This window comes from Akebia trifoliata, chromosome 11 (genome assembly GCF_017979445.1).
Source record: "Akebia trifoliata isolate Shusen 1 chromosome 11, ASM1797944v1, whole genome shotgun sequence".
NCBI classification, from domain to species: domain Eukaryota; kingdom Viridiplantae; phylum Streptophyta; class Magnoliopsida; order Ranunculales; family Lardizabalaceae; genus Akebia; species Akebia trifoliata.
In genome coordinates, this window is record NC_141385.1 from 19,767,183 (window position 1) to 19,839,271 (window position 72,089).

Below are 72,089 nucleotides of genomic sequence, written 5' to 3' on the forward strand. Positions count from 1 at the left end.
GAGTAGCACCAGTAGAGGATCGAATTGAAGTTCGATATGTCCATAGCGTGAATGATAATTTTTCTGACCAATCTCGATGTGATTGACACATTTTCCTGATGATATAGTCTTGAGACTCTTACTAACTGCTTCAACCGTTCCATTGATTTGAGGACGGTAGGGGAATGATTTGTGCTTCCGGACCTTCAACTTTAAACATAGAGTAATGATTATGCTTTGAAGTACGACCTATTATCAGAGATCAGTTCAAAAGGTACCCCTATATCGACTGATAATATGTGATTTGAAACTCAAGATGTAGTAAGGATAGTGCTGATACATTTTATAACATCTTCTTTGATTCCATCGATATAGACGAGTATCTATTCCGTGTTGAATAACACCCAAGCTTGTACCTAACATACCCTCATATGATCACACGAACAAGTCTTTTGAAATTTCTAAGTAAATTCATTATCCACTCGTGTTCCTTTATGGATAAGATGATTTCTATTTGAATCTCTTTAGGAATTATTTTTTGTTTCGAGGTCAAAGACCTTCCTTTCTCGATTAAAGGTTGAGCCCGACTCTTATTTTCTTGTTCAGAAACGAAATCTATCAAATTATTAGTTAATTCGTTAATGTGCTCGAGGTATTCAAAAAATTCTTTTATTTGATCAATTTTAGATGGGGCAACAGACACCTCTATAGATTCGATGAACTAACTTAACTCAATAGGAAAGAGTAGACTCAATCTAAGGAAGACATGACCTTGCTGGAAAAAAGGACTCGAGCTAACCCAAATGACTAATGAAAACTCAAGACAAGTACCCACACGAGTTTGATTAGGACTGAGGACTGAGATATTGCTTATAACCGGTAGGATTGAAGCACTATGATCTTTAAAGAACAACTGGACGATGTTGAGAAATTTTGAGGTCATTTCTGACTGTTTGACTTGATATTGACGTTTACTTTAACTGACCGGATTTACAATCCTAACTAGACGATGAACGATTGAGCTTAGACACAATGATAACCCTTAAACCTCTTTGAAGGTGAATTTAACCAATTTCAGTGTCACCCCCTTGATAACATTTTAAATGAATCCTGAGATTTTATTGAATTTTGTGCACCAATCCATTAAACAATTCATTAATGTAATGATTATTCAGAAAAATAATTTTATTGCACTCTTGAAAAATATCGACAAATAATGTTTTCATTGAATAACAACTTCCACAAACATATTTCAATAATTTTTCATGCAAAAATAGATTTTTTTGTAAATCATTTTTTTCTGAAAAATATTTTTTTTTTCTTTTTTTTAGAAAACATTTTCTTTTAGAAAAATTTTTGGGAAAGCATTTCCTTTTGGAAAATCTTATTCTTCCGGAAAATATTTCACTTTTGAAAAGCATTTCTCTTCTGAAAAATATTTTTCTTCTGGAAAACATTTTTCTTCTTTAAAAATAGGTTTAAAATCCGAATCAGGAAAAAGTTTGAATTTCATTTTGATTCAAATGGCTCGGCCCATAATGATCGTTGGATCGAGATGAACTGGGTCATTATTGTAAAAGAATGGATTTTTTATTGGGTCGGTGCACCCATTTTAATTTTCAAAAACAACATTTGATCCTTGAGGACAATCATACACTCTGATCTACACCATTCACATCACTCACATACATTCATCAATCAACAGGCTCCATTTAATAAACAACCCGGGAACACCCACGATAAGTTCGAGTCGTGACCTACTGGGAAGGTTTCTAGACTCTAAGCTTACTACGTGCAATGCATTTTTATCTGGCCATTCTTGCCCAAGCACACCTATATACCTTTCGATACGTGGTGACTTGGTTTGATATACCGTATAAGTGATAATCTAAAACCTCAATTCACTTCTCTGAAGTCAAAAACAGCCAGTTTGATCTCCAGTTGAGAGGTGGCGCACAATGCTGAGCAAGGGCCCACTTAAATACCTCTCGTCTAGAATAGACGTAGTCTATCCCCCTCGTACAATAGGGTACAGCGGGGCAAGATCTTGCTTAGGCACCGGTTTTGACCAAGAAGTGCAATTGATATACTTAGACTATCTTTTATACCTACGGGTACGAGTCAAGAGTTGTAGCTTTCATAAATGGTTTGGCATCCCACGAGGGGACCGACCACGTACTAGTACTACGTTGGCAATCGGGACATGTGACTGTGTGGCTTACAATAGGTCAAAGGCTCAGGTCGCTCCAGCCTGGGTGCATCAACATACTTCTCAGAATCACCTGATCAAATGGTATTGATGCCCCCAGTTTGATATACCCTAAGGTACGTGACTGGAGTTGTGGGTTTCATGAATGACGTCGCATCTCCGAAGAGACCGGGCCACGCACTAGTGCCACGTTGGCTAAATGGGACGTGTAAGTGAGTAAAACAGTAAACGTGCATGTGGTGTGTGCAAAACAGGGTGGGGTGTGCCCGGGACCTTTTTCAAACAAATGGGCCCATGGATCCAATCAAACCAATCATACATTTAATCAAAACCAAAATTATTCAAATCATATGAATATTCAATTAAGATCACATTATTCCCATCACATAAGCACATTAACATTACGATCAACATCAATCATGTATTTCAAGCAAGATCATGGTAAATTAATCAATAAATATGGCATATGATAATGATCAAACAAACATTGCAATAGGCATAATTTTTATAATTTTTAAGGTCCAATCAATGATCACTTTTGGGTGATCCAAAATAAATCGAGATTCCAATAGGTGTTACATTGATGATAGAATGACAATGGTTGAGATGAGCTCACTCTCAAGAACATTAATTGTGCCAACATTAGATAAATTCAGATTTTCTGTGAATTAGGAAAATACAATCTGAACTTGCATCGATGATATCTAAGGCTCCCGATAACGAAATCGAGTGAACTCAAGTTCTAAATTAATCTAGTCGATGAGATCTACATTTTATTAATGGGTGTCCAGACTTAGTTCTCACCAGAATGTTCTGTAAAAACGTTTTAACGTTGCTGTCCCAACTTTCATTCAGAAATAATTCCAGATTTACAGATTGAACTTGCATCGATGATATCTAAGGCTTCCGATAACGAAATTGAGTGAACTTAGATTCTAAATTAATCTACTCGACGAGATCTATGTTTTATTAAGAGGATCCCATACTTAATTCTCACTAGAATATTCTCTAAAAAAGTTTTAACATTGCTGTCCCAACTTTCATTTAGAAATAATTCCAGATTTATAGATTGAACTTGCATCGATGATATCTAAGGCTTCCGCTAATGAAATTGAGTGAACTCAGATTCTAAATTAATCTATTCGACGAGATCTATGTTTTATTAAGAGGCTCCCAGACTTAATTCTCAATAGAATATTCTCTAAAAAAATTTTAACATTGCTGTCCCAACTTTCATTCAGAAATAATTCTAGATTTACAGATTGAACTTGCATCGATGATATCTAAGGCTTCCGATAATGAAATTGAGTGAACTCAGATTCTAAATTAATCTAATCGACGAGATCTATATTTTATTAATAGGCTCCCAGACTTAATTCTCACTAGAATATTCTCTAAAAATGTTTTAATATTTCTGTCCAACCTTCATCATTCCATCATTTTCATAGGTCAATTTAAATCTTTCATTATTTAGGGATCATCAAAAAGTGATCCTTAATTGGAAAAAAATGCAATACCCAAAATCATCTAAAATCAAGACAAAAAATAAATAAATAGAAAAAATAAATAAAATAAATCCAACCAAATAATAAAAAAAATCTAGGTCATCTTGGCAATGCTCCCATACTTGGGATTTTTCAAGTTTGATCCTCAATAGTCCCCAGTGGAGTCGCCACTGAAAGCGCTTTCGATCCACGGGGTGCGCGGATCCGCTTTTGACTCTTGAGGTTTGGGAGTCGCCACCTAGTTATTGTGGTCTAGGAACCAAACTGACTCTAACATGGATAAAAAGAACTAATCTACCATAAAAAATCTGAATTCGAGGATCAAGTTACGGGGTTGGAAGGTGTTAGGCACCAACCCCGCCCGGCCAAAGTCGGTCTCTACTAACTTCCCAAGTAAATTACATTGCTAAAACCTAGATAAAAATAATAAAAAAGCTTACCTTTCCGATAGCAAGGACTTTGTTCCCTCAGATCTGACAAAAAGAGCTCCTTGTACCGTGCTCCCTTGCTTCGTTCTGTTTCCGGATTTGACTTCGGATCTCCTAGATCAAGGTATCTCCTTGTTTCTGAATCTAAACTCTTCAAGTTTGTTGTGGATTTGGTGGTGTTTTTGGAGGGATTTTAGGTGTTTTCTAGACTAAAATTGAAGGGGGGATGTTAGGTAAGGAGTTGGGGCTCCAAAACTAGGGTTTATGGGGGGCTAGGGAAGCTTCTAGACCTACTTCTCTTAGGGTTTATGATTTGATACGAAAATAGGGTGTGAGCACCTCTATTTATAGAATTTTTTTAAGGTTGATTTGGATAGAGTTAGTGTTTAATTAGAGATCTTTTAATTAAAGTTGTGTTTTAGTTAAAATTATTTTAGGTAGAATTGTGTTTTAATTAGAATTATTTTAGGTAGAATTGTTTTTAAGTTAGAACTCTATTAGATAGAGTTATTAATCAATTATAATTCTATTATGACTTTTGGTCTTATTTGATTGACTTTTAATGTTTTGACTTTAGTCTTAATTGATTGACTTTTAATATCTTGACTTTAGTCTTGCTTAATTGACTTTAATTTTGACTTCAGTCTCACTTGCTTGACTTTAATATCTTGACTTCAGTCTTGCTTGATTTACTTTTAATTTTTGGAGAACCCCCCTCTAAAATATCTTTAATTCTTTGGACCCCCAAATGGAGGGGTCCTTAAAGAAATATCCCATGAACCCTCAACAATTTTACCCGAAAGTCCGATTGATCGATTTTTTAGGTTCAAAATTTTAAATTAATTTCATCAATGTTTCACTTTAATTATTTAATATTTTATTTATTAATTTCGAATTTTTTAATTATGAAAATTGTGAAATTACCGTTTTGCACCCGGATAGGACTTTTCACGTTTCAAGTCGGTTTTTAATGTTCTAGGTTGTTTTAGAATCGGTTTTTCATAAGGAATTCAATGAGAATGTTGGTTTGTGTCATTTATGAAAATTTTTATGTGAAATGATTGTGAACTTTATGAGGGGCATTTTCGCAATTTTGTCAAATTCTGTTAAAATTGGTGAAATGATTTATTTGGTTCCGATTTGTTATTTTATGTGTTCGAGAGAGTTTTCCTAAGCGTAACGTAGGCTCTAGGGTTTTTTTGAGGTTAGGGGTATTTTGGTAATTTGATAATTTTTTAATGATTTTTATCGTGAAGTTTCTTTTTGGTCTGCAAGATGATGATTTTTATGTTTCTAGGGTCGTATTTTCCTAGCGTAGCGTGGTTTCTAAGGTTTTGTCAGTTCGAGATACCTCATCCGGATTTCTGAAACACATCTGGTAACAAAATAAAGCAATGGAATACACATCCTTCATTGGGAATCATTGCAATCGGATTGACGAGTTGATTAATCAGGCGAGTGCAAAAATGGGGTGTCTACAGACTCGTGCTTATTTGAGCCACGCTTCTCGAGCTAAGGTTGTAGAAACTTAAAAAATCCTATTCAAGTTGGAGTCTCATTTCTCGGACTCGAACTCATTGGAGCCACGCTTTTTAGGCTAAGGTTTGTAGGAACTTAAAAAATCTTATTCAAGTTGTAGTCTTGTTTCTCGGACTCGAACTGATTGGAGCCATGCTTCTCGGGCTAAGATTTGTAGGAACTTAAAAAATCCTATTAAAGTTGGAGTTTCGTTTCTTGGACTCAAACTCATTGAAGCCACACTTCCCGGGCTAAGGTTTGTAAGAAGTTAAAAAATCATATTCAAGTTGGAGTCTCGTTTCTCGAATTCGAACTTACTAGAGCAATACTTCTCGAGTAAAGATTTTATAGGAACTTAAAAAATCCTATTCAAATTGGAGTCTCATTTCTCGAACTCAAACTTCCTAGAGCCACGCTTCTTGAGCTAAGGTTTATAGGAACTTAAAAAATCCTATTCAAGTTGGAATCTCATTTCTCGGACTCGAACTCATTGGAGCCACACTTCTCAGGCTAAAGTTTGTAAGAACTTAAAAAATCCTACTCATTCTATGATTCAAAAAAGTCAGAGTTTCATTTTTTGAACTTGAACTTATCAGGACCATACTTTTCGGGCTTGAATTAATTAAATACTCGGTATTATCGAGCTCAAAGTTTGAAATATCTGGTATTTATTAGCTTATCATGTATCTAGATTCGTAATTATCATTGGGCTTTGCCGAACTTTTAGACTTTTGAGTAAGATTTTCATTTTTATCATGTACTTAAGAACGAAACTTTAGAATCACAATGACTGTAAAAAATTCCCCTAGTTTAAAGGTTGGCTTCTAACTGGAACTTGATTATGAAATTGACCAAATGGATTGCTCTTGGAAAATATAGATAAAAAATCATGAACTTTGATAAATAATTGATAGAAGAATCGACATTCCTTTAAATTCAAGACTCTTAAAATTATCATATGTGCAATAAGGAATTTGATCATTTTCTTTCAAATTTCTTTTGAGAAATGCTTGAGCTGGATTTAAAATCTTAATAATTATTGGAATAAAAGATCTTTCTCTTCAAAATGATCGTTGGTTCTATATTTTCCTTTAGTGAACACTTGGACAAGTAAACATAACAGTAAAGATCTGACATACTCAAGGTGACTTCTAAGTTTTGTAGACTTCAACATTGTCTAGTCAGATGTCAGCTATTGGCTGAAAAACGATTGTTGCAACTTGAATAATTTTTTATACTTTTTAGTAAACTTCTTTTGAATTTCTCTTCTCAGTGGGATTTTTTCTTTCCTTTTTTGGTGCTCTAATGTTTTCCTAGGTTGCATTTTCAGGTTTTCAACCTAGCAGGCCTTATTTTTTATGATTATGCCATAAGTTTTGCCTAAGTCGCCCTTTCAAATTTTCAACTTAGCGAGCTTATCTTTTTTCTTGATGATCTTGAATAATTAACTCAACAACTTCCTTTTGAATTTTTCTTCTCAGTGGGATTTTTCTTTTTTTTTGTGCCCTAATTTTTGCCTAAGTTACCTTTTTAGATTTTCAACCTAACGGGTTTTACTTTTCTTCTTCTGAGGATGCCTTGAATTTTGCCTAGGTCGCATTTTCACGTTTCAACCTAGCAGGCTTTCTTTTTTATGGTTATGCCCTAACTTTGACGTAAGCCACCATTTTAGATTTTCAACTTAACGAGTTTCTTTTTCTTTTTGATGATCTTGAATATTCAACTCGACAACTTCTTGGTTCCCTACACCTTAACCGAGTCAATTAACATTCAAAAAGACTTAATAGGTGGGCTTAGGACATGATTTAGAAAGAAAAGGTATAAGCTAGACTTCTCAGATTGCCCTTAGTTTGATATTTTCTCTTTTCAATGCCCCTAGTTTGGCCTTTTTTTCTTTTCTTTTCTATAAATTCTTTCAATTCTTTTTTTTCTAAGGCCCTTAGTTTGGCATTCTTTTCTTTTCTTTTAATTTTTTCTAATGCCCTTAGTTTGACATTTTTTTCTTTTAAACCTTTCAATAGGGGATTTTCCTTTTGGATGACACCATCTTTAAGAGAATATATTATTTTTTTACGTGACCGGGCCTGAAGTGACTTCTCAGGTTGCCTACGTACCCCAAATATTTATTTTCTCTTTTGGGATCAGGTCAAAATGTAGTTCATACAAAGATTTCCCTCTCAATGTTGATTGGTGTGATTTAGAAAGAAGAGGCTACTGATTTTTTAAAGGCTACAAAGAGCTAGAAAATGTTATCTTTTTCTTGGTAAGACAGAAAAATAGTTTGACCAAAGGAAGCCTCCTTTGGTGAAATGCTAATTGATTTGGTAAAGGTTCGAGGAACTCAATGTCTTCATTACTCTGTCGAGTAAGGTCTTCTTTTGAGAATAAGTAATCTTCAGTCTTCTTCAATGAAATTGAGTATGATTGATTTCTTTATAATTGATATTGACTCGTTCAACACTTTCAAAACTTCAAAAAATCTCTTATTCTTTTACGAATGACAACCTTCCTCTCTTAAGTGAAAAACATGATGGATCATTTCTTACGGATCTTTGCATTTTTGTTGATGATATCAACTACATCATTCTTGACCGATAGTCTTTGATTTTGATGTTCACCATCGACTTTATGCCTTGATCTATTTTTGTGTAATCTATTAATATATCCTTATGAGGCTATATAGGAAGGTTGTTGAATTTCTCAAATAAGTTTATTATTCTCTCATATTCTGATGAGTGTCTCGAAATACTCAATTATGCGCATATTTTTAAGACATTTATCTAGATTTTTGTCCCTATTTTTTCGTATTAAGGTAATAATCACTATAAGCCTCGAAACACCATGTTGTATGTTAATTAGGCTTAATTTTACATAAACAAATTCATTTACTAGATAAATCTAATTACGTGTATTTCTTGAGCAAAAAATCAATATTTTGAAATCAAAATCTCAAGGCAAAAGTATTTGGGCCCACTTTGGAATGCCCTAATCCTTAATTAATATTCTTATCTTTTTATCTTTTTGTGCAAAGAAAAGTGGAGGCTACTTTTATACTCTTCTACACACATTTTTCTCTATAAATAGAGCTTCAATCTCTAGAGGCTCTCTCCCTCCCTCTTAGTTCTCTTATCCAAGACTCCTTTAATCTAAGGCTCTTAGCCTATTCTCTTATTTTTTATATTTTTATTTTCTACTTAGTTTCTTTTTGCTAAGTAGTCTTGTAAGAAGTAGAAGAAAAAGTTGTAAGTTTCTCCATGAAATGAAAAAAAGTTTTTTCATCACTTATCTTCCCCCTCTTGTAATGACATTAGGCTAAGCTCCCCTCTATTGGAGAGTGGAAAAGCCTAGAGCAAGTTTTTGTGTTATTTCTAATTTCATGCCTTTCTTTTGTTTAAAATACTTATGAGTTCTCTTTAAGATTTCTTGCACCTTTTATTCTTAATATTGATACTTTATGCTTAGATTAGATCAAGATAAAGTATGCTTAACCAGATAATTGGTAGTAACAAGTTTTCAAAGAATTCTACTTTGTTTATGTTCCCTCATTTGATTTCATTTGCAAATTTTTTGATCTAAGGAGCAAACACCAAGCCCTTACGATTGAGTTATAAAAAGGTTAGAGACCAGGAATTGCTCATCAACATGTTCTAAGTAGATCCACCTCTAATGGTGCTTTCATTTCATAAGTTTACTTTCTTTTAATTTCATTTACTTTAGTTTATTTTCTAGCAATTTTACGTCTTCTTATAAGTTCAAAAATACAAAGGAAAATAATTTTACTTCCTTTTAGTTAATTTGAATTTTATCCTCCTAGCTTAACTCTACTCCTCCTTTATCTTGGGTTCGATCCCCTACTTGTCTTACAAGTAAGGTAAAAGTAAGATTAATATTAACTCTGGTGAGAAGAACAACGATGGTCTCATTATGTTCCCCTAAGGAAAATGTAGTACCCATTTGCACGTTTTGAGTATACTCTTTAATTCTAATATTTACCAAACTTGATTAGTGAGCCTTAAGTCATTCCTCATGTCAAATTTTATGTTCACATCATTATTGCATGCAAGATACTCAAAAGCATTTTTATTTTATTGGACTTAAAAAACATAAATTGATAAACTCAATTAAAACTCAAAAATTAAATAAAAACTAACGTAACTGAAATGACCAACTAAATTTAAAGACTGACGAAAATTGAATTGAAACTAAAAGAAAACTCATGGACGTTTATCTACAAAGTGGGGAGGTCTTTAGTGGATGGACTACTTAGACTTGACATTGGTACTTTGAGTAGATAACTTTTTTGACGGACCCAAAGTGGTACAAATGGTGATTTAGAACTTCTAGGAGTAATTATTACCTGAGTTGAAGTACACCAAGATTAAACATTAATTCTGAAGGTTTGATTCTTAACCACATGAATAAAATTTTGATATAAATTTTCTTAAGTCCGGTGGAGAATATCAAGTCCAAATACACTATAAGTCTATAGTGATCAAGAAGGTGAGAAATGTTAGTCACGGGTCTACCCTTGATTGGGATTGAACCTTTGATCAGACAAATTAATTTGACCCTAGGATTGAATCTTTTTGGTATAAAATAGTTTGAATCTTTGAAAGTAAAACCAATTGGTTCAACCGATTTGGTGCTGATCAGTTTGATCTATTTGTCGATTGGGCCAATTGGTTCAAATTGTTCGCTATATTACATAGATTGGGTCGTATCGATATTGCAGGTTTAGTTTGAACGGTCTCGACCGGTCCGCCCACTTACCTATTGGTTGGATTAAATAGAGTAACCTGGGACACCCATGGCTGGTTCGGGTCATGACCTATAGGAAGGCTCCTAGACTCTAGGTTTACTATGTGCAATGCAATTTATTTAGTCACCCTCACCCAAGTGCACCTCTAAACCTCTCGAGCGTACTCAATCAGACGGTACGAGGTGACGTGATTTGATATACTATATAAGTATTCAAAGTGATAATCTGAGACTCCAACCAAAATCTCTAAAGTCGAAAGCAGCCAGTTTAATCCCCAGTTGAGAGGTAGCGCACGATGCTGAGCATTGGCACTCTTAAGTCACTTCTCGTATAGAATAGACTTCGTCTATCCCCTTAGTACACGAGGTACATCAGGACAAGATCTTGCTTAGGCACTAATTTTGACCAAGAAGTGCAATTGGTGCAACTTAAATTAACTTTAATATATCGTACAGGTACAAGTCTAGGGTTGTAGCTTTCATAAATGGTTTAGTATCCCACAAGGGGACTGATCACATACTAATACTACGTTGGTAATTGGGACATGTGACATTGCGGCTAACAATAAAACAAAGGCTCAGGTCGTTCCAACGTGGGTACATCGATATACCTTTCAAAGTCACCTGATCAAATGGTATTGATGCCCCAGTTTTATGTACCATAAAGGTACGTGATTGGAGTTGTGATTTTCATGAATGACATCGCGTCTTATGAGGAGACCGAGACACGCACTAGTGCCACGTTGGCTATAAGGGACATGCAAGCGTCCAATGCAACAATATAAACGTGCTAGTGGTGTGTGCAAAATAGGATGGGGTATGCCTAGGCATTTTTTGAATGAATGGCCCCGTGGGTTAGATCAAACCATCAAAATATGGATACCATACAAATATTGATCAAAATACATAAAATCCATAACATCAAAATTAAGATCAAGGAATGCACATCAAAATATATATCAATCAGGATTATGGCATATCAAATAGGCAAAAATTATATCACAAAAACAATCAATCATTGGCTAATTAGTGAAATAGGTATAAGAAAAACTTTTTTTTTATTTTCTTTTTCTATGATCCAATCAAGGATCACTTTGGGCGGTCATAAACAAATTGAGATTTCAATGAATATTGTATTGAGGATAGAATGATAGTTGTTGAGACAGGAAGTTTTGAATTAATTTGTTTTTCATTTTTGAATTTATTACTCAACAAGTTTCTCAATGAGAACTTAGGTTATCTCGACTAATACATTAAGATTTCAAATTTTACAAATTAGGCCAATGTGATCGATAATTCAATGCTACGACCTTCTAGATTTCTAGGAAAATGTTTGGATAAAAAAATAATAGTCTTAGATCCAAGTTCTTGAAAATGGGTGGCGAAGAAATCTCAAATTTAAAATCAAAATTCAAAATGAAATCAATTTAAAATATTTTTGAAAATTTTCTTTTAAAAGTTCTTAGAATTTCATTTGCCACAAACACGTGGCATTGGATCACTTTTCAGGTGCCATGTGGCGAGGTCAATGACCCTTAGTAAGAAAGAAACCTTACTAAGCTAATAAGACTGTCTCAAGCATATTTTATTTTTTAAATTTTTTATTTTATTTTATGTTGCAGCCAGCTACACTCACAATCTGTTTTGAATTATCATGTTGCTGTCAACATGTAACATGCTGCCAACAACTCAACACTTCAACATTTTTTGTTTATTATCATGTTGCTGCCTGCAAACTAAATGTCCTTGCTGTTGCTAACAGCATAAACACCCTTTTGTTCCTTTGTTTTGCTGCCAGCACACACAGCTCACAATTTTATTTTGTTATCACCACCCCCACGTAACTCACACACAACTTTCATGTTACTGCCACCACCCTCAATCATTTTTTTTCCTTTTATGTTTCTGGCAGCAACATACCAATCACACCTCTATTTTATTTTTAATTTTTTTCAAAAGGGAAAAAAAATAATAAACAACAAAAGGGACATTTAAATGTTGAAGCAATGCTACTAAAGTATATGGATGCATTGCCTGGGTAAAGCATGCCTTACCTGGAAATCCTTCATGAAAGCAACCAACTTCCCAACCCAACCAGCGCCATTGCATTATAGATTGAAGCTCACATTCCACCCACTAATATGTGACCTTTGAGTTGAACCATCTTTACATCCGGAGTATGTCCTTACAACACTGATACACATTCAAACTCGTTCTTGGGCAGTACTTCCAAATCCAGACAGATTTATCACGACTACATGTTGCAAGCAGAGACCCAGTTGGATTCCAAGAAACACTTTTGACTTTATTTTCATGACCCTCTAAAGTAGAAACACATTCAGTATCATCCCCAATATGTTTTCAGGTTACAGTTGTGGCATCCAAGCTTCCTGTGGCCAATAACTTTCCACATGGCGACCAAAAACAATATCTAACAATCCTTATGTGTGTTTTATCCAAAATTGCTTTGCAATCCCATGGATCTGAAGGTTGCCTGAATGGATTTTGCTGCCATATTTGTACGGTTTTGTCACTGCTGCAAGAAGCCAACATCGTCGGAATCCCTGCAACTCCGGAGGTGGGGTTCCATGCGAGACTCCAAACCCTATCAGTATGACCTTCGAGTTTCAGAATTTCTTTTAAGTCGAGATTTTGATTAAAGAAATCGATGGCAACGATTTTAGGGATGAAACTAGAATGGATTGTGGACTAGTTTCTCTTATAGATTCTAATTGATCTTGACAAACAAACTCTCTCTCTCTCTGAGATTTCTTTTCTTTTGTTTCTTAACTTTTTTGCTATTACTAACAACACACCACTCACATATAAATTTTTACTGTGCTAACGATTTTTAGTTGTCCTAAAATTTTTTAAACAACTTATTTCCATCCCCAATTCATTACCTTTTAAAAGCTTAAATTATTTCGGACCATCATAAGTGACCCTCAATTGCACCATATAAAATAAAATTCCAAAATAAAATACCCAAAATCTAATCAAATGACGCACAATAGAACCAAAAGAACAAAAATAAAAATAAAATAATAATAAATAAATAAATAAAAATAAACGAAATAGAAAAAACTGGGTCAATTTTGCAATGCATCAAAATTTAAGACTTTTCAAGTTTGATCCGCAAAATCTCCCTAGTGGAGTCACCACTAAAAGTGCCCTCGAACCACATGTGCGGATCCACTTTTTGTTGTTTGGGAATCGCCATCTAATTTTACAGTATAGGAACCGAATCATGACTCTAAACAAATAAACAATACTGATCTACGGAAAAGAAATTATGGGTTTGGGGATCACGTTACTGGATTGGAAAGCATTAGGCACCAATCTTGCCGGGCAAATGCCAGTCTCTACTTTTTCCAAAAATTACATTGCTAAAACTGACCTAAAAATATAAATAAAATAAATTTAATTTACTTTGGAGATTGTGACGGTTGAATCCCTCAGAATTGGTGGAGAGCATTCCTCGTATGAGTCTTTCTAATTTTATCTCCATCATTAGATCCACTTTCGATCTCCGAGATGAGGTATTCTCCTCCTAGATCTGATTATTTTCCAACTTTTTTGGGTGGTTTTTGAGGATTTCTAGGTATTTTTTAAGTAAAAAATGGGATTTGAGTATTAGGTAAGGACTTAGGACTTCAGATTTAGGGTTTTGGGAAGGTTGGGGAGAGTTTTTGGCCTCTCTTTCCTAGGTTTTCTTTTGACCTCCGAGATTCGGTTGTAGAGGTTCCTTTTTATAGAGTTTTTGGGAATTTTTTAATTTTTCAGTTCCTTGAATTAAGGTTTTGAATCTTACGTACAATGAAAGAGTTTTTTTTTTTGTTTTTTTATAAAAAAACCCCTTAATTATATTTTTATTTTTTTGGGACCCCAGATGGAGAAGTCTTTTATAAATATCATGTGGGCCCCACTTAAATAAATGGGCCACCACTTAAAATTTGACTCATAGGCTTGATTGATTAATTTTATCTATTCAACTTTTTAATTCAATGTACTAAGATTTCACTTTACGTTAATTAATATTTTAATTATTAATTTCAAAATTTTAAATTTTTAGGGTTGAAAAATTATCGTTTTGCCCTTAAAGAGGACTTTTACTTTGAGAGGTTGATTTTTGATGTTTTGTGATGTTTTAAAATTAGTTTTCGTAAGGAATTCAATGAGAGTATCGATTTGTGTCATTTATAGGTTTTCGACATGAAATGATGGTAATCTTGTGAGGGGCATTTTCGTAATTTTGTCAAATTTTGTGAAAATTGACGAAACGATTTATTTGATTTTAATTTATTATTTTATGTGCTCAAAAAGATTTTCCTAATTGTAATGTAATATCTAGAGATATTTTGATGTTAGGGGTATTTTGATAATTTGATCATTTTTTGGTGATTTTTCTCGTAAAGCTTCTATTTGTTTGAAAATGATGATTTCTATATTTTTGAGTCAGATTTTTCAAGCGTAACGTGGTTTCTAAAGTTTGCTTAGTTGAGATAACTCATCCGAATTTCTGAAACATATCTAGTAACAAATAAAAAACATTGGAATATTCATCCATCATTTGGAACCATCACAATTTGGTTGACGAGTTGATTAATCAAGCAAGTACAAAAATGGGGTGTCTACAGCATGATAAATGACATATAAAAATATGACTAAATGATTCAGTGTTGTAATATGCATACGTGTGACAATAAATATACCAATGAATGCTCAAATGCACACGTGACAGTTGTAAAAGATTTAATTATAGAGAATAACTGTATGAAAAATAAATGCAAAAATGATTTTACTATTGAAACATTGGCATAAAATGCTAACAAGATAATAAAGATATACAAATAAGAGCATAGAAATTGTAGCATGATAGACGTGTAAGAAGTTATAAAATATACCAATATGAATACTCACACGAGACAATTTAAAAAGATTTTACTTTTAAGAACACAAACTATCTTATGCTACAAAAGTTGAATCATGTTCATGAGATTCAACACACTTAGCACGAAAGGCGTTGGGACTGACTTTTTTCTGAAAAATATGTTATAAAAACAAATACTCCTATAAAAAGCCTAATTCATCAAATTTAACAATAGAATTAGCTACAATAATTTTCACTCAAGATGTACCAATTTGGTGCAAAAACCAAAAGTCAAGAATTTTCCAACATGTATGTTTACTTGGGAAATTGTTTATGAGACACGGTGAGACTCCATCATCTATAAGTGGACTCATTTTAAGAATAGTGTGAGGATACAAGTATCCAAATTTACCAATAAATAGCATGTTTTTGAAATAAGACAGATTTCTATATGACGTGGCCACACTGACTCAAACAACGTGAAAATTTTTAAATTTTTTTTATAGAAATGAAGTCAAAACCTCAGATTTTACTATAAAGAACATGGTTAAAGAGTCAAAAACTTGATTTTATAAATAACGACCAACTCGTGAATTTTTAGACTCAAGAATGAACGTTTCTAGTTGCCGTGTATTTTACACACTAGTGTGAAGATCTTCAATGATTTAACTGAGGGGATAATTTTTAACAACTGGTGGGTTTTCCAACACAAGAGATAGGGACGATGATGAGGAAAGATAAGAAATACTTCCTCCTCAATATCAACGAATCAGTTGAACTTATGTCCTTTGTTGGTTGATCATCAACCACAACATCTATGGACTTTTGACTAGAGTAGGTTCTTTGATTGATGACTCGATAAGGACGACTATGAATAAATCAACATATAGCCTCATCATTTCTTATATCAACCTTTCTCAGATTTTCATGGTATTTAAATAGTATAACATTTGTTGTTAAAGGCCTTTAAAGACTTAAAACTGGGAGATAAGTTATTCCATAGATTGTATGCTATTGTTCAATCCTACTCTAAGATATATACAAGTAGTAAGGTATCAAATAGTTCTACAATCTTGATTCCTAGATCTTACTATGAATCATAACTAGCCATTTCCTACAGAACAAAGTTGAACCTTTCAGCAACTCCATAGTGACAAGGGACCTTAAGAGATAAGAATTTATGACGGATCCTGTGTTTATTATAAAATTTGGTGAATTGACTATTCTTATACTCTTTACCATGATCACTTCAGATCCATCCAACAACAGACTCTATTTTTTTTAAAGATGCTTAACGACGTTCTTGAATCCATCAAATGTATCTAATTTTCCTTCAAGAATGCAATCAAATAGAATCTAGAGTGGTAATCAACCACTACTAGAAAATATAATTTTCCTCTTGAAATTTAAACTCTTATGGGATCCACATGATCCACAAAGTAATGCTAGATGAATTGAAGTAGCTAGAGTGTTTTTCTTTTTGTAAGACTTCGAACTTGTTTATCAATCTAGAACTTCCCACAGACATTTCTAAATTTATTACCCAACTTGGCCAACTCTCTGACTAATTCTTTTTGAAGCACGTCGAAATAGGTTCTTGTAGTAAACATGGTCAAGTTGTTGAAGCCACAACTAGACCTCATCAACTTGAGCCACATTACTCACACACAAAATTGTGATTTTTTTCGGTGTATTCGATAATGTAATAGTTATTGGATGTGCGGACACCTCTCATGATCAATTTCCCATTAATATATGTGATCTCACACACCATGCTGTTGAAACTTACTGATTGTTCTTTGTCGCATATTTGAGATATGCTAAGGAGGTTATATTTCAAACCATCAACACAGAGGATAATTTCAACCTTAGGCATCCCCGATCCACTGATAGTGCTACACCCAACAATCCTAGTGATAAAACTATCACCAAAGATAACAGAACCTCCATTAAACTTTACCAAGTAACTAAACTGGCTTTGGCTATTGCACTTGTGTTTAGAGTGACCGCTATCCAAATACCATTGTATAAAATTTTTCACCTTAAAAATGGTGTGAATCATGAGGTACTAGTTATCCCTAGATTTAACTTTTCAATTTAAAATAATTTTTCAAGGTGAAGGATTGTGATTAGGAGGAGAAGTGATTTTCTTATTAAGCTCAATTTTCTCCTTCCTTGGTGAGCTTCAAGTGGGGGACCTATTTGTCTTATGTGATCTTAAAAATGATATCATCTTCGAATTCCTCCATGTACCTTGATTACTTCCACTTGATATTAAAGACTCTTGGGCTTTTAAACTTAGGAGAGTAACCTTATTAAATAAGTCTCTCACAATATAGTCCACTATAGGAGATGAAGAATTCCTAACTTACTTGGACTTGAGGGCTCTTATTTCTTCACAAATAGTTCAATTTTACGTAAAGGAGCATGTCTGTAAATGCCAAACACGATGACACCTATAGTTAAGTGTAGCTCACCCTGGAATCACCCAGGAGCACCCATGTAAATCCATGTAAGGCTCACATATGAAGCCATATTAGCCCTCTACTAGGGCATATTTGTTAGCTTAATGGCGTTTTTATAATAAAAAAGTATGACTAGCCTCTACTTTTGAAGTTTCCTTTGGGAAACGTAGGAAAGACTTAGCGTACTTGTAACACCCAAAGTTTTTAATTTGTATCTCGAGGAAATCTAAATGTGAATTTCGATAAAATCTTAAAGAAAAACTCAGGGTAGAGTACTCAAATTTTAGCCTGTAAGCACATCCAAAGTTGAGTTCAGATGAGAAAGTTAGAAAATCCTCGAATTTCATGTCGAGTGGGACCCAAAATAGTGAAATTTGGTTAGGACGAGAATCAAAAAAATTTGAAGTCACTAATAAGTCCGCAACAAAAAATATTCAAAATGGAATATTCATTCACCATTTTTCGAGTTCGAATAGTCAAGTTATCGTCGAAAAATAGAAACAAGTAGGAAAAAAATTACAAAACCACCTTTAGCCCTTTTATATATAAAAAGAGAGTTGGACACTCTTTCATGTGCTTCTCTTCTTTTCCAAAGAATCAAACATCAGCCCTCTCTCAATCCTAGGGTTTCAACCCATTCCCTTCCAAATCCATCGCGATCAAGCTTGTATTGATTGTCGACAAAGAAGGAAAAATCGTTGGCATCAACGAATTCTACGTTCTCACCGCATTAAACCCTTTTTTTCATTTATTTCTCTTGATCTCTCACCAAAAATAGCATGAGGGTTTGAGTCTATCCACTTGGAGTATCATCCTACGCCGAAGAGGAGTCATCCACCTTCATTGAAAAAGGTATCACACCTTTAACAAGGGTTTCGTGACCAACTCGTTCGTTTTGCACCCAAGTCAATCCAAACTAGTCGCTCGTATCACCGAACTTAGTTCTTGTGCTAGCTCATCGCATTTTGCATCCACAAATCAAGTAGGGAACTCTCGATTCTTAGTGGTAACCATTAGATTTCAAAGTATGCATTTAGGTTTTAACAAAACTCATTGTTTGTTCTTAAATCGTCGAAATCTTGTGTGTGCTTTTAAATTCATGTTAGAATTAGAGATTTGATGTGCTTTTATCAAGTTTTAACAATAAATCCATGGGTGGGTCAAAGGATTCGAAGAACCGAAGAAAAATTCGAAAAATGATTGAAAAACCCAAATTTCACTAGGTTATTCAGTGCTGTCGGCAGGAGCTGTCGGTCCCACCGACACCTATCGAAGACCATTCTATCGGTCCCACCGACATAAACATGTTTTTGCCACCGACAGCCACTGACAGAACTACCTTCGAAACAGCTTCTGGCTCTTGAGTTATTACCCCCATGCCTTATATATGATTTCCCACCCTTCATTTCATTAAAAATATTTTCCATTTACTTTTAAGTTCTTTAATGAAATTAAGGTTTTAACCCCCATTTTGGAATAATGGGAATGATTTTAAAATTCAAATCTCAAAAGATCGAAATCCGAATTTTGGTTTCCAGAACACAATGTAAATTTTGACGTTTTCGACAAAACTTCAAAAGTTGATATCTTTCGCGTTACTTTGAATTATACTATAAAAATTACATGGTGTTGAACACTCAAGGCTTTTGTTTCCAAAAACCCGTTTTAAATTTTGAGAACTTTAAAAAATTAAATTTTTGACACTTAGCCAAATTTTCACCAGCTTTGGCAGCCTACCTTCGCATATCCATTGTGACCTCGTTTTAACAAAAATTTAATGGTTTTGTGGTTGAATGATCAAAGTGATTTTGGAAAATTTCAAAAGAAAGGTTTGGTTTAAAAAATCGAAAAGTGGAAACATCGAAAGAATGGAAAATGGATGATCGATAAAATGTCAGAATCACACCCGAGGGGTGATGTTTGCATTTTACATTGTATGTTTGTGTAGGTTGGTGAAGGGATATCCAAGGATAATGAATAGTTGAATATTTATTTAAATTCTATTAGTGCAAAGACGTTGAGTACTGTTATTTATTTTAGGCCGGGGTGCCACTATTGCATGGTAGGAACTGGATATCCATTCTCAACCTTGTTCTGTTAATTTCTCTTTTGTTTAAAAAAAAAATAATATATATAAGTAGTTATTTTGTGAGTTGTTAAAGAATCTGTGAATGTCTGAAGGGATAGTACGTCGTATCATCCAGAGTGATGTACTATCCTAGGATGTACGATAGGGACCACCAAGTTCATACGCGGTATGGGACGCGTATGAGAGTGGAGTCACAACTGGAATCCAGGTCCATTCCTTTCTATCTTTACCAGTGAACGTGTATTGTAAAGGTGGTCATATACGAATGGAGTGTTTAATTTGGGAATCACATGCACACCTGATAGGCATAGACGAAGATGATTGGTCAGTGATCACTAATAATCTAGTAGTAGTCGAACGTTTTGACATTGAAAAGAGACCCATTGCTTACGGTCACATCAAACGGCCCGTCTGAGCCAGATAAATGGTCACTAGTATGGTAAGTACAACAACCGACCACAAAATCAGGAACTAAAATTCAAATTTATGTAGTAACATCATGTCCGGACTGAGAGCGATCTGGTCATGAATCCCAACTCTCTAACTCTAGTACTCCACCATTGTGTAATATGTATCTGCTGTTTTATTTTGAATTATAAATTGCAAAGCATGTCTACTATTTCAATGTTGTCAATTATATTTACACAAGAATGAAAATGTATAATAAGTATTGATGACTGATGCTATGTGAGATTTTAAATTGTTTAGTTGTTCATCCATGGCTATATGTACTAGTTAACCGTAGTTTTATTTTGTAAAACTTGCATATTCTGAAATGTATCAGTATGATTACTCGATCACGTTAGGTGAGGTTACTAGTAGGAATTGTTTGTGGACCTACTAAGTAACCATTGTTACTCACCCTTTCCTTCTATTTTTTTTAGTTTCAGAGCTGACAGCCGGAGAGGCAGACATAGAACTATCGGGCGAGGATCATCTGGTGGGTTATACCGACGACCAGAGTCCACAATTTGGTGAGCACTAGGACTATTTCCTTTAGGAGTTATCGTGTCTAGGAGGTCTTTATAGTTTTTGGGCCGAGTGATAGGTCTATGTTAGAGTGAGGATGAAACTTTGTAATCCTATATATTTTACCATTTTGCGCCATTCTGATCTAACCTTATGCCATTCGTAACTTACTATCTTCCGTACCTTGTAAAATCTTGGCATCTATTATATACAAGATTTGTTTGGATATTGGTTTATCAGGTTTTGAGTTCCGTGGAATGCTAACATAAACAAAGGAGACCATGCCAAAATTTAGAGGCGCCACCTAGTGCTTCGAGGTGACCTTGGGATTTGTGTTAGGGTTCGACGGGACGCCACAGTACTATTGGTATGAAGAATGTCTTTGGTCCCAATCCAGCCTACATCCACGTTGATTTTGAGCCCTCGCCCAAGCTACGTGGAGTCCCGCATGTACTAGATTACAATTATGTGCAACACATCTTATTTGCTTTTGTAACGTGTTACTTTGTGTAATTACATACTATATCAACAAAGTTTCCTCCCGATTTTACCTTGTATTGCCCCCGTTCTCTTATGGCTACATTTTGTGTGTGTGAGCTATTTTTGATAGGTTTGCTTGTGGGCTATCACCCCAAATGTTGCATGACCTCGTTTCGAAAGAACACGATCGTGACAGTTGGTATTAGAGCCCAACTCTTCTCCAGTTCCTTTTAGCTCACACGAACAATGGTAAGAGGAGAAAAAAGAACTACAGACCAATCTGTTCTAACTCCACCGCCCCCTCGTACAGACAAAAAACATGTAGAGCTACTCAAAACTAAAATGGGCCAACTATCGAGTTTCGTTAATGGTATTGCTCAACTAAGTGATCGCCAGGACACGTTAGATAACAAATCCATGACCCTCGGTACTAGATTGATTGACCTTAAGGAGGATACTCGAGGATCCCTAGCACACTTATAAGAATAGATCACGGTGCTTACAACCAAGGATACCAGAGGATCCCTAGCACACCTATAAGAATAGAGTTGTTGGTAACGACTAACTTACCGATAGTGAAGCTCCTCCCTTGTGCATATAAGTCCCCGAGCCACGTGCCTTTAGTGGTATTTGTGATACGAAAGAGCTCAAAAATTTCTTGCTCGATATGGAGTAGTACTTCCAAGCCGCTCGCCCAGATTCAGAAGAGGCAAAGCTTACCACAGTCTCCATTATCTAACAGGTGATGCCAAATTATGGTGGTGTACCAAGTACTACGAGATGAAAATGGCTAATGTTCCATCGATACATGAGAGAACCTCAAACAAGAGTTGAAAAATCAATTCCTACAAGAGAATATGGAGTTTATTTCCTATAAAAATTTGAGGAAACTCCGCTAGATAGGTGCCATGCACGATTATGTTAAGCATTTTTCTGCCTTGATGTTTGATATTTGTGACATATCCAAGAAGGACAAACTATCTTCATTCCTAGAAGGGCTTAAGCCTTGGGTTCAAACTGAACTCCAAAGGAAACATGTGCAAAATCTTACATCTGCTATTACCACGGTCAAGCAGTTGACTAATTATACTCTCATAGATTAAGGCAAAAAAAAGGTACAACCTTAATCGAAGGGGTACTCCCAACAGCATGAGCACACCCAAGAGTCTTCCAAAGGTAAGAATGGAGGATCTAGACCCAGTTTTAGTCAAGGATCCCAGTAGGATTCCTCCCCTTCGAAAAACATAGGTACCTCACCTAACAATCGTCACAACAATTTTAAATGCATTTTGTGTGGTGGTCCTCGTAAAACATTCAAGTGCCCATAGCGAGCCAAGTTGAATGCACTATTAGTCTCTTAGAGTGACCCTAGTCACGAGAGTACAAGTGGGTAAAATGATGACAAGCCCCTTCACATAGAGGTATTGCATTTGTTGAATGCACTCAAACAGACCTTTGAGACTCAGAGCCATCAACGGAAGGGTCTCATGTATGTCGATATCAAAATTGATAGTAAGAACACCCAAGCAATGATTGATATAAGAGCTACACATAGCTTTATTTCCCCTATAGAGGTGAAACACCTCAATATTCGGCTCGAGAAAGATTATAACTGCATAAAAGTTGTTAACTCTCAGGCTATTTGTATCCAAGGGTCAGCCAAGAATGTATCCATCAAGATAGGGCATGGAGGGGTAAGCTTGACTTACTCGGAGTTCTACTTGATAAATTCAAAGTCATCATTGGGTTGAACTTCTTGCTATAGAATAAAATCATTCCAATGCCATTCGCCAACACACTAGGCATGCTAAGTGAATGCCCAAACTTCATTCTCGTTTCTATAGGCAACGAAGAGGGAAAGATGATCTCAGCCCTTCAGTTAAAGAAAGAGTTGAAAAAAGGGGAGCAAACTTACCTTGCTACTTTACAAGTTGAACCTGATAATCAGAACCATAGTTCTACTCCCACTCCGGTTTGGCAGGTATTGAGAGCAGTTGATAATGTGATGTTGAATGAGCTTCCTAAGTCTTTACTTCCGCCTAAGCTGATTGACCATCAGATTGAGTAAAAACCTAGTACCACTCCTCCAACGTGGGGGACTTACAGCAGGACTCTTTTTGAAACTAGCTGAGCTACACAAGTATGTCATCAAGTATTGGGGTGTATCCAAAAATATTGTCAGAAATAGAGATTCAAGATTTACAAGGAAGTTTTGGATCGAACTATTCAAATTACTTTGGTCTCAATTTGACTTTTTGACCAGTACACATCCTCAAACAGATTGACAAACGGAGTGATTTAATGTTATGTTGGAAGAGTATTTAAGGCATTTTTTTAATGCCAACCTTAAGGATTGGGTGCATTTTATTGATGCCACATAGTTCTATTTCAACCTTTAGAAGAGCTATTCCTCTAACAAGAGTCATTTTGAACTTATTAAGACCAACAACCTTTAATGCCTCACACTATCATTGCAGGCTATCAGGGACAATGTCCAAGGGCATACAAGTTTGCTAAGCTTTGGCAAGACAATAATGAAATTCCCAGGTCTTACCTTGAAAAGGTGTCCAAGTGAATGAAGAAATGGGTTGATAAACGTCGTCGACTAGATCCTTTCAAAGTTGGTAACTTAGTTCTTCTCAAGACATATTAGTTGAGAATGTTCAACCGAGTTCAGTGAGCTCATAGAAGCCTAATATAGTGTTATGACAGCCCAATGTTCATCTTCTCTTAAGTTGGCAAAGTCTCCGATAAGTTGAAGTTACTATACTGGTTACGCAACATTCACCCCGTCTTCCATGCCAGTTGCCTCTAACAGTTCCATGTAGATCTCGTATGCAGTATTCCAACATGCACACCATTTCATTCAACAATTCAGTCACAACGTGTTGTCAACAAGGTCCTCGTAGAACGTTAAGTTAACAATAGTTCAAGCAAACAACAACATTGGAATACTTCGTCAAGTGGAAGAACATGCTAGAATGTGAAGCTACTTGGGAGAGTATAGAGAATTATTACCTTTAAAGCAGAAGGTCAAAGAGTTTCTTAGGGATAATGCGACGAGGACGTCTGTATAATTTATGGGGGTGACTGTGAAGCCCATACACTATGATACCTAGAGCTAGGTGTAGCTCGCCCCGAAGTCACTCGAGAGCAACTATGTAAGACTCACATATAAAGCTGTATTAGTCTCGTGCCAGGACATATCTGTTAGCATAGTGACATTTTTGTAATAAAAGAGTATAATCGGCTTCTACTATTAATGTTTCCTTTTGGAAACCTAAGAAAGACATAGCATACTATTGGTAGGAAGAGTGTCTTTGGTCCCATCCCCAATTTACACCCACATTGACTTTAAGCCCTCGCCCAAACTACATGGTGTCCTGTGTGTACTAGATCACCAGTTGCTTGTGACGCACCTTATTAGCTTTTGTAATATGTTACTTCGTGTAATTATATACTATATCAACAAATTTGCCTTTGTGTTTTGCCTCAATTTGCCATCATTTTATTGTATTACTAGCTATGTTTTGTGTGTGTGAGCTATTTTTGACGGGCTTGCTTGTAGGTTATAACCCCAAGCGTCGCATGACCTCACTTAGAAAGAACAAGGCTATGACACTATCATATCACATTCAACCTTTTCTCTACCACTGAAGATTCACCAATAGAGATTAGGGTGGTTCTGGACTAAATGGTCTTGCCTTTGACATATGTAAATTTTATGTGATCAATTTCTCTGAGAGGTTGCAAGTGATTACTTTCTTGGAGTATTTCTTTGAATAAGAAAAGTCTTCAGAAATTGTGACCTTCTTGTAGTCCTTGGGATTTGAAGTACTCCAAAAGTGGTTGCTTGCTTAGAGTTCGAAAAGTCTCCAAAAATAAATATTGTGGGAGTGGGAGGCAATATAGAATTATACCTATCATAGCCCAGACTTCCTTTATCTCCAAATGATTTTCCTATACTGATCTTTTCAGGTTGCTTACTATCCTAGGTATATTTATGCTCAAGTCTAGCATTGTATGACTCTAACTTGAAGATGTTCAAAATTTAAGATTCTACTCTCATCTTACAGATTTACCAATTCAATAGTTTGATGAGATATAGTTGAGTTTGCCATATCAAGTTGATTTCTCAAATGTTGAGATTTAGTAATCAACTCACTTTTCTCTCTATCCAACACTCATGTGTACTAGCTTCTCTTTGAATGGATGTTTCAAGGATAACTATTAAGTTTTCTAATTCAATCCCTAAGGAGCATTTTACTACAACCGTTTGTTCTTTGAAATCCATTAATCTCTCAATTTTTTTCTTTTCTAAACCATATTTATTAATGAGTGCAACATGATTCACAGACAATGATCGAAGGAAAATTGGAGCTCCAAGACATTTGTATGCCTTCCTTATTCTCATCATCTGAAGAGGAGGCTACTTGAAGAGAATATTGATTTATCAATATCTTTTTACCCTCAATTTCATTCACATCAAGGATGAAGACCGTGGTGGATGCCACATGGATCCTGAAGGTGTTACAGTCTTCAAATTTTGAAGAAGCTTGTTTCTCACACTCTAACTCATCTGAGGCATCCCATGTGGCTTTTGCAGCCAGTTGTTCCCATGCATCTAGATTATTGAAAATCAATTGTTCTAGGCTTTGAGGGACAAGCTGTGGAAAAATGGCCAATTACTCCACAGTTATAGCTTCTAGTATCATCCATTGACTTATGTAGAGGTTTACCAGTGGGTTATCTTTTGTCATTAGGATTATTCATTTTACTGAAGCTATGAGGTCCTTTCTTCTTATGGACTATCTTACAATTTTTCACAATAAATGTATTGTCCTCAACATCTAGGTCACTCTCATTATTTTCATCAAGAATAGTTTTACTATGAGCTTGGGAAGAGAAATGAGATAATGAGATTTACCTATTTAGAGGATGACTTTAGAGAAGAGAATCAGGACCACGTCTACCCCTTTTATGGAAGACCTTCGAGATAGAATTCAATCATGGTGAGCAATCCAATGAGTTTTTCAATAGTCATTATTTTCATATCTCAGAATAACAATTGTGGTCACATTAAAAGCGAACCTCTTAGGAAGAGACCTAAGAATTTTAGTTTAAATTCTTTCTTCCGAAATAAGCTATCCTAGAAAGTACATAGAAATACAACAGTCTCTAAGTTTTTTATAAAATCCTCAAACATAGTTGTTTTATTCCATCTTAATGTTCTCAAAATAATTTGTTAATATTTAAAATTTGAATATTTGACAACATATGTTTCTAGGGTATGCCAAGTATGTTTTGTCGACTATCACGAGCATATTCAAATAAATTCATCGAGTCATATGACTGTGTACATTCGTATTTAAAGTTTTCATGTTATTGAAATTTTTGGTCTCCTATTGTTTGGTTGGCTCATACCTTTCTTTACTTTTCTCCATACATAACAACGCCAAAGAATACATATACATCATCATCCTAATTTACCAATATGCATACTTGAAGTAATGAATATATGGAGGTCTAGAAGATGACCAATGTCAGACTTAGACATGGTTCAAAGTCTTAGAGATCAACTCTAGGATGTTAAACCTATCAAAAGTAACCTCTTTTGATACCAATTGAACATTATGGGCTTCGTACTTGTCTAGTCCTAGAAGGGGGTGGATAAGATAATTAAATTTTCTGTCGATTTATCCAATTTTAACTTAGATTGATAATTTGACTATATGTTTTAAGTCATTCACTTAGCCTCGATTTTGCACTCATGTTTCTAATTTACATTTAAAGAAAATACACTTGAAATTTAAACATTTATTTAACCATGTCAGTCAATGGCACATTCATATATGATCTACTTATTTGGCACTCATGACATTCAAAACATTCAAGTGTAAATTATGGAATTATGAAAACATGCACTCGATTAAAGACATCCAATGGATCGGCAATATGCATGCATCTAATCTCACGACTTATCTTTAGTTTCCAATGATATTGAAGTTTACTTAGAGTCTAAACATTCATGGCATATCATACATAGCATAATAACCATTCATGGTATGCATTCATCTAAGTATAAATTGATAGAGTCATTTTACAAACACAAGACAAGCATCTTATAGTGGTTCGAAAACACGCCTACATCTACTCCCAAGACTCCTACCTAGGAACTTGATGTTTACTATCAAAGAGGTTTATGGTTCACCTTGAACCTTTTACATATAATTTTTATACTTAGGTTAAATTCTAAAACCTTAAGATCAAGAGAATGCATCATCTCAAAATTTATGAGTTTTGTACCTCAGAAACTCACGAATCTCTACTCTTATCCAAAATCCTCGATTCTAACAATAACTTGATTTTTGAGGACTGAACTAAGTAATAACTTATATGAATTTTTAAAATAAAAACAAAATCAAAGACTCTCAACTCTTTATGATTTGTCAATGGCAATCATGAGTTCTTCGAGTCCTTGAGCTCACAAGTACGTCTCAACGGTTCGATCTTCCAATCAAGCTTTCAAGTTCATCTGTGCATAAGGAAGGGTTTGATAGCTGAAGTGAGATCAAATGAGAGATCTAGATAGATTGAGGGAAGGCTCACCTAATGTTAAACTCTCATAAAGTTTGCTTGAGTTGAGGGTGCATTCAACTAAGGCATGGTCTTAAATGTTGAGTGAATGCTCTTTAAGAAGGGAGAAGAGAGATTAGAATTTCTCTAGGGTTTGATCCGACCCACAAAAGAACTCAAGCAATGAATTTTAAAGGCACTTGGGGGTTTTTCAGGACCTACCGGTGGCATAAGGGTAATTATCGGTTGCGCTGGTAACTCAATGGTCGAAAATATGACCATTGTACACTTGTTACCGGCAATGCCGATAGCCACCATGAGTTCTACCGGTGGTGTTGTGAAAATTACCAAAATGCCACTCTCGGCCATTTTGGCCATAACTTTTTCATAGAAGCTCTGATTGACAAACCGTTCGGTGTCTTGTAGATCTTATTTAGTAAAAAGTCCACAAACTATTACCAAGGGGTGGGCCAATGCATAAGGGGGTAAAATTACAAACACAATATTTTTGCCATTTCGAGCCAAAATGAGCTCTCGGGTAGTTCGGTGATTAAACAGTTCAGAGGTACAGTAGATATTGCCTATATAAGGTCCCCAAACAATCATCAAGGGTACAAGATGGTCTTAGGGTGGTCCACTTACTAATGTCCCCTTTATGACCATTTTTTATTCCCAAAGGTTCTAATTAATGAAAGGTTTAATGAATGGGTTTACCAAAATAATATTGGTCAACCTAACAATCATCTAAATATTGGGGAATGGTCTAGGTAGTCTCATTACCTTTTAGGGTTTATGCACACACAATGGAGTTTTTTGTCGAGGTGCATGAGGTTGAGCAACTTTACCGGAGTCTTCATACATTTTTACATGCAAATTGATCCGACAGTCAACATTAGTCTCGGGATTGACAAAATATGAAACTAACAACTCTATCCCCTCAAAGGGAAAGATCTTACTAGATACCAAAGGTGACTGTTAATGTTTAGAAGAGAAAAAAAGAGATTTAGAGGAGAAGTTTAGAGAGAGGCTCTATAGAATGATTTTTATGAGCCACCTCTCTTATATTTATATGAGAAAATTAGGGCTACAATTAACTAGGACATGTGGAACTGAAAAAGACCAGTTTGCCCACACACATCTTATGCATACCAATAGCAATCCCCCTCACGCTGGAGCATAAATATTAAGTAAATCTAGTTTGGAGAAAATAAAATTGAGGCAAATACAGTTAAGTGCATTAGTGAACATATCCGCCAATTGATTTTTAGACTTCACGAACGATGTATTAATTTTCCCATATAAAACCTTGCCCTTGATAAAGTGAAAATATGTCTCAATGTGCTTTGTTCGCTCATGAAATACTAAATTAGAAGTAATATGAATTGCAGCTTGATTATCACAATATAATCGCATAGGAGTAGTTATCTTAACACCCAATTCTCTGAGAAAATTCTTAACCCACATCAGTTCCCATGTCATGAGAGCCATAGCTCTATATTATGCCTCTGTACTAGACCTTACAACCACATTTTGCTTCTTACTTCTCTAAGAAACCAAGTTTCTTCCTAAGAAAGTGCAATACCCAGATGTAGACTTCCTATCAGATGGAGAACCTACCTAGTCAGCATCACAATACCCCTCTAAGGCCAAATGATCTCTAGACTTATACCACAAATCACGTCTTGAAGATCATTTAAGAAATCAAACGATCCGACCAATAGCTTCCCAATATGAAACCCTTAGCATTTCTATAAACTGACTTACTACAATTACTATTATAGACATCCCAATTTGAACAGGCCCTATACTCGAAAATACTCAAAAATATCAGTTTTTCAATAAAATTGGCCAACAGGCCTTAAAAGCCCGAATCACAAAAAATTTGACATTTTATCAAAATCAAGACTCCTAAGACCCCCTAAAGGTCTAATGGACCCATCCAAAAAGACTCGGCATGCTCCCATCTACCCCGCTCCACTCAAACTCAAACTCGAAAGCTCGAATCACTAAAAAGTGACATTTTGATCGGACCAAGGCCCCTAAGTCCTCCAAATGGTCTAAGGGACCCACCGAAAGAACTTGGCCTACCCATAGTTTCCCAACCTTTACCGCTCCGCTCTTGTATCAAAAAATACCCGATTCTCAATAAAATTTGCCAACAGGCCTAAAAAGTCCGATTTGCCAACACGTGGCATTTTAATTAATCAAATGATTACAAAAATCAAAAAATGAAAAAACTAAAAATGTGAGACTTGGGATGCCTACCACTTCCTCTACCTTTCACCGTCCCACTTCCAAATCCAAAAATACCCTAAGCCCACCTAAGGCCCATAAATCCTCAACTCTCCAAAATCAATCTCTCACATCCCCTCCCCCTAACCTAAACTTAATCACACATCACCTAAAACCTAAAACCTACCCACTCTAAAAAATTCAATCCAAAATGACCCCTACCCAATCTCAAAATACTTACAACCTTCCTAAAACCCAAGTCCAATGCCCCTAAGCCCAAACCCATATCCAATTCATATCCAACCCACAACCCTAACCCATTAACCACTACCCACATCAACCAATCAGCCTCTTAACATCAAAAGATGACGCAAGTCACGAACCCCTTTCACCTCTTTCATCTAATCACCTACCCCATTACCTTTCTTTAAACAATTCATCTACCATCTCACATCTCTCCAAAAATCATCTCAACCCATACCCTACCCTAACCTATCAGTCTTCTCTAACACCATCAACTACCCACATCACAACCCATACCCTACCCTAACCTATCGCCCTTCTCTAACACCATCAACCACTCATACCACAACCCATATCTTCTACATCCTAACCCATCACCTCTCCCCAAAACATTCTACCGACACACATCACAACCCACACCTACCTCATCATTCCTTACAAAACCATTCCCATAAAACCAATCCACATTCATTCTCTCTAATCAAACAACCACCAACACCAATCAACTGACCTCATCACCTCACTCTCCCATCTCCATTTGCCACATGTCATCATCCCCTCATTCCTCCCAAAACCCAACCAACCAACCTCTTACACAATCCATTACTCTAATCTAAACACCTACCTCCTTAACCAACCTAACATACAATCAAACACCTAACACCTTACACCCCCATTCTCTCCATCAACCATCACTCATCTCACCTCACCAAACACTCTACCCAAATGGATTTGGGTAAGATCCAAACCATTTGGATCTAAACACCACCCACTTCCACTCATTACACAATTACCCTCCTTTTAACTCCAAATTTCATACCCTCCACCCCTAAAACCTATGCCATTATCCATTATCCCAACTCTTCACCCCATTATACCCCTAAGGTATTCTCCAAACATCTATAAATACCTTCCTCCTCTTCCCAAAATGGGTTACCAATTCTTACCCATTTTCCCCCTAAGTCTCACAAAAAAAAAACTCAACTCAACTCTATTTTTCTCTCCATTACTCTCTCATATTATCTTCTAAAGAAAGAATTTCATTCTCATAAATCATTAAGGACTCAAGAAGAAAGAAAAGAGGAAGAATCTAAGAAGAAGAAGATTGGAGTTTCAAGGTGGGTTTAAAGAATACCCCCCCTCTCTCTACCCTATTCACCTCTTTCTTCTATTATCCCCCTCCTCTCTTTATTTTATTTTTAAAATGACCTAAAATGTGAATGCTCCCCTCCCTTATCTTAGGTAGATTGGACCTCGATTTGATAAAAAATATAAGGGTTGTAACCATTTTCTAAACAAAATCGATTTTGAATCCTTTAAACTATTTTGAGGCAACGGTGTTTGAATCTTTCTCAACTCATGAGAATTGATCCATAGCCATGGCCAACACTTTTCAAATATGTCCAAGGCTAATGCCCTTTAAGGTTATCTCCTTCGATGAGATGATCCTTACAAGTTAGAACCGAAATGAATCCCTACTTAGGGTACAAGTCACCGACACGTGGCATTTTTCTTTGGTTTATATTTTAATAAAAAATGATCATGTTGTGTTAAAGTTACCGTCACTTGACGGGGAGAAAAGCGTGCCTAACACCTTCTCTTTTCTCCAATCGAGTCGGTTACCCTAATCTCAAGGTAGATCGGTACCTTATCCATCGAGAGTCACTAAGTGCCAAAAATGACACACTTTTCAAAAATGTGCATTGGGTGACCATTCACACCCACTCACAATATGAATGGTGGCAACTCCAAACCATAGTATATGTGGCCATCATAATCGAGAACTATGTATCTACAGCTGGCGACTCCACTGGGGAGTAAGGTTCTACCCTCGTGTCAACTCGACTATCTTGAAAAAAAAATGATTTCATTTTTGTTTGCTAACATTTTTTGTTTGTTTGTGTTCTTTCTTTTATGTACACGTGACAAGTTGTAATATTTATTTACTTTCTTGCTTTCATTACATGCTTGTAACGGGGTCGATGAAAAAATTAATGGAAAAAATGCACGTGAAGTTACAAGCATAGCCTCATTGCACGACCACCCCACCCTCAATATATTTAGCATTGATGTCTAGTAGTTCTACGGCTTGAGATCGTTATTTCAAGTGTCGGGGATGAACACATCAAATCCGATCACCAACCATCGACGTGTGTACTTCGGTATGCATCGAGGTTTGAAAATCGAGTAGCCGTGAAACCACCTATTAGACTCATGCATGTGCCCGATTAGATGAGCTTGGACACGTGTTATCAAGTTCACATCGACCCCCGAACAAAGTTTTATTTTGCTTGAAGTTTGTGTTGGGCCTCGAAGAACACGTTGTAAGCCCACGAGGTCAAGTTGTATAAGTTAGGTGTAATTTTTTTTCTTTTCTTATTCCCCTCGGTAAGAGGGGAAAAATTAATTTTTTTCTTCATGCATATCATCAAATACAATGAAAACAAAAAATAAAAAATGAAAAAAATGAAAAAATAAAAAAATGTATTTTTTTTATTGGCCAAGCAAAAAACCAGAGGCAAAGTGCCTCATTTTGGATTAACAAACTTAAAAAATAAAAAATAAATTTTTGGCCAAAATTCGTACTGGTCTATATTTCAGGCATGGATTGGTATAAAATACCCGTATCTGTACTTGAAATACGGATATATATTTATTAAAAAAAATATTTTGTTTTTGGTCATTCTATTCCTGATATCAGTCTTGAAAACTTTTGTTCTAGAGTTTATTTTTATTTTAAATTTTTAAGGCCTCAAAATGCTTAAATGGATCATTTTTATAATCAAGTTCAGGACCTACCATTCGTCATCGTTTTAAATAGGATTTCGATTATCCCAAGTGTCTATTTGCGATCGAAATTGTATTCGCCTATTCTCTACCAAGACCCTACGTGATGCACTATCAATCACGATCAAATCCATTATCGAGAGTCAACTCGAATTGGGTCCACAACCCGTAACCACTTCGAATTGGGTCCATGACCCATATCCATTCAAAATGGGTCCATGACCCATATCCACTTCAAAAATGGGTCTACGACCCATATCTACTCAAATTGGATCTACTACCCATATCCATTTTAGGTTTTGGTCCATGACCCATATCCATTCAAAATGGGTCCACGACCCATATCTACTTCAAAAATAGGTCCACGACTCATATCTACTCAAATTGGGTCCACGACCATCCACCCAAATTGGGTCCAAAACCCATACCCATTCGAACCAGGTCCACGACCTGTATCCATATAAACGGGGTCCACGACCCGTATCCACCCAAATCGGGTCCAAGACCCATGCCCAACCCATGCCCATTTGAACTGGGTCCACGACCCATATCCATCTAAACCGGATCCATGACCCGTATCCACCCAAATGAAGTCCATGACTTGTATCCACCAAAACCAGGTCCAAGACCCATACCCATTCGAACCAGGTCCATGACTCGTATCCATCTAAATCAGGTACACGACCCGTATCCATCTAAGTTGGGTCCATGATCCGAATCCATTCAAATCGGGTCCACGACCCAAATCCATGATCCAGATACATTTTAGATTGGGTCCACGATCTAGATCCATTTCAGATTGGGTCCACGTCCCAGATCCACTACAACTAGGTTCATGACCAGGATCCATTTCAATTAGGTTTACGACCTAGATCCACTACAGCTGGGTTCACGACCCAGATCCATTTCAACTAGGTCCATGATCTAGATCCACTACAAATTGGGTCCACAACCCATATCGAACCAAGTTCATGATCCATCTATGATTTAGCAAGGCTGACAACTAATTAATTAACTCAAATGAATTTAATCTTTTTCAAAAAAATAAAAAAATTTAAGCACCAATTGCATTCCTTGGTCAAAGTCGGTACCTTGAAAGATCTTGTCCTGTTGATACGAGGGGGATAGACTATGTCTATTCGAGGAAATGAGGTGATCTAAGATTGTCCCTGCGAAAGCATTGTGTGCCCCCACTTTTCTAGGGATCTGACTGGCTGACCTTGATTTCATATAACTGAATTGGAAGCTAACAAAAAAGATGTTTCTCCAACTCGACTTGTTACAGTAATTCCTTTTTTCAAAATATTTTATCGACTCCGTGTTGTTGCGAGTTTCCTGTTGATATAATTCATTTTCCAAAATGATTTACTGACTCCGTGTTGATGCCAGATCCGTGTTGATGTAATTTTCTTTTTTAAAATGTTTTACCGACTCCTTGTCGATGCCAGCTCCTTGCTGATGTAATTTCTTTTCAAAATATTTTACTAGCTCCGTACTGGTGAAATTTCTTTTTTCGATTTCGTATAGATGCCAGTCTCGTGCTGATGCCAACTCCGTGTTGATGTCGACTCTGTGTCGATGCCAGCTCCGTACTAAGAAAATTCATTTTTTAAAATATTTTATCGACTCCATGTCAATGCCAGCTTCCTACTGATACCAACTCCATGTTGATACCAACTCTGTGTCGATGCCAGCTCCGTGCTGAGATAATTCATTTTTCAAAATATTTTATCCACTCCTTGTCGATGCCAGCTCCATGCTGATGTCAGCTCCGTGCTGATGTAATTACTTTTTCAAAATTATTATCGACTCCATGTTGATGCCAGCTCCGTGCTGAGATAATTTTTTTTTCAAAATATTTTATCGACTCCGTGTCGATGCCAGCTCTGTGCTGAGATAATTTATTTTTCAAAATATTTTATCGATTCCGTGTCGATGCCAGCTCCATGTTGATGTTAGCTCCCTGCTGATGTAATTACTTTTTCAAAATATATTATCGGCTTCGTGTCGATGCCAGCTCAATGCTGATGAAATTACTTTTTCAAAATATTTTTGACTCTGTGTCGATGCCAGCTCCGTGCTGATGCTAACTATAGATACGTGATTTCGCGATTATGATGGCCACATTTACTAAAGTTTGGAGTCACCACCATTCATATTGTAAGTGGGTGTGAATAGTCACCCAATGCACATGTTTTGAAAAATGTGTCATTTTTGACACGTAGTGACTCACGATGGATAAGGTACCGATCAACCTCAAGATCGGGGCAAGCGGCTCTGTTGGAGAAAAGGAAAGGTGTTAGGCACCCTTTTCTCACTACCAAGTGGCAATAATCTCAACTTAACTCGGTCATTTTAATTAAAAAGTACAAAAAATAAAGTGCCACGTGTTGTGCATTTGTACCCTAAGTAGGGATTTATTTTTAGCTTTAGCTTATAAGGATCATCTCATTGAAAGAGTTGACCTTAAAGGGCATTAGCTTTAGACATATATTAAAAAAAATGTTGGCTAAGGTTTCGGATCCATTCTCATGGGTAGAGAAGAACCTGAATTCCAACTTGCCTCAAAATAGTTTTTTAGGATTAAAATCGATTTTATTTTTTGATAGGGATTACAACCCTTATACTTTCGACCGGATAGAAGCCCAATCTACTAGAGATAAGGGAGGTGAGCATTACATCTTAAAGGCCTTCTAAAAATAGAAATAAAAAGAGGAAAGGGGTAATAGAAGAGGGGGATGTAGAGAGTAGAAAAGAAGAGGGGGGAGGTATACTTTGAACCTACCTTGATGCTTTCCTTTTCTTCCATTGCTTTTCTTTTTCTTTTTCTTCAATATCTTCTAAGGTCCTTAATGATTTAGAAAAATGTCACCTTTTTTTTCTTTTTTAATTGAGGGAGTAGGGAAGAGATGATGGGGGAATTAGATTGAATGTAATATTTTTTTTATTGTGAGACTTGGTAAGGTTTTTTTTATAATGAGAGTTGGTAACCTATTTTTGGAAGAGAAAGGGGGTATTTATAGATGTTTAGAGCATATTTTAGGGGTATAATGGGGTGAAGAGTTGAGAGGATGGATAATGGCATGAGTTTTAGAAGTGAAGGGTATGAAATTTTAAATGAAAATGAGGGTAGTTGTGTAATGAGGGAAATGGGTTGTATTTTGACCCAAATGGTTTGGATCTTACCCAAATCCATTTGGGTATAGTGTTTGGTGAGATGAGGAGAGTGATGGTTGATGAAGAGAATGGGGGTGTAAGGTGTTAGGTGTTTGATTGAGTGCTAGGTTGATGGAAGAGATAAGGTGTTTAGATTTGGGGGGATGGTGACATGTAGCAAATATGATGAGAGAATGAGATGATGAGGCATGTTGATTGGTGATGGTGGTTGTTTAATTAGGAAGAAAGGTATGGGTTGATTTGATGATAATGATGGGGAGGTGTGGGTTGTGATGTAAGTTGTTGGAATGTTTTAGGAAAACTGGTGGGTTAGGGTGTAGGGGATATGGGTTGTGACGTGGGTGGTTGATGGTGTTAGAGAATGGTGATAAGTTAGGTTAGGATAGGGTATGGGTTGAGGTGATTTTAGAGAGAAGTGATAGGTAAGATGAATTATTTAAAGAAAGGTGATGGGGATAGGTGATTAGATGAGGGAAGTGGGTGGGGATGATGACATGTGTCACCTTTTGATGTGAAGAGGGTGATTGGTTGATGTGGGTAGTGGTTAATGGGTTATGGGTTATGGATTGGAGGTGGATTGGATATGGATAGTGGCTTGTGGGCTTTTAGTGTATTGGGCTTAGGTTTTAGGAGGGTTGTAGGTTGTTTTGGATTAAGTAGGGTTTGTTTTAGGGTTTAGGTGATATGGGATTAATTTTAGGTTAGGGTGTAAGGTGAAAATTTGGTTTTTGGAGAATTAAGGGTTTATGGGCTTTAAACGGGTTTAGGGTATTTGTGGATTTGAAAGTGGGATGGTGGGGGTTGAAGAAGTGGTAGGCATCCCAAGTCTCAGTTTTTTAATTTATTAATTTTTTTGAGATTTTTGAAATCATTGATTTAATCAAAAATGCCACGTGTTGGTGAATCGAGCTTTTTAGGCCCGTTGGAGAATTTTATCAAGAATTCAAGAAAGTGTAGGGTAGGTCCAATCCCTTTGGTGGGTCGCTTAGACCAGTGGGAGGCCTTAGGGGCCTCGATTCTGTCAAAAATGTCGTTTTCAATGTTTTGGGCCCTTGAGGCCCGTTGACAAATTTTATTGACATTTTCGATTTTGAGAGTGAAGCGGGGTAGGTAGGAATGTACCGAGTCTTTTTCGATGGGCCCGTTAGACCTTTAGGGGGCCTTAAGGGTCTCGATTTGATCAAAATGTCAAGAATTTTGTGATGTGGGCCATTGAGGCCTGTCGCCTCCTTTTGTTTAAAAATTGTTATTTTCGGGCCTCTTTCGAGTATGGGCCCGTTCAAATTAGGGTGTTTACAGCTACTCTTCTTTGTAGGAATTGTGTGCAAAGAACTACAAATAATAGATTAAACCCCTATTTGTACGGGCCAAAATTTTTGTAAAACACGACTTTGAAGTACTGTTTTATTTGATGATTTTTGTAGAAAATAGCTACTCAAGAACAAGATCTGATAGAGTTTTGCCTTATTAATTCCTTGATCTCGATGGCGCGGAGCTCGTGTGAGACCTTGGGTTTGATGAAAATTTGGTGATTTTTGAAATTCAAATATTTTTTCAATCATGTTTTAACAAGTTGAAATTGAATGTGACTCAAAAGGGATTTTGATATTCTTTTTGAATTTTTGAATTTTGACCTTTTTATTTGATTTTTTTTGTGAGAAGGTTCAATCGGATTTGAACAAGCTGGTATGCACATTCTCCTTGCCTAAGGTCCCATTGCAATGGAGTTTGATCAAGCCTATGTTATGGTGTTGAGTTCCCGAGCTCAACCTCTTTCGATTTGGAGAGCACGAAATGACTCCCATCATTGAGGAGATGTCGGGTATGGTTGTTGTTTCACCCTTGCGTGATGGGTACCGAAGTGAGGCTTCCGACTTCTTGGGTATAAATTGCAAGTTTTTGAAGATTTCAAATGGCGGATCGGTCTTGAAGACAATGTCTAAATCCTTTTTGATTGAATGCCTTACGGATCCTTCAAAGCTGTTGATTCACTTTAATGCTCTCACTTTGATGGTGGTGAGTCAACTCTTATTTCCGTGTGGCGAAGACATCATAGATCTTTCTCTTATTCACGTGATTCAACAAGTCCAGAAGGGACACCTCTTGGCACCAATACTTTTGAGCGAAATGTTTCAATCTCTCACGGCTTGTTCGTTTGGTTGTGATCAACTTTTTCGAGGATGCGCTCCACTCCACTTTGGGTTCTTTAGCAGTTTGGATATGATCAAGGTGTGCTCATCCATTGGGTTCGAGAACTCATCTCTGGGAGGTTGTCAGTGTCGATAGTTCCCCGATCACGCCCTAGTGTTTCATCCTTCTTTGAGTATCGAGATCGAGTAGAGGAATCTTAGACCAATCATCATTGAATTCAAGCTATCTGGCTCAAATCCGAGAAGAAAATACAGAAAGAGATTGCTCAGCTGACATCCGAACTTGCCCAGTCAAAATCTAGTGATAGTAGTGAAATGACTAGACTTCGAGCTGAAGTTGCTGAGTTGAGGGACCGACTTGCCCAGTGTCCTCATTTTGATGACTTTGCAATATATTTGGTGAGTCGTGATGTTTCAGATGCCGAAATAGTGATGATGAGTTAGGCTGCCTGGATTCGTGTCTTGGAGGAGCGCCTTGACTCCTTTTTTTATTTCTTACCATGATGTTTGACTGACTACGCTGTAATCTTACCTTTTGTTTTTTCTTAACATTATCTGAATGTATGCAAAATATTGAAAGAGTAATGCAAAGAAAATAGGTTTTGTACTTACTTGGCCTCATGTATATCTATTGTTCCTAAAAACACAAAGTTTTATTGAATGAGTCCTAAATTTATCATCACTGGCCAAAATAGTAGTTTTTGAAATTTTATGAAATATCTTTATCAAATAATTACGATAAATTCAGAGTTTGTGAAATCTTTGGTTGTGATGGTTTTGGTATTTTTGCCAAGTATAGAGAATACAAGCATCAATTACTCTTTTGGTTCCTTTAGAATCATCCCCAGTGCCCTAGTGTTGGAAGACTATTATCTACTTGGACTATTAGTTTTAGGATAGATTTTTGTCGTTCACAGTTTATACTCTTGCGGGCCAGGATTTTTTTTTTACCCTTATTGCTTCTGGCGCCAGTTACGATTTTCACCAGACCCAATTTCCACATTTTTGCGCATCGACGTCCTTTTTAGAATTTTCATCGTGCCGGTGGCTTTGATCTTGCCATAGTCTGATTCTTTTACTCATAGCGCCCTTTCAGGTTTTCATTATGCCCTTTCAGACTATGCTTGTATTTTTTTTGGATTTTTTCATTACAGTTCTTACTCGAAGTCTTTGTGTCTTTATGACTTGCTGACTCAAGTTGAGCTGCGAGATCGGTGATTCTACTCTTGTAGTGGCACTCTTTCTTAAGTAGTAGATCTAGATTCCCCTTTCGAGTTTGTTGACGACTATTCGTGGTTCGGTAACTCAAGTTGAGCCGCGAGATCGGCTATTCTACACTTCAAGTACTCTTTTTTTTTCTAATATCCGACCTAGATTCCTCTCTTGAGTCTTCCAATGACTAACAAAACTTTGAGGTCTGGACCAAGTCGCAGGATCATTGGTGCTGCCATCATCACTGTGTTTCCCTAGAACATTTCCTGATCAGAAATGACTTTTATTGGGATGAAACGTTGGCTTAGGTTTATAACTTAGGCTTATGGTAGTGGAAGGATACAAAAATGATGAGGTCTAGGTTGTGTAGAGTGGGTTGGACTTGGGGTTTATCTATTTATATTTCAAAAAGGTGATCTATATCTCCTCCCAGTATCTCTCGAACTTGTTAAGACTGGAGATTTGGGTTGAGCTCAGATCAAGTGTCCAAGTTTTTGACTTTTTTGATTTTTTTGTGTTTTTAGCCGTTCAGAGTTTATTCTCATGCGAGCTAGGAGTATTTTGATGCTTTCTTTTTAGTTTTTCCTGTTTTTCTTCTCTTTTATCTTTTTTTTTGTAGTTGTTGACTTGCCCAAGTCTTAGGTTAAGAAATGAACGTGATGGCTCAAAAGGGCTGACTAAGGTTAGATTTGTTTGGGATAGCAAAGATAGCCTTTCTTCATCTCAGGGTCAGATCTCAGGTGTAGTACTTCTTAACAGTGTCAACATTAATCGGTTGCGGGAAGACTTGTCCATCCATTTCTGTAAAGATCAGAGCTCCTCTTGTCATTACCTTTTTTACGATGACTGATCCCTCATAATTTCGTCGAAACTTTCCCCTGACGTCTTCTTGGATTGGCAAAATCTTCTTCAAAATAAGGTCTCCTGGTGAGAAATCTCTAGGCTTGACTTTTTTGTTGTAGGCTCGAGTCATTCGTCATTGATAGATCTGTCTATGGTAGATAGCTGCAAGGCATTTTTCTTCAATTAGATTCAGTTGATCAAATCGAGCCTGAATCCATTCAGCTTCATCCAACTCTACTTCTTTCAATATTCGGAGGGAGGGAATCTCAACCTCGACGGGTAAGACTCATTCCATTCCATATACCAATGAATACGGAGTTGCCCCAGTCTAAGTCCTGAATGAGGTTCAATAGGCGTGGAGTATAAAAGGAAACATGTCATGCCAATCTTTGTACGTAACTGCCATCTTCTCAATAATTTCATGATATTCTTATTGGCTACCTCGACTGTTCCGTTCATCTTAGGTCTGTAGGGTACATAATTGTGATGAGTGATCTGAAAGTCTTCGCACATCTTAATCATGTCCTTGTTCTTGAAGTTTTTGGCATTATCAGTTATTAGTCCGTTGGGAAGCCTATATCTACAGATAATGTTATTCTTGACAAACTTCAAGGCGTTACTTTTGGTGACATTGGTATATGGTGCTGCTTCTACCCATTTAGTGAAGTAGTCGATAGCAACTAGGATGAAGCGATGCCCATTTGCAGCTTTTGGCGAGATCTGCCCGATGACGTCCATGTCCCAGAGTGAGAAGGGCCAATGGGTGGTCATATTATGTAGTTCTGAAGGCGAAGCATTGACCTTGTTGGCATATATCTGACATAGATGGCATTTGCAGACATGCTGATAGCAGTCACTCTCCATTGTCAACCAATAGTGTTACATTCGCATGATCTTCTTGGCAAGCATGTGATCATTCATGTGGGGTCCACAGACTCCACCATGTACAATCTCAATTAGTCATTTTGCTTCTGTTTCTACTACATACCTAAGTAAGACCTCGTGATGTGATTTCTTGTATAGAATACCGTTACTTAAAAAGAATTGCCCCGCTAATATTTGAATGGTCTTGTGATCATTTGACGTTGCATCTGAGGAGAGGGTTCGATCTTTGAGATATGCCTTGATGTCCGAGTACCATGTCTTTTGTTCGGATTCTTCTACTTCAACGGGTAAGCAATAAGTCGGCTCATTTTGAATTTCAATCTCAATAGGGTCGATGACTAGATCTTCTGAAATGCTGATCATAGAGGCGATCGTAACTGGTGCATCTGCGAATTGATTCTTAGCTCTCAACATATATGTGAATGAAATCATTCTAAAGCTTGAACTCAATTCTTTGAGATATTCATGGTAAGGGATCAATCTATGTTCTTGGGTCTTCCATTCTCCAGTCGTCTGACAAACTACTAAGCTTGAATCTCCGAAAATATCGATTTCATCTACCTCGAGATCCAGTGTTGATTTCAACCCTGCTATGCATGCTTCATATTCAGCGTCGTTGTTAGAACATTGGAACTTCAGTTTGATTACAATTGGCATATGGGACCCATCTGGTTTGATCAAGACTGTCCCTATTCCATTTTCTTTCTGATTAGCTACTCCGTCGAAGTACATCTTCCAGCTCGGTTCTTCGTCATCGTCCTCAATCTCAGTGAATAGTATGGCTTCATCGGGGAAGTTTATCTTCAATAGATCGTAATTAGGCAACGGGTGCCCGACGAGGTAATCGGTGATGGCTTGCCCTTTGATGGCCTTCCAAGTGACATAGGTGATGTCAAACTCAGATAATAATAACTGTCACTTCGTTGTATCACCTGTTAATACCAGTTTGTCGAAAATGTATTTTAGGGGATCCATTCTGGCAATAAGCATAATTGAGTAACTAAGAAAATAATGACGTAGTCGTTGAGATGTCCAGACTAATGCCCAACAAGTCTTCTCAAGCATTGAATATTTTACTTCGTCCTCGGTGAATTTCTTGCTAAGATGGTAGATGGCCTGTCCCTTTCATCCTGATTCATCATGTTGTCCTAGCACACACCCCATTGATGTTTCTTGCATTGAGATGTACATCAGCAGAGGTCGCCCTGGAGTAGGAGGGACTAAGACTGGTGGATTGAGCTGATATTGCTTGATCTTGTCCAATGCTTCCTGACAGTCTTTGTTCCACTTCTTCGATGTGTCCTTCCTGAGAGCTTGAATACTGGCTCACAGATGGGTGTGAGTTGAGCAATGAAATGGCTAAAATAATGTATTCTCCCCAGAAAGTCCCAAACGTCTCTTTCTGAAACAGGTGCCTTCATTTCTAAGATATACTTAGTTTTCGCAAGATCTATCTCAATGCCCCTTCTGCTGACGATGAACCCCAATAACTTGCCCAATGTTGCCCTGAATACACACTTTGCTGGATTGAGCCTTAAGCTGTACTTCCTTAGCCTGTCGAACAGTTTCTTGAGATTTACCAGATGATCTTCTTCTATGCTAAATTTAGCGATCATGTCATCTATGTAGACCTCTATTTCCTTGTGGATCATATAATGGAATAATGTGGTCATTGCCCATTGGTAAGTCGCCCCTATGTTCTTCAGCCCGAATGGCATGACTTTGTAGTGGAAAGTACCACATGATGTGATAAATGCAATCTTTTCCTGGTCTTATTCTGTCATTTTTATTTGATTATAACCTGAGAAGCCATCCATGAACGAGAACATGTCGTGCCCTGCTGTACTATCGACTAAAGTGTCGATGTGTGGTAATGGGAAGTCATCCTTAGGACTGGTCTTGTTCAAGTCTCGATAATCAACACACATGCGTATCTTCCCATCTTTCTTCGGTACTAGGATAACATTAGCCAACCACTCAGGGTACATAGAGATTGCAAGAAACCCTGCTTTGAACTGCTTCATGATCTCATCTTTGACCTTGAGGGTCTATTCTAGTTTTAGCCTTCTTAGTTTCTACTTGATCGGGTTTGCTTCTAGAGGTAATTGGTAACTTGTGTACAACAAGATCTGTATCTAAACATGGCATATCCCTGTACGACCATGCAAAGACGTCCTAATACTTTCGTAAGAGTTTGACCATTTCTTCTTTCTGTTGCGACGTTAATAAGACTCCGATCTTGATAATTCGTGGGTCCACTTTGGTACCAAGATTGATTGAATTTGTATCCTCGATGTTTGGCTAAACACCTTTCTCGTGACGTTCCACCAAGTCTTTAATTTCTTTGGGTGGGTACTCCATTTCATCCTCAAACTCTTCTTCGATCCCCATGAGGTCAAAGTCGAGTTCAAGATAAAACTCATACTCGTCTCTTTCAAACTGGGTTCTATCTAGATACTCATTTGATTGAAATAGATCCCTTGAAAACACTTTTTTTGGTTTTTGAGAAATATCTATTTTTTTTAGTTTTGAAAGATTTTTTATTTTTTATCTTTTGAGAAATTTTTTATTTTTTTACTTTTTAAGTAGTATTTGTTTTTTTGTGATTTTCTGAATACTTGAAATAAGAAAAACAATCATGTAAATTTGTTAATAAAGATAGGGAGCCCTCAAAACAGTCTTTACCCGAGGATGAGGGCTCATTATGATCTTCGGGCAAACTAGATCGTTTAACGGCATTTTTTTGGAGACCTCAATAGCCTCGAGGGTTAATAGGAATTCATCCCAATTGTGCAATATCTCCCCTTCTCTAAGGGGGCGGATGAGATGGGAAAGTGATTTGTTGGGTGGTTTGGTCAGTGGTTCAGAGATGACCATGATCTCCGATTGACTGTTGTCAGGTTGGGGCGCAGTCACTCCCAAGCTTGGTGGGATGATGACTGACACCTAGTCAATACTGATAGGGAAAGGTGATTCATTCCCCTTTCTTTTGATGATTTTTACCTTTGTGGATTCTGGAGTTGTCTCTGATAGACTTTTATCTGAATCCCCATTGAATAAGTCATCAATGCCTTCTATGAAGGATGGTTGGAACTCAATAACTGAGTCTTCTTGAATATGCACAGGTTTGAAATTTACCGTTTTTGGTTTTCTTATCGATTTTGTCGGTAAAGGTTCTGATAAGCTGTCAAGTCTAGTCTGTGATTTTGGAAAGCTGACACTGATATGAGAGACTCTTCCTAAATTCCAGACATTCGATTCATGATTTTACTTTCTTGCTAGTCAAAACTTTTTGTTCTTGTCGTTCATTTCTGCTATATCCTTTTTCATGGGCCTAAACCCCAAACCGAAATAAGGAGTAGTGTGATTTTCTGCTTCGACCGGTGTAGCTTTTCCTTTCCCTCCTGGTCCCAACCCTTGTCTGGGTTGGTAACCTGATTTCTTCAGAGCTCACCCGACCATTAGATTCGCCCTTGATAGTTCCGCTTTCACTTTCTCTTTCCCCTTCTCAACATGATTGACAACAGCGAAACTGATAGGAGTGATAGAGTGTTTTATCCTTCATCATCTCAATGTTGATAAAGGGAACGTCCGGAGCTCTCCCGACTGGAATCAAGTTTTCTACTAGTAGAGAAATCATCCTTTGCCCCATGATAAATTTGACTTTTTGGTGCAAGGAGAAAGGCATTACCCCAGCAATATGGATCCACGGCCTGCCCAGTAGTAAGTTGAAGGTTGTTGGTATTTCCATGAACTCGAATGTTACCTCGAAGGGTTAAGGACCTATAGTAATCGATAGGTCTACCTCTCCTAAAGAGTCTCTTCTTGAACTGTCAAAGCCTCGAACAACCTTGTTGTTGGGCTTGACATGTGACCAATCAGCATTGAGTTTTCAGAAAGTTTCAAGAGGACAAACATTAAGGGCCGACCCTTTGTCGATTAGTACTCTGGCCACCATCATGCCCTTGCACATGACCATGATATTCAGTGGTTCAACGTGCCCCCGCCCTTCTGGCACGAATTCACTTTCTGTGAAAATAATGGGATTGGGGGCCATGATCTGATCAACTGTCTGTTCTAACTGTGCCGACGAAGTGGGTGCAGGCACGTGTGACTTTCCCAACACTCTTAGCAATACCTCTTAATGTTCTTCGGATTTTTGTAAGAGACCCAGAATCTGATCTGAGCAGGTTGTTTGTTCAGCTGGTCCACAATATTATGCTCACTCTTGCAAATAAGCTTAATGAAGTATGCAGCCTCTTTATCTGACACCTTCACTTTCTCTTCTTTTTGGTCATCCTCGTACATTTTGCCCTTCTCCTTTTTTATCTTCTCTTCATTTTCTGTCCCTTTTGTTGCTTATTTTGTTTCTTCTTTGATACTTTCCCCTTTTTCTGGTAAATTTTGGCACCTCCCTACCTTTGTCATAAGGCCAATATCAGCCACCATTATTTGTTTCATGGTTTCGACCCCTATGGTTGTGGTGACGGTGGTCTCGTAGCTCCAAGGAACTGGTTTAAGTGAGCGGATGGTCATCGGAAGTGGATCAAGTTTTACATTAAGAATGAGGGGTGGTGGTGATGATTTGGATGTGGTGGTAATAGGAGGAGTTGCGTGAGGAGTTGATGGATTGTATGGGCTGACGAGTGGTGGACGTGAGGATGAGGTGTATAGTATATGAAGGGGGGTCGAGTCATATTTTGAGGACTTGGCAATGTGTAAGATATGATGAAAGGTGGTCGAGTGGTAGCATTGGGATCTTGATGAGTAGGATGAAGGGTGAGGTTGACCATTCTGAGTGGTAGGTGTGAATGTTGAGATGAGTTGGATGCGTATTGGTTGACAGTGTAAATTATTGATATTTCTGGTCCCTGAGTAAAATGGATTCTGATTTTCGATCCCGTAGGAGCTATCAAAAGTTGATGGATTGAAGTCGAGTTTCCTGAAAATGACATTTACCCTGTGCCCGCTTCCCTCTTCATTATGAATAGGTAGAGGGTTTTGGTTGATGTTTTGTTGTTGGGGTGAGTTGGTAGGTCCATCCAATATGAGTGTCTTTTTATCTATCAAATTCTGTAACTAGTGCTTAAGTTGCCAACATTAATCTGTAGAGTACCTTGGTGCACCCATATGAAATTCGTAGAACAAATTAGGGTTGTATCCTGACCCATCAGCTGTCTCGGGATTTGGTGGACGTTTTACGATATACTCACCCCTGAGTAAGATTGGCAGTAATTCTGATAGTGTCATAGGTAACCTGGTAAACATTCTATTTACCCTATTGGGTCGTGCCTGCTGGTTCTGTCCATATAGTGGTACCTGTTGTGCGACTGGTGGGGGATTTACCCTGAATTGGTTTTGAGGTGCAGGGTTCTAAACTGGTGGAGGTGTCGAAATCCATGAAGTTGATGGTGCTTGTGGTTTTGGGGCTAGTGAAGGGATGAAAATGGGTCGGTTTGGCTGTACGTTGTTGACCTGTGGTTCTTCCCTCTTCTTTCCCATAGGCACTAGCTTTATCTGAGAAAGGATTCCTGTTGTTGTCCCTAGACTTGTAAAATCAAAGATTAGACCGGTTTGGATCCCATCCTCGACTCGGTCTGCTACTTGTACCAGATTCGAGAATGTGCCTGTCGTGTGCCCTACCAGATGAGTATAGCCTAGTGTCAAGATAAACGTGGTGTTCATCTATTGCTCGGTCATTGCAAGCCTTACTTGTGAAGCTGACTCTTGCCACTTTTGTGCATACTCTTTTACCGTTTCTCTTTGTTTTCTTGTCATCTTGGCCATGTTGTTCCGATTCATACCAACATCTGTATTGAACCGATAATTATGCCAGAACATCTCAGCTAGGTCCTGCCAGTTCTTAATGAGTGTGTGGTCCAATCCGAAAAATCATTTGAGGGCTGGTCCCGTCAGATTCCTTTGAAACAACTGTACTAGCAACCTGTCATCCTTGCCATATTGGCACATAGACTCACAATATACTTTCTAGTGTGACAACGGACACCCCACCCCATTATATTTCTCAAATTTCGGACACTTGAACTTGGTCGGCAATTGTGTATTAGGATGAAAGCAGAGGTCCTTAAATCGAGTTCTACTCATGGTATTGAGGCCTTTCATCTTTCTCATTTCTTCTTGTAGAGACTTGATTTGTTGAGCCAATTTTTTGTCCGTCGTACTTTTGACTTCTATGGCCCTATACTCGCATTCGTCATCAGGAATGACCGCAGGGGGTAGTCGATTATGTGGACTATAAAGTGGGGGTCCTTGGTATTCCGGCACTACGGGAGACATAGTGGTCTGTGGTCCTTGTGGAGGTTGCTCGGGTAGATCCTGGTTTAACCCTGATGCAAGGTGTTGTATTGTCTAGGCTTGTATGATGCTGGCATTGGCTAACACGACACTCGGCATCTTTTCTTGCTTCTCAATCATTTTCAATAGTGCTGCTATTTTGGGATCCGCATCTGACGTTTCATCTACTGTGGGCTGTGCTGGTTCAGAAGAACTCATGGTGATAGTGGAAGATCTGAGAAAATACAGAGGTACCTCTGGCTGTTTATATTTTTTTGCTTGGCCACTTGTGGGTACAGAAGACCAAACGTTACTATCTTATTTGCAAAACATGAAGATGCATGATGTTTTATTAGGTCGGGTCAAGTTATTTATTATAAGGTAAACGAGTTTTAAAACAAAGGGTTTCTCGGCATGGAGCTGGCATCAACACAGAGTTGGCATCAGTGCGGAGCTGGATTGTATTTGGAAAAGAATTATCTTAGCACGGGTTGGCGTCAACATGGAGTTGGCATCAGCACGGAGCTGGATTGGTTTTGAATCATTAGCACGGAGCTGGTATTGACCCGGAATCGGTATAAATTTAAAAATGATTTCATCAGCACGGAGCTAGCATCGACATGGGAGTTAGTAAAATATTTAAAAATTATTTCATCAGCACAGAACTGGAATCGACACGGAGTCGATAAAATTTTTTAAAAAAGAATTACATCAGCACGGAGTTGGCATCAACACGGAGTTGGCATCAGCAAGGAGTTGACATCAACACGGAGTTGGCATCAGCACGGAGCTAGCATCGACAAAGAATCGATAAAATATTTTGAAAAAAAAATTACATTAGCGCGAAGCTGGCATCAACACGAAGTCGGTAAAATATGTATATATATATATATATATATATATTTTTTAAAGATTTATCTTGGCATCAACATGGAGTTGTCATCAGCACAGAGTTGGCATCGACACGGAGTCGATAAAATATTTTGAAAAAGGGAATTTCATCAGCACGGAGCTAGCATCGACACGGAGTCGGTAAAACCTTTTGAAAAAATAATTACATCAGTGCGAAGCTGGCATCGACACGGAGTCTGTACAATATTTTTTTTGAAAAAAGAATTATCTCAGCATAGAGCTGGCATCGACACGGAGTCGACATCAGCACGGAGCTGGCATCGACGCGGAGTCGGCATCAACACGGAGTTGGCATCAACATGGAGTTGGCATCAGTATGGAGCTGGCATCAACATGGAGTCGGTATAACATTGAGAAAAACAATTACATTAGCACGGGACTGACATTGACACGGAGTCGGTATAACATTTTGAAAAAGTTGATTACTACACACAAGTCAAGTTGAAAAGATGTTGTTTTTGTTAGCCCTCAATCCAATTCTATGAAATCAATGCCGGCCAGTCAGATCTCCAGGGAAGAGGTGGTGCACAATGGCACTCTTGAATCACCTCATTTCCTTGAATAGATATAGTATATCCCCCTTGTATCAATAGAGCAAGATTTTTTAGGCACCGACTTTGATTGAAAAAGGACTGCAATTGGCACTTTAAAATTTTTTTTTTTTGGTTGAAAAAGATTGAATTTGTTTGAGTTGATTGATCAGTTTTCAGCCTTGTTAGATCATATATGGATCATGGACATGGTTCGGTATGGGTCATGGACCCGATTCGTAGTGGATCTGGGTCGTGGACCCAGTTGAAATGGATTTAGGTTGTGAACCCAGTTGTAGTAGATCTAGGTTGTGAACCCAATTGAAATGGATTTAGGTCGTGGGCCCAGTTGTAGTGAATCTGGGTAGTGGACCCAGTTGAAATGGATCTGGGTCATAGACACAGTTGTAATGGATCTAGGTCAGAGACCCAATTGTAGTGGATCGGGGTCGTGAACCCAATTGAAATGGATTTGGGTTGTGGACCCAGTTGTAGTGGATCTGGGTCGTGGACCCAGTTGAAATGGATATGAGTCATGGACCCATTTGTAAGTGGATATGGGTCTCGGACCCAATTAGAAGTGGGCATGGGTCGTGGACTTATTTTGGATGGATATGGGTCGTGGACCCATTTCAAAGTGGGTATGAGTCGTGGACCCCTTTAGAAGTAGGTATGGGTCAATGTCCCATTTTGGATGGATATGGGTCTGGGTCGTGGACCCAATTGTACTGAATTTGGGTCGTGGACCCAATTGTAGTGGATCTGGGTCGTGGACCCAATTATAGTGATCTGGGTCGTGAACCCAATTGAAATGGATCTGGGTCGTAAACCAAATTGAAATGAATCTGGGTCGTGGACCTAATTGTAGTATAGCTGGGTCATGAACCCAATTGAAATAGATCTGGGTCGTGGACCTAGTGTTTACCAGATTACCTATGACACTATCAGAATTACTGCCAATCTTACTCAGGGGTAAATATCTTGTAAAACGTTTACTAAATCTTGAGGCTGCTAAAAAGCCAGGGTACAACCCCAACTTGTTTTGTGAATTTCACATGGGTACACCAAGGCACTCTACAGATCAATGTTGGCAACTCAAGCACCAAGTGTAGAATTTGATAGATAAGAAGGCACTTATATTGGATGGGTCAGCAAATCCCACTCAGTGGCAAAACATCAATCAAAACCCTCTACCCACCCACAACGGAGGGGAAAATGGGCACAGAGTGCTTGTCATTCACGGGGAACTCAACTTCAATCCATCAGATTTGATAGCGCCTATCAAGGTAAAAGTCAGGGTTCACTTAACAAAGAAAGCATAAACGCCTATGGTCAACACAGTCAACAATTATACAATAAATCCACCTCAAACACACAATTGCCTCTCAAAATGGCTGATCTCACCATCCATCCCACTCATCAAAATACTACTACCCGACCACTTCTCATCATACCTTACACCTTGCCAAGTCCTCAAAATATAACCCGACCCCTCCTTCATATACCATACACCTCATCCTCACGTCCACCATTCATCATTCCATACACTCCATTAACTCCACATGTAACTCCTCCTATCACCACCATACCCAAATCATCACCACCACCCCTTATTCTCAATGTAAAGCCCGATCCACCTCCAAAAACCATATGTTTACCTAAATCATTACCCTATAGCTCTAACCAAGCAGTTCCCTGAAGTTACGAGACAATTATCACCACATCGGCATCGAAACGATGAAAAAAGCTATGGTGGCCGACATTGGTCGTATGACAAGAGAAGGGAGGTGTCAGAGGGTACCAGTAAAAGGGGTAAGCATCAGGGAGGAGACAAAAGAAAAGAAAAAGGGGACGGATTATAAGGAGAGAAGAAAGGAAAAGGGAAAGGACAAGATGAATAAGGACGACAAGGAAAAGGAAAAGGCAAAAGTGACAGATAAAGAGGTTGCAAACTTCATTAAGCTCATTCGTAAGAGTGAGCATAATATAGTGAAACGATTGAACAATTAGCCAGTTCAGATTAGCATTCTGGGTCTGCTGCAAAAGTCAGAGGAACACCAAAAAGTATTGTTGAGAATTCTAGGGAAGTCACATCTACCTTCGACCACTTCGCCTGCATAGTTAAAACAAACGGTTGGTTAGATCATGGCCCCCAACCCCATCATCTTTATAGAAAACGAATTTGTGCCAGAGGGACGGGGGCACGTGGAGCCGTTAAACATCATAGTCATCTGCAAGGGCATGATGGTGGCCAGAGTATTGATTGATAATGGCTCAGTCCTCAATGTCTGTCCTCTTGAAACCTTCTGAAAAATAAATGCAGACTGGTCACACGTCAAACCTACCAACAAGGCTGTCTGAGATTTTAACAGTTCAAGAAGGGATTCCCTGAGAGAGGTGGATTTACCGATCACTATAGGACCCTATACCTTCTAGGTAACGTTTGAGGTCATGGAGATACCGACAACCTTCAACTTACTACTAGGTAGACCATGGATCCACATAGCAGGGGCTGTGCCTTCCTCGTTGCACCAAAGAGTCAAATTGATCATGAGCCAGAGTATGATATTAGTATTGGCAGAGAACCTTATTCCAGCTGGGAAAGCTCCGGATGTGCCATTCATTGACATTGAAATGAAAAAGGATAAGGTACTCTACCATTCCTATCAATTTGCTGCTGTTAACCATGTGGAAAAAGGGAAGGAGAAGGTAAATGCAGAGCTATCAAAAGTAAATCTAATGATTGGTTAGGTTTTAAAGAGAGTAGGTTACCGACTCAAACATGGGTTGGGACCAAGAGGAAAAGGGAAAGCTATACTAGTCGAAGCAAAATAGCATACTCCTTATTTTGGTATGGGGTTTAGGCCCACGAAAAAAGATATAGTAGAAATGAACGACAAAAAAAAAGAACTTCGACTAGTGAAAAAGCAAAATCGTGAACCGAATGTCTGAAATTTGGGTAGAGTCCCTCATATCAGCGTTAGCTTCCTGAAATCTCAGGTTAGACCCGGTAGTCTATCAGAACCCTTGCCAACAAAGCTAGTCAGAAAGCGAAAAGCAGTAAACTTCAAACTTGTGCACATTCAAGAAGACTCAGTTGTTGAGTCCCAATCATCCTTCGTAAAAGGCATTGATATCTTATTCAATAGGGATTCCAATGAAAGTTTATTAGAAACCGCTCTAGAATCCACAAAAGTGGAAATCACCAAAAGCAAAGGGAATGAATCACCTTTCCCTATCAGCATTAGCTAGGCATGAACCATCATCCCACCAAGTTTGGGGAGAACTATGCCTAATTCTGACAACAAAGATCAATCGGAGATAATGATCATCTCCGAACCACCGACCAAACCACCCAACAAATCAGTTTCCCATCTCATCTGCCCCCTCGGAGAAGGGGAAGTTCTGAACAACTGGGAGGAATTCCCGTTAACCCTTGAGGCTATTGAGGCCTCCAAAAAAAATACTGTTAAATGAATCTAGTTGGCCTGAGGATTATAACGAACCCTCATCCTCGGGTAAAGATTGTTTTGAGGGCTCTTTATTTTTATTAATGAATTTGGATGATTGTTCTTCTTATTTCAGGTATCCAGAAAATCACAAAAAAAATAAATATTACTCAAAAACCAAAATAATCAAAAATTTCTCAAAAATCAAAAAAATAAAAAATCTTTCAAAATTACAAAAAAATAGATATTTTATAAAAACCAAAAAAAGAGTTTTCGAGGGATCTGTCTCGATCAAATGAGTAACCAGATAAAACAGAGTTTGAAAAGGATGAGCATGATTTTGATTTAAACTCGACTTTGACCTCATGGGGATTGAAGAAGAGTCTGAGGATGAAATGGAGTACCCACCTAAAGAAATTGAAGAACGTCATGAGAAATGTGTTCAGCCAAACATCGAGGATACATACTCAATCAATCTTGGTACCGAAGAAGACCCACGATTCATCAAAATCGGAGTCTTTTTAACATCACAACAAAAGAAAGAAATAATCAAACTCTTGCAAAATTATTAAGACATCTTTGCATGGTCATACAGAGATATGCCTAGGCTAGACATTGATGTTGCTGTCCACAAGCTACCCATTGCTCCAGGAAGCAAGTCGATCAAGCAAAAACTAAGAAGGTTGAAGCTAGAATGAACCCTCAAAGTCAAGGATGAGGTCATGAAGTAATTCGAAGCTGGATTTCTTGCAGTCTATACGTACCCCGAGTAGTTAGCTAACGTTGTCCTACTACCCAAGAAAGATGGGAAGGTACGCATGTGTGTTGACTACTGAGACTTGAACAAGGCCAGTCCCAAGGATAATTTTCCACTTCCACACATTGACACTCTAGTTGATAGTACAACAGTACACGATATGTTCTCATTTATGGATGGCTTCTCAGGCTATAACCAGATAAAAATGATAGAAATAAATCAGGAAAAGACTTCATTCATCACACCATGGGGTACTTTCCATTACAAAGTCATGCCATTTGGGCTGAAGAACGGAGAGGCAACTTACCAAAGGACAATAACCGCATTATTCCACGATATGATCCATAAAAAAATGGAGGTCTACGTAGATGACATGATCGCTAAATCCGACATTGAAGAAAACCATCTGATAAATCTCAAGAAGTTGTTCGACATGCTAAGGAAGTACAGCTTAAGGCTTAATCCAACACAGTGTGTATTCGGGACAACATCGGGCAAGCTACTAGGATTAATCGTTAGTAGAAGGGGCATCGAGATAGATCCGGCAAAAACCAAGTGTATCCTCGAGATGAAGGCACCCGTTTCAGAACGAGTTGTCAGAGCTTTCGTGGGAAGAATACAATATATCAGCCGTTTCATTGCTCAACTCACGCCTATCTGTGGGCCAGTCTTCAAGCTACTCAGAAAAGATACGCCAAAGAAATGGAATAAATGTTGTTAAGAAACATTCGATAAGATCAAGCAATACCTGCTCAATCCCCCAATCTTGGTTCCTCCTACTCCAAGGTGACCTCTGTTGATGTACATCTTGGTGCAAGAAACATCGATGGGGTGTGTACTAGGACAACACGATGAATCTGGACGGAAGGAACATGCTATCTATTATCTTGACAAAAAATTTACTGAATACGGGGCAAAATATTTAATACTTGAGAAGACTTACTGTGCATTAGTCTGGGTATCTCAACGACTATGTCATTATTTGCTTAGTTACTCAACTATGCTTATTGCCAGAATGGACCCCCTAAGGTACTTTTTAGAGAAATCGGCATTAACAGGTCGTACAGCGAAATGGCAACTTTGGTTATCTGAGTTTGACATCACTTATGTCACTCAAAAAGCCATCAAAAGGCAAGCTAGTGTCGATTACCTAGCCGAGCACCCATTGCCTGATTACGAGCCATTAAAGAAGAACTTTCCAGATGAAGCCATACTACTCACTGAAATTGAGGATGATGATGAGGAGGAACCAGGTTGGAAGATGTATTTCAACGGAGCAGCCAATTAGAAAAGAAACGGAATAGGGGTAGTCTTGATCAAGCCAGATAGGTCCCACATGCCAATTGCCATCAGATTAAAGTTCCAATGCTCTAACAATGAGGCTGAATACGAAGCATGTATCGTAAGGTTGAAAGCAATGCTAGATCTCGAGGTAGATGAAATTGATGTGTTCAGAGATTCAAGCCTAGTTGTCTACCAGACAACTTGAGAATGGAAGACCCCAAAACAGAGATTGATCCCTTACCATGAGTATCTCGAAGAATTAAGCTCATGCTTTAACAGGATTTCATTCACATAGATGTCGAGAACTAAAAATCAGTTTGCAGATGCACTAGCTACACTTGCTTCTATGATCAGTATCTCGGAAGACCTAGTCATCGACCCAATTGAGATTGGAATTCAAGATGAGCCGGCCTATTGCTTACCCGTCGAAGTAGAAGAATCCGAAGAAAAACCTTAGTACTCAGACATCAAGGCATATCTCGAAGATCAAACCCTCTCATTAGATGCAATGCCAAATGATCGAAAGACCATTCAAAGATTGGCAGGCCAATTATTTTTGAGCAATGGTATTCTGTACAAGAAATCACATCATGAAGTCTTACTTAGATGTGTAGCAGAAGCAGAAGCGAAGCAACTGATCAAAACTGTACATGGGGCAGTTTGTGGATCCCACATGAATGGTCATATGCTTGCTAAGAAGATCATGTGAATGGGATACTATTGGTCGACAATAGAGAGTGACTGTTATCAGCACGTCCCCAAATGCCATCTATGCCAGATATATGCCAACAAGATCAATGCTCCGCTTTCAGAATTGCATAATATGACCACCCCCTAGCCCTTCTCACTCTAGGGCATGGATGTCATCGGGCAAATCTCGCCAAAAGCTTCGAACGGGCATCGATTCATCCTAGTTACTATTGAATACTTTAACAAGTAAGTAGAAGCTGCTTCATATGCCAACGTCACAAAAAGTAATGTCATGAAGTTTGTCAAAAACAACATCATCTGTAGATATAGACTCCCCAGGGAACTAGTGACCGACAACGCTAAAAACTTTAAGAACAAAGATATGATCAAGATGTGCGAAGACTTCCAGATCACTCATCACAACTCAGTACCATATAGGCCTAAAATGAACGGAACAGTTGAGTCTACCAACAAGAACATCAAAAGGATCATTGAGAAGATGGTATTTACATACAAGGATTGGCACGACATGTTGTGTTTTGCACTTCATGCCTATCGAACCTTATTCAGAACCTCCACTAGGGCAATTCCGTATTCATTGGTATATAAAATGGAAGCAGTCTTACCCATTGAGATTAAGATTCCTTCCCTTCGGATTTTAAAAGAAGCAGCATTGGATGACGTTGAATGGGTTCAAGCTCAGTTCGACTAGTTAAATTTAAAAGTGTCTTGCAGCCATTTACCATGGGCAGATCTATCAACGACGAATAGCTCGTGCCTACAACAAGAAAGTCAAGTCTAGAGATTTCTTGCCAGGAGACCATGTTTTGAAAAAGATTTTGCCAATCCAAGAAGATGTCAGGGGAAAATTCAGACCAAACTACGAGGGACCATTCATTGTGAAAAAGGTAATGATGGGAGGAGCTCTGATCCTTACAGAAATGGACGGACAAGTATTCCCGTAACCGATCAATGCTGACACTATTAAGAAATACTACGCCTAAAAACTGACCTTGAGATGACGAAAGGCCATCTTTACAATCTTAAGCCAACTATCAACCCTAGTCAACCCTTTTGAGCCATCACGTTCATTTCTTTATCTAAGACTGGGGTAAGTCAATAACTACATAATAATAAATATAAAAAAAAAAAGACAAAAGAAAATAAAATCAGAAAAATCAAAAGCATCAAAATATTCTTGGCCCGCATGAGGATAAATTGTAAATTACTAAAAATACAAAAAAATAAAAAAAGTCAAAAAAATATTCAGATACTTAATCTTGGCTCGACCCAAATCTCTAGCCTTAACAAGTTCAAGAGACGCTAGGAGGAAACATAGATCACCTTTTCGAAACAAAAATAGACAAACCCCACGTCTAACCCACTTTAGATAAACTAAGACCCAGACCATAACTTTTTTGTATCATTCCACTACCATAAGCCTAAGCCAACGTTTTGTCCTAATAAAAGTCATTTCTAATCAGGAAATGTTCTAGGACAACATAATGACAATGGCAATACCAATAATCTTGAGACTTGTTCCGAACCTCAAAGACTTGTTAATCGTTGGAAGACTCGAGAGGAGAATCCAGGTCGGATATTCGAAAAAAAAGAGTACTCGAAGTGTAGAGTAGTCGATTTCACGGCTCAACTTAAGTTGTCAAACCACGAATAGTCGTCAGTAAACTCGAGGGGAGAATCTAGATCTATTACTAGAGAAAGAGTGCCACTACAAGAGTAGAGTCGCCGATCTAGCAGCTCAACTTGAATCACTAAGCCACAAAGACACAGAGACTCCGAGCAAGAACTGTAATGTAAAAATCTAAAAAAATACAAAGGGCTTTATGAGTAAAAGAATCAGACTATGGCAAGATCAAAGTCGTCGACATGATGAAAATCCCAAAAAGGATATCGATGCGAAAAAAAATAAAAACCAGGTCTGGTGAAAACCATAACTGGCGCCAAGGACAATAAGGGTAAACAAAAAAAAATCTCCTAGCCCGCAAGAGTATAAATTGTGAACGACAAAATCTTTCCAAAAATCTTGAGGCCCAGGCAGATAACATTTTTCCAATGGGGATGACTCTAAAGGAACCAAAATGATAATTGATACTCGCATCCTTTATGGTTGACAAAATACCAAGATCATTACAACTAAAGATTTTACAAACTTTGAATTTATCATACTCATTTAATAAATACATTCTATTAGATTTCAAAAACTACTATTTTGGCCAATGACGAAAAATCTAAGACTCATTCAACAAAACTTTGTGTTTTCAAGAACAATAGATACACTTGAGGCCAAGTAAGTACAAATCGTATTTTCTTTGCATTAATCTTTCAACATTTTGTATACATTCAGATACTGACAAGAAAATATAAAAAGTGGGAATACAATGCCGTCAGTTAAAAATATCATAGTAAGGAATGAAAAAGGAGTCCAGGCGCTCCTCCAAAGTATGGATCCGGGTAGTCTGGCTCTTCATCACTCTTTCAGCATCTGAAGCATCACGACTTACCAAATATGCCGTGCAATCATCAAAATGAGGACACTAAGCAAGTCTGTCCCTCAACACAGCAACTTCGTCACTAAGCCTAACCACTTCGTCACTGTCACTGATTCTCAATCGGACAAGTTTAGATGTCAGTCGAGCGATCTCTTTCTGTATTTTCTTCTCAAACTTGACCCAAATAGCCTGAATTAGACGATAATTGATTTGAGACTCCTCTACTCGATCTAAATAATCAAAGAAAGATGAAGCACCAGGACGTGTTCATCTTTAGTCATCACTCCATCCTTAATTAAATCTCTTTATCTATTTAGGGTCATTCTAAATAACCCTCGATTGAATCATAAGAAAATTACGTGCCAAATAGAAATATTCAAAATTGAATCAATAGAAGATAATACGTAAAGAATAAGATCTCCCAATAAATAACAATATGCTATCAACCATTCTCATGCCCTTAACCTCCCGATATCATGCCTTATTTTGGGTTATCCCAAATGTCCCTTAAACAAGTCATAGCAATTAATCCAAACAATGTCGAGAGAGCGCAATAGTCCTAACAAATAATCGAACCAAATAATCTAAAAACAAACATAATAATAAAAAACCTAGGTCTAAATGGCAATATTATCAAACTTGGGGTTTTTCAAGTCTGATCCTCAAAAGTCCATAGCGGAGTCGCCACTGAAAGCGTCCTCGATCCGCGGGATGCGCGGATCCACTTTTGACCCTTGAGGTTTAGGAGTCGCCACTTAGTTATTACGGTCTAGGAACCGATCAATGACTCTAAACGGATAAAGAACTAATCTAGAACATAAAAAAAAACTGAATTCGGGGATCATGTTACGGTGTTGGAAGGTGTTAGGCACCAACCCCGCCTGGCCAAAGTCGGTCTCTACTAATTTCTCAAATAAGTTACATTGCTAAAAAAAACCTAGATAATAAAAAAAAAGAAGAAATTATACCTTTTCGATAGCAAAGACCTTGTTCCCTCAGATCCGACAAAAACTGCTCCTTGTACCGTATTCCTTGCTTCGTTCTATCTCCGGATTTGATTTCTGATCTCCGAGGTAAGGTATCTCCTTTTTTATCTGGATTCTTCGAGTTTGTTATGGATTTTGGGGTGTTTTGGAAGGACGTTTAGGTATTTTTAGGCTAAAATCGAAGGAGGGATGTTAGGTAAGGAGTTGGGACTCCAAAACTAGGATTTATGGGAGGCTAGGGGGGCTTTTAAACCTACTTCTCTTAGGGTTTATGATTTGATACGAAAATAGGGTGTGAGGACCTCTATTTATAGATTTTTTTAGGGGTTGATTTAAATAGAATTAGTGTTTAATTAGAGTTCTTTTAATTAGAGTTGTGTTTTAGTTAGAATTGTTTTAAGTAGAGTTGTGTTTTAATTAGAATTATTTTAGGTGGAGTTGTGTTTTAGTTAGAACTCTATTAGATAGAGTTATTATTTAATTAGAACTCTATTGTGATTTTGACTTTTGGTCTTATTTGATTGACTTTTAATATTTTGACTTTAGTCTTAATTGATTGACTTTTAATATCTTGACTTCAATCTTGCTTAATTGACTTTAATTTTGACTTTAGTCTTACTTGATTGACTTTAATACCTTGACTTTTAGTCTTGCTTGATTGACTTTAAATTTTTGGAGAACCCCCCTCTATTATATCTTTAATTCTTTGGACCCCCAAATGGAGGGGTCCTTAAAGAAATATCTCACGAACCCTCAACAATTTTTCATGAGAGACCGATTGATAGATTTTTTTAGTTCAAAATTTTTAATTAATTTCATTAATGTTTCACTTTAATTATTTAATATTTTATTTATTAATTTCAAAATTTTTAATTATGAAAATTGTGAAATTACCGTTTTACCCCCGAAGAGGACTTTTCACGTTTTAAGTCGGTTTTTAATGTTTTAGGATGTTTTAGAATCGATTTTTCGTTAGGAATTTAATGAAAATATTAGTTTGTGTCGTTTATGAAATTTTTTGTGTGAAATGGTCATGAACTTTATGAGTGGCATTTTCGTAATTTTGTCGAATTCTGTTAAAATTGGTGAAATGACTTATTTGGTTTTGATTTGTTGTTTTATGTGTTTGAATGGGTTTTCCTAAGCGTAACGTAGGCTCTAGGGATATTTTAAGATTAGGGGTATTTTGGTAATTTGATAATTTTTTTAGTGATTTTTATCGTGAAACTTCTTTTTGTTTGCAAGATGATGATTTCTATGTTTTTGGGGTCGTATTTTCCTAGAGTAGCGTGGTTTATGATGTTTTGTCAGTTCGAGATACCTTATTCGAATTTCTAAAACATTTCTGGTAACAAAATAAAATATTGGAATAAACATCCATCATTGGGAATCGTTGCGATCGGGTTGACGAATTGATTAATCAGGCGGATACAAAAATGGGGTGCCTACAGATGCCCCTCTTTGGCAGAGGGTTGAAGCAAACTAGATAGCAAATCTATTTTGATAGATAGTGCGATATCCGAATGCTAAAACTAGTGACAGTTCATTTTGCAGCCTGATTTAACAATTCGTCGGGGCGTTCGGATCCTTAAGCGTAAAACTTTCCCCGAACTAAAAGGTTGTCAGGTCCTTGAGCGAGAACTCTCATTGACAGTGTCAGATCCTTGAATTTTAGAAAATTCTCCTTGACTGATGAACAAATGTGCAAGTGTCTGCATTGTGTGAAACTGAGTAAAATCTGAGTAAAACAAAACTCGAGAAAATTTGAATGATATTTGAGACAAATCTGAGTAAAAGTTGAGAGAAAGTTAAATGTCCTACTCTACCTACTCTAGGTAAAAGAGTAATGAATTTTTTTTTTGAGAGTCTTACTCTACCTACTCAGAGTGAAAGAGTAATGCACTAATTTTTTTTTTTTGGAAATTCTACTCTACCTACCCGGAGTGAAAGAGTAATGAACTATTTTTTTTTTGAAAGTTCTACTTTACCTACTCGGAGTGAAATAATAATGAACTAAACTTTTTGAGAGTCCTACTCTACCTGCCCAGGGTGAAAGAGTAATGAACTAATTTGTTTTGGGAAGTTCTATTCTACCTATTCGGAGTGAAAAAATAATGAACTAATCTTTTTGAGAGTCCTACTCTACCCTACCAAGGGTGAAAGAGTAATGAACTACTTTTTTTTTTTTTAGGAAGTTCTACTCTACCTACTCGGAGTAAAAGAGTAATGAACTAATTTTTTTGAGAGTCCTACTCTACCTGCCCAGGTGAAAGAGTAATGACCTAATTTATTTTTGGAAGTTCTACTCTACCTATTCGGAGTGAAAGAATAATGAACTAATCTTTTTGAGAGTCCTACTTTACCTGCCCATGGTGAAAGAGTGATGAACTACTTTTTTTTTTTTTGGAAGTTCTACTCTACCTACTCGGAGTAAAAGAGTAATGAACTAATTTTTTTGAGAGTCCTACTCTACCTGCCTAGGGTGAAAGAGTAATGAACTATTTTTTTTTTTGCGAAGTTCTACTCTACCTACTCGGAGTGAAAGAGTAATGAACTAATCTTTTTGAGAGTCCTACTCTACCTGCCCAGGGTGAAAGAGTAATGAACTACTTTTTTTAGGAAAGTTCTACTCTACCTACTCGGAGTGATAGAGTAATGAACTAATTCTTTGGGAGTCCTACTCTACCTGCTCAGGGTGAAAGAGTAATGAATTTTTTTTTTTTTAGAAGTTCTACTCTACCAGCTCGGAGTAAAAGAGTAATGAACTAATTATTTTGGGAAATTCTACTCTACCTACTCGGAGTGAAAGAGTAATGAACTAATTTTTTTTTTTTGGAAGTTCTACTCTACCTACTCTGAGTGAAAGAGTAATGAACTAATTTTTTGGAGAATCCTACTCTACCTGCCCAGGGTGAAAGAGTAATGAACTAATTTTTTTTGGAAGTTCTACTCTACCTACTCGGAGTGAAAGAGTAATGAAGGAAGTTCTACTCTACCTACTCGGAGTGAAAGAGTAATGAACTAATTTTTTTCTTTTTTAGGAAGTTCTATTCTACCTGCCCAAGGTGCAAGAATAATGAACTAAGCTTTGAGGGAACAAACGGGGGATTAACCTCGCATTTGATTTTTTTTTTTAAAATAAAAAATTGAATTTTATGAAGGTCCGGTAAACATTTTAACTCTTTTTGAATCTGAGGAGTTTTCAAAATTGCTATCAAGAGGGTAACCTTTAATTCAAAGTTAACCTTATCCTTTGGGGTTGAAATTGACCAAGCATAAGAACAAAAATACCCCTAGTTTGACAGGGAATATTTACACTGGAGATAATTGAACATAATTTGAAAACGAATGCCCCTAGTATATGGGGGGAAACTGTCTTTTTTAGAAAAAGGAAGTACCCTTGTTATGAAAGTTTGAAATCCTTGATTACCACAAGTGCAATAAAGGTTTAACTTTTAATTTTGACTTTTTATATTGAAGATTTTAAGACAGGCTCAAAGAAATTGGAACAAAATATTTCTTTCTGAAATTCATCATAGAATTTGTTATTTCTCCTCGTCGGTTCACTTAGGGACATGAAACTCTTAAGATCAATCATAGACAAGATACTTGTATCCCTTGAGTCTATATTTGGCTCAAACTGAAACTTGATCATTCGGACTTCTGATGTTTTTGCTCGGACTGTCTTTTCAGCTTCTCAACTCAACTGAGATTTTCTTTTATTTTTTTTGATTGCTCTAAGTTTTTCCTAGATTGTCTTTTCAAGTTTTCAATCTAGCGAGCATGCTCTAGCTTTTGCCTAGATCGCCTTTTTAGGTTTTCGATCTAGTGAGCATACAATTTTTTCTCTTTTCTTTGCTCTGATTGTTGCCAAGGTCGTCCTTTCAGATATTCAACCTTGCAAGCTTGCCTTAATTTTTGCCGAAGTCACCTTTTTCGGGTTTTCAACTTAGTAGACTTTTTTTCCTTCTTCTTCCCTTTTGAACTTCTGGAGTTACTGTCTGATCATGCTTTACTACTTTCCTTGACTTTTTTCACACGATGGTTAGGAGGACTTTTATAGGTAGGTTTAGGACTGGGCATAAAAAAAAGGAATCTTGAGGCTCAAAAACCCAAATGCCCCTTGTGTGGCATTTCTTTTTAAATTATTTTCTTTTTCGTTGAATTTTCTTCCCCACTTTGATAATTTTTTCTTTTGAATTTTTTCTTTTTAGATTTTTTCTTTGTCGGGGAATCTATTTTTTTTTATTTTGATGTGGTCGAGCCTGAAGTAACTTCTCAGGTTGCCTACGTACCCTAAATTTTTGGGATCAGACCAAAACATAGTTCGGATTTTCCCTCCCCTAGGTTAGGTGATCGGACTCAGAAAGAGAAAAAGGCATCATTTTTTTTAAAAGGCTGCAAAGGGCTGAGAAAGGAGATAATGAACTGGGTAGTAGGAAAATTGATTCGGCCAAAGATGGCCTCCTTAAATGTAGTACCGTTTGATCCGGTCAAGGTTGGTTGACTCTGGTAATTCGATTCCATCATGATCTTGAAGTCTAACAGTTTTTCCAGATAATATTTCCTTAATGATTGAATCTCTCCAATTAAGTTCAAACTTTCTATGATCGAGGAAGAGTACTCAAAATTTTTTGATTAGTCTGATGCTCAGATCTTTGACTTATAAGTGAACTTTGACTTTCTTGTCAAACATGCGAGTGACTCCTCTCCATTGACAGACCCAATCTGTTTCTAACAATTAACTTCCATCAAGACCTTGAGATACAGGATTTTCCCTTTTAACCGGTAAGATTTCTTCCATATCATACTAGAGTGACTCTAGTAGAAGACTGTATTGAAGTGTAATATGTCCATAATACGAATGGTAACTTCTCTAGTCAATCCCGGTGTGATATATGATTGACACATTTTCACGATGATTGTCTTGAGATTTTTACTGGCTGCTTCAACTATTCCATCGATTTTAAAATTCCAGCACTGATACATTTTATAATCCCTCCTCTGACTATGTCAGTCTATTCTGGTTTGTATATTGATGAGACTATCGTTGATCTTCTCACCGGAGTTAATAATAATCTTACGTTTACCTTACTTGTGGGGCAAGTAGGGGATCGAACCCAAGAGAAAGGAGGAATAGAGTTAAGCTAAGAAGATAAAATTTAAATTAACTAAAAGGAATTAAAACTATTTTTATTTGTATTTTTGAACTTATAAGAAAATGTAAAATTACTAGAAAAGAAACTAAAGTAAATAAAATTAAAAGCAAGTAAACTTATGAAATTAAAATACCATTAGAGGGGGATCTACCTAGAACATGTTGATGAGCAATTCTTAGTTTCAAGCCTTTTTATAACTCAATCGTAAGGGCTTGGTGTTAGCTCCTTAAATCGAAAAGTTTTGCAAATGAAATGAAATAAGGGAACATAAACAAAGTAGAATTCTTTGAAAACTTCATACTACCAATTATCTAGTTTAAGCATACTTTATCTTGATCTAATCTAAGCATAAAGTATCTATATTAAGAATAATAGGTGCAAGAAACTTAAAGAGAATTCATAAGCATTTTAAATAAAAGAAAGGCATGAAATTAAAAATAACACAAGAACTTGCTCTAGGCTTTTCCACTCTCCAATGGAGGGGAACTTAGCATAATGTCATTGCAAGAGAAGGAAGAAAAGAGATGAAAGAACTTTTCTTCATTTCATGGAGAAAATTACAACTTCTTCTTCTTCTACTTCTTACAAGACTAATTAGCCAAAAGGAAATAACTAGAAAATGAAAATACAAAAAATAAGAGAATAGGCAAAGAGCCTTAGATTAAAGGAGTCTTGGATAAGAGAACCAAGATGCGACCCTTTCTCTAGAAATGAAGGCTCTTTTTGTAGAGAAAAATATGTGTAGAAGAGTCTAAAAGTAGCCTCCACTTTTCTTTGCACAAAAAGACAAAAGAGGAGAATATGAGTTAAGGATTAGGGCATTCCAAAGGATTAGGGCATTCCAAAGTGTTAGGGCATTCCAAAGTGGGCCCAAATGCTTTTGCCTTGAGATTTTGATTCCAAATTGTTGATTTTCTGCATAAGAAACACACGTAATTAGATTTATCTAGTAAATGAATTTATTTATATATAATTAAGCCTAATTAACATGCAACTTGGTGGTTTGAGGCTTATCATGATTATTATCTTAATATAGAGAAATAGGTACAAAAATCAAGATAAATATCCGGAAAATGTGCGTATAATTGAGTGTTTGGAGACACTCATCACACCCCCAAACTTACCTTTTTCTAGTCCTTAGAAAATAAAACTGCCACTTTCGCAGGCACCTCGACTGCATTTAGCGAATGCAGCAAACCTTTGAACCGCTAGGTTACCCCTAGTGGACAAGTTTGACTCGTGAGGGTTTGCAGAAAATATACCCACAAAATTTGAAAACAACTTTGAAGTAAAAATAGTCAAAATCAAAACTTATATTGAAAAGCACAAGTCTTTTTTTTGGTTTTGTCAATCAATTAAAAGTACTGCTTGGTATAGAGTCCCAACCCTTATTTCTCTACGACAAAACTTAGACTTAAATTGACCTTTGAGCGATAGTGATTCTAACTTAGAAATTTAAGAGATTCGATTTTCCAAAATGAGTTTCAACCTTCTAATTACTCAAAAATAACTGGAGTAACTTAGGGTTTAATTCTAAACTTAGCATCCTGTCTGGGGTAGTGAGAAGTATGGATATTCACTTTAATACCTCTAAGGGGCTTTATCTGTGATATTCCAATATACTCACATTTTTACACTTGATGGCTTTCACCCTACTAAAACTTTACATAAACTTTTGGATCTTTGACTTTTTCTTTTTTTTTTTTTTTTTTTTTTTTATATTACTTCTTCACTATTTTTCTAAGAAAAGTAGGCAGCCCTTTTCAAGGTACCCAGTCTAATTCAATGGTTGCTGTACAAGGTGTATACAATCCAGTTCTGTTTTTCTTCTAATCAACCAACCAATTGAACAAGGAAGTCAAAGTTCATCAAACCTAGTTTTTCCTTAACCTCTAAGTAGAAAGAAGGTAACAAGTTCTTTTAATACAATCTAGATTCTTGGTAACCTTATTAGAAGTGACTATAAACCAAAAGATAACTTTGCTCTAATTTTTGCCTAAGAAAAACATAAATGGGGACTCCAGATCATAGCTTCCAATGAAAGACTGATTAAATATTTTCACTGAGTGCTTAAAAGATACAAGCTAAGACTTTGAGAAAAATACAACAAAGTTGCCAACCAAATATTTTTCAAAATTTTTTTTTGTATAAAAGAAGAAAATAATAAGTGGAAATCCAACCCATACACCCCCAAACTTAAACATTATATTGTCCTCAATATTTCAACATATACATGCAAAGGTAAAATTGAAATTGACAAAATGAAATGAAGTGGGTTAGATAGCACCTGAGAAAGACCTTATAGTCCTGTTGATATTTAACACAATGTCCCTTGAAGTGCATGGATTGCCTCCCAGAAGCGCTAAGTTTAACGTCTTTAGCTAGAAGAAAACATAGTTAATTTTGATAGACGGGATCATCGAGAAAAAGAACTTCCTCCTGCGGAACATACTCGAGAAACGGTTTGAGACGTTGGCCATTCACTTTGAAAGTGGATCCGTCCTTAGGATTAAGGACTTCAACAGCACCATGGGGGTAAACTGTTTGGATAATATATGGGCCAGTCCATCGAGACTTAAGTTTTCCTGGAAAAAGGTGGAGTCTATTATCATACAATAAAACTCTTTGATTAGGAATGAAATTCCTCCTAAGAATGTGCCTATCGTGAAAGAATTTGGTACGTTCTTTATACCTTTTGGCACAATCATACGAGTCATTTCTAATCTCTTCTAACTCGTCTTGTTGTAACTTTCGCTTCTCACCGGCTTTATCAAAATCAAAGTTGAGGCGCTTGATCGCCCAATATGCACGATGTTCTAGTTCTACAGGGAGATGACAGGCCTTGCCAAAAACTAACCTGTAAGGAGACATCCCTATGAGTGTCTTGAATGCAGTCCTATAAGCCCAGAGTGAATCACTCAATCTCAAAGACCAATCTTTCCTTGAAGGATTGACTGTTTTTTCTAAGATAGTCTTTATTTCCCTATTAGAAATCTCTACTTGCCCACTTGTTTGTGGGTGGTAAGGTGTGGCAACCTTATGCGTTATGAGGTATTTCTTCATCAACGCAGCAAATATCTTGTTGCAAAAATGCGAGCCACCATCACTTATAATAGCTCATGGAGTACCAAATCTTGAAAAAATCGTCTCCTTGATGAATTTTATCACAACCTTGTGATCGTTAGTTCTACATGCCACAGCTTCGACCCATTTTGACACATAGTCAACGGCAAGTAGGATGTATTGGTAACCCTGGGAGATAGGAAAGGATCCCATGAAGTCTATACCCCACACGTCAAAAATTTCGATGATCAGGATAGGATTTTGAGGCATTTCATTTCTCTTAGAGATTTTTCCTAATCTCTGACATCTATCACAAGATTTGCTAAACTCGTGGGCATCACGAAAAATACTAGGCCAGAAAAAACCGCATTGTAAGATTTTCATGGCGGTCTTCTTACCACTGAAGTGCCCTCCGCAGGCATGATTATGGCAAAACTCCAAGATACTGACTTGCTCACAGGTTGAAATACAACGTCTAATGATTTGATCGGGACAATACTTAAATAAGTATGGTTCATCCCAGAAATACCATTTTATTTTTGACAGAAGACGAAATTTCTCTTGACTAGTCATTTCGACTGGGAATTGACCTATAACTAGGTAGTTGATAATGTCCGCATACCATGGAGCATTGGCTTGAGAGATTTGCATAAGTTGCTCATCGGGAAAGGATTCAGAGATGGGTAAGGATTCCTCGGATGGCTTGTTAACTATCCTAGACAAGTGATCAGCTACGACATTTTCTGCACATTTTTTGTCTCGGATCTCGAGATCAAACTCTTGTAGAAGTAGAATCCAACGGATTAATCTTGCTTTAGCATCTTTCTTTGATAGAAGGTACGTCAATGCTGCGTGGTCTGTGTAGATCACAACTTTAGATCCTATAAGGTAGGGGCGAAATTTTTCAACGGCATAGACCACTGCTAGCATTTCCTTCTCCGTTGTAGAGTAGTTAAGCTGAGCATCGTTAAGGGTTTTACTAGCATATTGGATAACATGAGGTTTTTTTTCAATTCACTGACCCAAAACAGCGCCTATTGCATAATTTGAAGCGTCGCACATAACAATGCTCCAGTTTGGAGGTTGAATAATGGGTGCCGAGGTTAACTCGGACTTGAGCTTGTTGAACGCAGAGAAACATGACTCTGAAAAGTCGAAAGGAACATCCTTTCCCAATAGCTCACATAAAGGCTTCGAGATTTTCCCGAAATCTTTAATGAATCTACGATAAAAACCCGCATGGCCTAGGAATGACCTAATTTCTTTGACCGTTCTAGGAGGTGGTAATTTTTCAATTAGACCTACCTTTGCCTTATCTACTTCAATCCCTTTAGCAGAAACAATGTGCCCTAGCACAATCCCCGATGTTACCATGAAATGGCATTTTTCCCAATTGAGGATTAGATTGACCTCTTTGCAACATTGAAGGACCAAAGTCAAGTGATGGAGACATTCCTCAAAACTTGGTCCAAAAATTGAAAAATCATCCATGAACACTTCGAGATATCTTTCTAGCATGTCAAAAAATATACTCATCATGCACCGTTGAAAAGTAGCGGGTGCATTGCACAATCCAAAAGGCATGCGACGATACGCGAAAGTTCCAAAGGGACAGGTGAACGTTGTTTTCTCTAGATCGATTAGAGCAACAGGTATCTGGTTGTACCCGGAATAACCATCTATGAAGCAATAATAAGAATGTCCTGCTAGACGCTCTAACATTTGATCAATGAAAGGTAAGGGGAAATGATCCTTAGGAGTCATCGAGTTGAGTTTCCTATAATCGATACACACTCTCCATCCATTTTGGACTCGAGTGGGGATTAATTCGTTGTCTTGGTTCACTACCACAGTGATACCAGATTTCTTAGGAACTACTTGTATAGGACTCACCCAACGACTATCAGAGATAGGATAGATAATACCCGCATCTAGCAATTTCATCACTTCCATCCGAACCACGTCTTTCATGACAGGATTTAGTCGTCTCTGAGGTTCTAAGGAAGGTTTAGCAAAATCCTCTAAACGAATGTGGTGCATCACCACAGATGGACTAATTCCCTTGATGTCAGCTATGCTCCAACCAATAGCTTCTTGATGTTCCCTTAATACTCCTAACAATTTTTCCTCTTGGACTTCATCGAGGTGAGAGGAAATGATCACAGGCAAGGTTTGATTCTTGCCAAGAAATGCATATCTCAAGGTCTCTGGAAGAGACTTGAGTTCCAATTTTGGAGGCTCGACATGAGAAGGAACAAGATTGGATGTGCGCACAGGAAGACTTTCAGCTTTTGCGTGCCACCGCACAGAATCTAAGAGTGGAAACGGATTCAAGCAAAGCATTGACTTCGCTTATAGACTCTTCTACGTCCAAGTCAAGGCCAAAGTGAGCCAAACATTTCGTTAGGGGATCAGAGTACCCTAATTCTTGATACGTTTGATTGACTAGCGTATCTATCATGTTCACTTCCTCCATACCATTATCTACATCAATTCCTTGGAAATTGTGGAAGACGTTCAGTTTCACTTTCATATCCCCAAATGCTAAAGTCATAATTCCGTTTCTACAACGAATGACTGCGTCAGACGTGGCTAAGAATGGACGTCCTAAGATGATAGGAATATGACTGTTCGAATTGATGACTGGCTCTGTGTCTAAGACAACAAAGTCAACAGGAAAATAGAAATCTTTGACTTTAACTACCACGTCCTCAACTATACCCTTTGGAATTTTTATGGACCTATCGGCTAGACTCAACGTGATATCTGTGGGTTTCAAAACCCCTCAAACCTAATTGTTTATAAACCGAATATGGTAAAAGGTTCACACTGGCCCCTAAGTCTAAGAGACATTTTTCGACCACTTGATTTTCAATATGAATAGAAATTGTCGGACATCCAGGATCCTTAAATTTTGGTGCAATCGTTTGTTGGATGAGTGACGAAGCTTGGGCTGCCATAATAGCTTCCCGAGGAAATGGTGTTTTCCTTTTAGCTGTGGTCAAATCCTTTAAGAATTTCGCATAAGAAGATATCTGCTTAATGGCATCTAGGAATGGGATATTGATATGCACATTTTGGAAGACTTATAAGACACCCTCAAACTGCTTACCTTTTTTGGAATCTCTAAGGCGATGGGGAAATGGAGCTTTTGGAATTGGCAAAATGATAGGAGGATTTTCCAAATCTTTCTTCTTCTCTGTTGGAGACTCTATGGCTTTTTTTTGAACTTTGTCATTTTCTAAGACTTTCTCCCGTGTTAATAGGTTGGATCTTGTTGTCCACCTTCTTTCCCGAACGCAAGGTGTGGATAGCCTGGACTGAGTCTTGTGGAGCTCCAGAATGGCTTCCTACTTCGTATTAACCTTTTGATCCGTTTGGAATCAAAGGTTGACCTCTAGGGTTAGGGATAATCTGACTAGGAAATTGACCTTTCTCTCTTCCACTCAAGGAAAGAGCTAACTGCCCCAACTGAACTTCCATCTTAGCTATGGATTGCGCAGTGACCTGGTTAATCTGAGTTTTATTTTGATGGGTTTGCTGTTGAGTTTGGATGAACTGCTGTTGCTACCTCATCAACTCGGCAATCATAGATTCTAAGGACGACTGTTGTTGGGCAGGCTGCTGGTAATTGGTCATGGGATCTGGTATGATGGCTTTGCAATCGGTAGATTGTTGGGGTTGATAAGGGACTTGAGGAACAATGGCTTGGTTTGTGGAAGAACCAGATTGCCTAGGAAAACTCCTATTGTAACCTGACGGACCACTAGATTGAATAGGTTCGTTCTGTCTGTATGAGAAATTAGGATGAAACCTATTATCTGGGTGATACGTTTGGCTAAAAGAGTTTGGAGTTGGCTTCTTAAAAGCACTATAGCCATTAATCGCATTTGCTTGTTCAGCTTTGATTTGAGGCAAGGTGGGACAACACTCGACCAAATGGTCATTGCCATCGCATATGACACACAAAGAACTCGGTTCGACAGTCACTTGCGAAATTGTACGAGGGTCTAGGTGAGGTTTGGATGCTGAGATTGTAAAGGCATCTAACTTCTTCGTGAGATTATTCATCCCACTTACTAGACTACACATGACATTCTTGAGATCAGGGTCTGCCTTCATCTCATACATGCATGTCTTCCTAACCGGATCGTCTCTATCAAATTCTTCTTAGTTAGTACTCTAGTTTTGAGCACTCTTAGCTAACTCTACGAGGAAATCGTATGCTTGGTTGGGAGTCTGGTTCATGAACTGACCCTTATGCATTGACTCGACTAAGGTACGTTGATTCATTGTTAATCCTCTATAAAAACTTTGCACCAACTGTGCTTTGTCAATGCCATGGTGTGGGCACTTGACCAATAAATCATTGAATCTTTCCCAAGTTTGGAAAAATTCATCATCAGGACGGGCTCTAAAATTTCTAATAGAGTCCTTCATTTTCTCAGTTTTGACCACGGGATAGAATTTGGCCAAAACTTTTTTGATAGAACATCCCAGGTAGATATGGAATTGGGTGTTAGGGAGTTCAACCACGCAGCTGCATGGTCTTCCAAGGATAACGGGAACAGAATAAGCTTGATACTCTCCTCATCTAGATTCTGATTTCTAAAAGTTTGACATATAGTCAAGAATCGATTAAGATGGGTGTAAGGTTGTTCACGCTCTAAACCGTGGAACTTAGGGAGCATATTGATGGTGGCAGCCCTAATTTCAAACTGAGGTGCATTGTTCAACGGTAAAACAATGCATGTGGGAGGAGATGCGGAAGCTGGAGCGAAGAGCTCATTGAGAGTTCGCTCTCGATCACCCATCATAACTACTGATGGTGTCTTGCGTATCCTACTGATGGTACGTTCGATCTCAGGATCAAATGGTTCTAACACGTTATTTTGTGAACGTCTACCAAGCATACAAATCACACAGTCGATCAAACAATCACGAAAAGAAAAGACTGGACCTAGATAGGTTGCCTAAAGCTAGACACCTCCTAACTGGGTAGAAATAACGCAACTAGCCTTCCAACTCGGTTCTATGAAGTCAAGTTTGAATCATTCGGATCTCTAGATCGGAGGAGGCG

The 72,089-nt window shown here is 37.5% G+C and overlaps 1 pseudogene; it reads right to left on the minus strand.

Moving 5' to 3' along the window:
- Nucleotides 1-12,519: 12,519 nt before the first annotated feature.
- On the minus strand, nucleotides 12,520-41,789 carry LOC147391097 (putative cytosolic Fe-S cluster assembly factor SPAC806.02c; annotated as a pseudogene).
- Nucleotides 41,790-72,089: the final 30,300 nt, after the last annotated feature.